Raw genomic sequence first — 72089 nt, 5'->3', positions numbered from 1 at the left:
GAATTCACAGCAGCATAAAAAATGATTTCTATGTCACTTTATATTGAACATCTACATAATAAAACTGTCAATCAACATATCTCTTACATTTCTGGTATGTTTTTTTAAGAACATTTTATGAGGGAAGAATCATCAACAGCCTTTAACGACTGGTCGAAGAAAGCAGCAATAGGGGCGCCTGGGTGGCTTAGTCGGTTAGGCGTCCGACTTTCGCTTAGGTCATGATCTCGCGGTTCGTGGGTTCGAGCCCCGCGTCGGGCTCTGTGCTGACTGCCAGCTCAGAGCCTGGAGCCTCTTTCAGTCTGTGACTCCCTCTCTCTCTGACCCTCCCCTGCTCACGCTGTCTCTCTGTCTCTCTCCTAGAAATAAATAAAACGTTAAAAAAAAAAACCCTATACGAAGAAAGCAGCAATAAGTGGAGGAGAAAAGAAAAGTTTGAAAGAGTTCAACTTCCTTTAAATCTCAAAGCAGACATTTAGGGATGAAAATGCTGACCCAAAGCAATGGCTTCCAGTGTCATGAATTAAGGAAAATCTTACCCATCCTTTACCACAAGAAAGACTGATTGGGAAACATCTTTTATGCTTGTTTTCTAGAAAGACTCTCCCAGTTTATAGTTGTGACCAACTAACATTAAATTTTGCCATTTTTACTAATTTTTGATAGTAATACCTCTTGCTCTTCATTTCTCAATTAAAAAAATTTTTTTTAATGGTTTTTATTTTGAAAGAGAGAGAGAGACAAAGCATGAGTAGGGGAGGGACCGAGAGAGAGGGAGACACAGAATCCATAGCAGGCTCCAATCTCCAAGCTGTCAGCACAGAGCCCAATCCAGGGCTCAAATCCATGAACAGTGAAATCATGACCTGAGCTGAAGTTGGATGCTCAACAGACTGAGCCACCCATGCACCCTTCATTTCTCAATATTTTATTTTATTTTTTTAAGTTTATTTATTTTGAGAGACTGTAAGAGCATGCGAGCAGAGGAACAACAGAGAAAGAGGGAGAGAGAGAATCCCAAGCAGGGTTGGCACTGTCAATACGGAGCCCAACTTGGGGTTTGAAACCATGAGTTACAAGATGATGATCTGAGCCAAAATCAACAGTCAGTCAGTTAACTGACTGAGCCATCCAGGCACCCCCATTTCTCAATATTTTAATTAGAAAGGTACATAGTTTCTATTGACAGATCCAAGGAAATCATTATTATTTTTGTTGACATTGTTAATACTTTAAATTACCATTTATTGGAAATCTGTTATTTGTACTTTAATTTATCTTAAAATTCGATGAGGAAGATGCTGTTATCAAAAGGAGGCTCGGGAAGAAGTAAGTCTCTTGACCAACGCCATATGTAGCCTTTAACTTATGGATTAAAAAAGCGGCAGGATTGGCATTTAAACCCCTCTCTATGGGGCCAAAGCCCACACTCCTTTCACTACCGCCCTTTTATCCTCATGGTAACCTGCTCCTCCAAGGCTTGGTTTACTGGGACTCTGAAGCCACTAGGCATTAAAAGTTTATTAGGCATATAAAGTAAGAGCATCTTCAAAGCATGAGATCTTCAAAAACAAAAATTTGAAAAGGAGAATGCTTTATCTGCAATTCCTTCATCTTTTGATTCCAATGGAGAATTTAGAGCAAACTGATTAATTAAGTTCCATTTACCACCCAGCCCCCACTTCCTGTCTTGCCAGAAACAGACCTGGTCCAGAGAACACAGAATTTAGTCCTCATGCTAACTTTCCTCTTTGTGATCAGCTAACAGTTATTATCATTAAAAAATTTTTTTTATTCTTCGCTTATTTTTGAGAGAGACAGTGAAACAGAATGCAAGCAGGGGAGGAACAGAGAGAGAGGGACACACAGAATCCAAAGCAGGATCCACGCTCTGAGCTGTCAGCACAGAGCCTGATGCTGGGCTTGAACTCCCAAACTGTGAGATCATGACCTGAGCCGAATTCAGAGAGGGCCCCTAGTAATTATCATTTTAAAATGCTCACTAGGTGTACTTGGGTAGCTCAGTCAGTTAAGGGGTTAAGCAACAAATCTCACATGATCTCACAGTTTGTGGGCTCCACCCAACTTTGGACTCTCTGCTGACAGCTTGGAACCTGGAGCCTACTTCAGATTCTGTGTTTCCCTCTCTCTCTGTCTCTCCTCTGCTTATACTCTCTCTCTCTTTCAGAAATAAATGAACCTTTAAAAAAAAGGTTTTTTTTAAATAAATAAAGTGCTTGCTGTATGCCAAGCTTTCTAGGTAGGGTATTTCATTACATTCTTACCAACTTATGAAATAGATGTTTTGATATTACCTACATTAATGAAGTTTGAGAACAGAAACTGAGCAGCTCCAGGACTAGAGCCTGGTTGGTTGGACTCTAAAACCGCTTTCCACCCTTTACATTATAGATTTTCTGCAATCAATGAATGATTTGTCTGGCTCCTTTTTAATAATCCAATTTCAAGATTTCAAGATTCCATTTCAAGATAAAGCCCATCAGATGAAGACCACCAGGAACATACTTGTACTTAAAGTTTGGTTTATTTACCTGCTGCTGCTACCAGTGCTGATGCATTCTGAAGAAGGACCAGGAAAAGTAGGGATCAGCTCTGAATGTGTGATGTCATGAAGCAGGGACAGTTTAGTAACAGAGGTTTTTCTGTAATCTTTGCTCTGGAGACAACAGGAACAAAGCAGAACAATGGATATCATTGTTTTAAAAAAAAAAAAAAAAAAAAGCAGTAACCACTCCAAAGGACAGGAGCTTGATAGCCAGAGGAGAAACACTGTTTACATGGCCTTGGCTTTCTGTTGGAAACATTTTTGAAGTTCTGTAGGAATATTCTTTTTTTATTATTATTATTTTAAATGTTTTATTATTTCTGAGAGAAAGAGAAAGATGGTGTGAGCAGGGGAGGGTCAGAGAGAGAGGGAGACACAGAGTCTGAAGCAGCCTCAAGCCTCTGAGCTAGCTCAGGCTCTGAGCTAGCTGTTAGCACAGAGCCTGACATGGGGCTGGAACCCACAAACCGTGAGATCATGACCTGAGCTGAAGCTGGATGCTTAACGGACTGAGCCACCCAGGCGCCCCTTGTCAGGAGTAGTCTATCTTGATTACCTGTTTCCTTTTAAACTACAATTTAAAAACTCTTATCTGAAGCTCTTGGTTGGAAATTGAGGCTGCTTCCCTGGGTTAAAGTAGCCCACTGGTCTCAGATTTTTTTTTTAATTTTAAGTTTATTTATTTTTGTTGAGAGAGTGAGAGAGGGGCAGAGAGAGAGGCAGAGAGAGAATTCCAAGTGTGTTCCACACTATTAGCATGGAGCCCAAGGAAGGGCTCAAATTCATCACTTGAGCCAAAAGTAAGAGTCAGACACAACTGACTGAGCCACCCAGGCACCCCAGGGCTCAGATCTTCTGAGTAGGAATGAGACATACCATTCTCACTGCTATGTCAAATAGTAACATCTCATATTTATAATATGACAGCATCTTCCAAAAGAAATGTAATGCAAGCTACACATGCAATTTAAAATCTTCTAATAGCCACATTAAAAAATAGGTGAAATTAATGTTAGTAATAGGTTTTAACTCAACATATCCACAATTTATCCAAAATATTTCAGCACAGAATATTAAAAAATATTAAATGAGATATTTTACTTTTTTGTACCTCATCTCCTAAATCCAGTATAGCAGATCTCAATTTGGACTTTAGATTTTCATTGGAAAGTTTGATCTGTATTTAGATGTCTTAAAATTTATAGTTGGAAAGCATATTCACATACCCATGTTGTTACAAACATACCTAACAGCTTCCTATAAGTGAATCAAGTATGAGTTTGCAAATTTAAATTACTTGAGATTAAATAAAATTAAAAATTCAGTTCTTACTCACCCTAGTTACCAATTCAGGTGCTCAAAAGCTGCATCTGACTGGTGGCAACCACTGTGGACAGCTCAGGTCTAGGATTTTAGAGAATAAATTTTCTCATTACCATGCCCTTGACAGTAACTAACAAAAGCAGATTTTACAGGTTCACAATTATCCTTAGCTCTTTTTTCTCCTATTTCTAGAGGCCACTTTTAGGCAACCAACTTGAGCAATGGAAACCTGAGTAAGGCATGGGGCGCCTGGGTGGCTTAGTCGGTTAAGCGTCTGACTTCCGCTTAGGTCATGATCTCGCGGTTCGTGGGTTCGAGCCCCGCATCGGGCTCTGTGCTGTCAGCTCAGAGCCTGGAGCCTATTTCGGAGTCTGTGTTTCCCTCTCTCTCTGACCCTCCCCTGTTCACGCTCTCTCTCTCTCTCCTAGAAATAAATAAAAATATTTTAAAAAAAAAAAAAGGAAACCTGAGTAAGGCAGAAGGGCCCACAGTGACCACCTGGCTGAAAGCAAACAGGCCCATTAGGTGACCCACCTCAAACTATCCATAAACCCTAGGTGACCGATGGTTACTTACATGGGCACAGTTACCAACAAAGGAGAATTCCATGTATTGCCCTACCTCCTTACCTCCTTCTTTTTATTTAAAAAATTTTTAATGTTTTTTATTTTGAGAGAGAGAGCATGTGCATGAGATGCATGAGAGAGTACAAACACAAACCGGGGAGGGGCAGAGCGAGAAACAGGATCCCAAGCAGGATCCACACCATTAATGCAGAGCACTATGTGGGGCTTGAACTCACAAACTCCGAGATCATGACCTGAGCTGAGATCAGCAGTCCACCACTTAACCAACTGTGCCACCCAGGCGTCCCATCTCATCTTCTTAACTACAGCCCCCACCCCACCCCCACCCCTGTCACTGCCTCTTGCCTTTGCTTTGCTGTCCTGTCTGCTGCTCCTGTGCAGTGTATTCAATAAACTCTATCTCCTTTGTTCTGCCTTCTGTAAATTCTTTCGCCGCCCTCGCCACCAGCCTCCATTACATCAAGCCATTCCACATTTGGTGGTCCCCACCCAATCGGGAGACCCCACACTATTCCCTCCAGTTTTTGTAACCACAAATTCTCTGCCACACTAAATTAACTCTATTTTCTTAGATTCCAGCTTTTCTCTTCAGCTCAGACACCTTAAAATGAAGCTCAGGGCTGCTGATCAGCCCTGTTTTCTCTCCTTCACAGGGATTCCTTCATCATTGTGAACCAGGAGCATTCTCTCCTACTTCTTCCAATAACATCACTGATAGCCTAAAGGAATTATGTAGTTTTTCAAAGCTCTTCCTGAATTAGATACCATTACACGTAAGATACATTTCAGGTTTCCTGGGATAGAAATAATTAGAAGTACCCCGAGTCAGCATTAAAGAGTTTCTTTTCCTGTCTACCTCAGCCTGTTAGGATAGGCCTCAAGAGATCAGGCATGCTTGTAACTCATGATGAGTTAATAGGGGGGAAAGTATACCCACATTCATGTTTCAGTTCTATCTTTCACTGAATATGAATCATTGGTAAATCATTTCAATCAGCATGTTTTCTGAGGTGTAGCCTGATATTTATTTCAATATTGCATGAACATCTTTAAGTTTCAGAATACAAGAAGCCAAAGAGAAACATTGGTATGATCATTTTGACAGACAGCCTGGTATTCTAGAAAGAGCATAAACATTGAAGTCAGAGAGGTGTGGATTCAAATTTGTAGGCAAGTAGTCAAGACATTAAGAAGGGCTATCTCTTTAAGATGGGCCAGCAGGGTGGCTCTTAAGTGGGGGCTTGGAGTATAAAACCAGTTACTGTAGCAGTCCTGCTGAGCCTGCAATGCTCTGTTTCCTTAGGTCAGGATTAGATTAAAATGTATTAGATTTATCCTGAAGAAGTTTTGTGTAAAGTTACATTTTATATAGTATGTGTTCCCATGGGTGTGTGTATGTGTGTGAAATAGCCTGCAAATGCCTAAGGATTTTAAGGTCACTGAAAGGAATATTCTGACATCATTTCATGTTTCCATTTAAACTATAAGAAAATATCAAATAGTTAATACAAATGCTCTTTGCATGCTCATTGAAAAACATTGGCTTGCAAGCACTCCATTTACTACTTTACTGACCAATTCTATTGACTATAAAACTTGAATATCTTATTTTTAAACAATTTTACATTACAAACCGATTTAGGTTCATTGTAGAAAAATTAGGAAAATACGTAACCAAAGAAGAAATTGAAAATTACCTATTATTACAGTCTTTGGATCTAGAATTCTGACATTTCCTTCAGATACTTTTTCTTTGTCCACCTTCTCTATGTGACCTGGGGCAGGTTACTTCAAGGCAAATTATGTGACACTCTGTTTCTCAGTTTCCTAACCCTAGCTACCTCATAAGGTTCTTGTGAGGAATAATGGATAAAGCACTTTCAAAACAGTGCCTGCAGCATAGAAAGAGTTTATTAACCATTAGCAATTATTATAATTAAGTATAGATATTTTATTTTCTAAGACAGGGTTAAAATTATATAGTTTTGGATTCTGCTTTTTAAAAACTTTTCATTACTTTGATATTTTCAAATCAATATTTTCCCACCTGATTCTTTTTTTAAATGTAAACTATTTTAAAGATTTTATTTTTTTAACTTTATTTATTTTGAGAGAGAGAAAGAATCCTCCACTGGAAGTGCAGAGTCTTATTGTGGTGCTCGAATCCATGAACCATGGGATCATGACCTGAACTGACACCAAGAGTCGGTCGCTCAACTGACTGAGCCACCCAGGTGGCTGTAAATATTTTTAAGGCCTCATTGATAAAGCTATTAATCCATGGAGCAGCAAAATCCTCTTCTTGGAAGAATGGTTTTGAGATTTTTATAGAGGACAGTTCACCAGTATCCAATTGAGACTGTACTGATTTTAAAAAGGCGGGGGAGGGGGGTTGCCTGGGTGGCTTAGTCAGTTAAGCGTCCTACTTCAGCTCAGGTCATGATCTCACAATTAGTGGGTTTGAGCCCCAACCCCCACGTTGGGCTCTGTGCTGACAGCTAGCTCAGAGCCTGGAGCCTGTTTCAGATTCTGTGTCTCCCTCTCTCTGACTCTCCCCTACTCACGCTGTCTCTCTCTCTCAGAAATAAATTAAAAAACATTAAAAATTTTTAAAAATGTTTATTATAAAATATAAAAGAACTATGATTTTATTTAAAAATTTTTAAGTTTATTTACTTTTGAGAGAGAGACTGAGTGGGGGAGAGGCAGAGAGGGAGACACAGAATCCAAAGCAGGCTCCAGGCTCCAAGCTGTCAGGACAGAGCCAGACATAGGGCTCAAACTTACAAACCACAAGATCATGACCTGAGTCAAAAATCAGACCCTTAACCCACTGAGCCACCCAGACATTCCTCTGTTTCCTACTTTTAAAAAAGTACCATTTGTAAAAGCCCCTTATTAGATGAGAATTTTAGTACAGGCTCTTAGCCCTGGTTTTTCTTTACTCTCACCTTCCATATCTTGATATTATCTAGAGGCTTTTATTCTATGTTATTGTGAATGTATATTCCCCTTCTTTTGTCCTTAGCAGTTTTTAAAAAGCAACACGTATTTCTAATGTTTTTGCTTACTTTCAAATATCTATTTTTCTTTTTCTCTACCAGGAGATCTTATTTGCTGCTATAGAAGAGCAGGCACATTTTGTCCCAAGAGCAGGCAGAGCAGAAGTGAAAGCCAAACTCTAATAATTTCCTATTTTATCCTCCACTGCCTTCTGCCCCAAGCCATATCCATCTTCTCAGAAACACCAGTTCCGAAGAATCACATTGCCCCCCAAATTTCTATTTCCTTGTATATGGGTGTTTACTAGGTACCTTGGCATTTTTTCCTCCTCTGTAGCTCCTTTGAGGTTGATCTTGGAGGAGAGAGCCAGTGATTTTACTTTGTCAGCATCTTGGTAGGAAGCAGAACTGGAACTAATTATTTTATTTAATCTTCCCAACATTCCTAAGAGGTTGATAAGGAAATGGAGAGTCAGAGAACTAGCCCAATGTGAAGTTGCAATTTTAAACCTCATCTATTTGACTCCAAAGCCTATGTGCTTTCCCATTCTCAAATCAACATTGAAACAAGCCATATTTTCTGACTCTGCTACTTAATTAGCTGTGGGATCTAACACAAGTCATTAATCGTCAAAGTCCTTTCATCACTAAAAACTGACTTGTCATTTATACTCTCTGCCTGTGTCTCAGTAATTCCCAGTGAAGCTTCAATTCATCCTAGTATGGTTTCTGCCACCATTGTTCAGCTGAAATTATTCTCAAGAAGGTTGCCAGTTTCAGCCTTGTTGCTAAACAGATTGAACATGCAATGTTGTGTCCTTCCTATATGTTATGTTTTGTTTTATATTTCTTAATGCACCAAAGTACTATAGTTTTAGTTGACTCAGAAAATTACTTGAGGGTTTGCAGAGGAACTCTTCTCACTAACAGCCATACTTACAGGTTTCATTTATATGTGATGCTGGACCAGTGAGAAAACTGAAAAAAGACTGGAGAGATCACACAAAAATTAATTCAAGATAGATCACAGACTTAAACATAAGAGCTAAAACTACCACATTTCTAGGAAAAAAAAACACAGGAGAATAACTTCATGACCTTGTGGTAGGCAGTATTTCTTAAAGAAACAAAGCACTAAAAATACAAGAAAAAAATCATAAATTAGACCTCATCAAATTTAAAACATTCTACTCACCAATGACACTATGAATAAAATGAAAAGGCAACCACAGAGTCAAGTTTTCTGTTCTTGGATTGGGGGGTTACAGATAAGCAACGGGAGGAAGCTAGAACGATCCATGTGGTAATGGATTACAGTTGGAGACATCAGCATGAACCCATGACTAATTTAATATAGATACATATGGTTACATATAGAAATATTTATAGACATGTATATACATACCTAAGTATAGATACAGATATAGTTCTTCACTCTGTCAGCTGAGAGATGCTCCTGTAGCAAGGAGCATACCTAATACCCAGATCTTGGTTTCTGGTACCATTCTCCAATAAGAGGAACCAGGGTTCTTTAGAGAAATGACCGGTCCTAGTAGTGGGTCAGAGAAAATACAATATATGTCCAGAGCATCTTATAGAGCCAGGAAGTAAGGAAGTACTAAAATAAATAGACAAAAATAAACACATAACAACAAAAATCCCTTAATCATGAAGATTGTGAAAATGACAGAGGAACAAGCTAAAAGGGCTACCCATGGCCAAAGTTAGAACAATTTGAGGAACCAAATAAAATAAAGTAGTATTGGTGTATGATCCAAAGTATAAAATAAATACCCATAAATCCTGATATAAATGATTGAATAAATAAATAATGGAGAAGAGACACATCTCCCACGTAAACCATTCCAAATAAGATGAAACATAACTTCCCACTCCTTCTTAATTGTGGGCTGCCCATAGTTACTTCCTTCCAGAGAGAACAATCTGGAAAAGGGGGAAAATAGTAATTTTATAGTGGAGAGTCCTGACAAATATTACCTCAGTCAAGTGATTAAGCTTAACATTAGCATCGATAAATCATGTTGATATTATGTACTCTTGATGTGTTCCAATGAGAATGACACTTCACCCCTATGGTCTTCCTCCCAAGAACCCATAACCCCAGTCCAATTATGGGAAAAATATCAAGACAAATTCCAGTTGAGGGACGTTCTACAAAATATCTGCTCCTCCTCACAATTGTCAAGATTACCAAAAACAAGGAAAAGTCTGAGAAACTGTTACAGTCTAAGGAGTATAATGCAACTTTGATGACTAAATGTAATGTGGTATCCTTGAGCAGACAATAATCAATGGGTAAAAACCAAGTAATAAACTATGGACTTCAGTTAATAATATTATGTATCAGTATCACTGCATTAATTGTAACAAATGTACCATACTAATGTAACAAGGAGAAATGGATGTGGGGGTATATGGAAACTCACTCTACTATTTTTGTAATTTTTCTGTTAATCTAAAATCATTCTAAAAATTTATTATTTTAAAAAAGTCAACTAACACCCTAGAAGAATATGTTCAAAATACATATATATAACAAAGGACTTGAATCCAGACGAGATAGAAGTCTAACAGATGAATACTTAAAAGACAAGCAAATTTTAAAAGATAACCCCCAATTTAAAAAATATAGGCAAAAGGCTTGAATAGACATTTCACAATCTAAAAATAGTCAATAGGGATATGGAAAGATGCTCATCATCATTAGACTTTGGGGAGCTACAAAATTAAGACTAAATATCATTTCACACCCACTAGAGGGGTTAAAATTAAACAGTGATAACTCCAAATGTTAGCCAGTATGTGGAATAACTGGGACTTTTATACATCACTAATGGGAGTGCAAAATGATCCAACCACCTTGGAAAATTGCTTGTTAATTTTTATAGCAATTTGTTATATATATATATAACATTTATTAATGTTTATAGCAACTTTATTCATAATAAATAAAAATTAGAAAACTCCAAATGTCCATCAGCCATTGAATGGATAAAATACAGTTAATCCTTGAAATACAGATGGTTCCTATATATATATCTCCTATACATATATATCTCCAATATATATATATTTTAGAGATAGAGTACGTAATCAGGGGAGGGGGCAGAGGGAGAGAGAATCTTAAGTAAGCTTCAGGCTCAGCAGGCAGAGGCCCACACAAGGATCAATCACATGACCCTGGGATCATGACCTAAGCTGAAATCAGGAGTCCGAGGCTCAACTGACTGAGCCACCCAGGCATTCCTAACATCTTTTGTATAGGTATTATAAACTGTATTCTTACAAGAAAGTAAGCTAGAGAAAATAAAATGTTATTAAAAATCAGATACCTTTACAGTACTGTACCATATTTATAAATTTAAAAATCTATATATAAGTGGACCCACGCAGTTCAAACCCATGTTGTTCAAGACTTGATTGTAGACAATGTATACTTTTTGGCAATAAAAACAACCAAATGCTGATTCACACAACAGTCGAGATGGATCTTGAAAACATGAGAGGAAGAAGGCAGACCTCAAAGTACCTACCACCTTTGTTTTTATGATGTTAGAAATCAGAGGAGAGGTTGTCTAAAAGGTGGGAGATCTCTGAACCAGGCCTGAAGGAACGCTTGGGTGGTATTTACACAGCTGTTTATATTTAGCAGAATTCATCAAATCTGCACTTTAAAAAAACTACGTTTTCCACTGTATTTAAATTTTACTTCAAAAAAAAAAAAATGGGGAAGGGGGTATAAAAAACACTAAAAGGCGAGGGGTATAAGAAAGACTGGCAGCGTTTAAAAGGCACTACACAATGTAAGCAGAAATTTGTTGTGGTTAAATCTTTACTTTGAAACGTTGAGGAAAACATTCCAATAAACTCTGTTAGATTTTTGTAACTAAATAGGGCCATTAAAAAGCCCTGCAAACTCTAAATCCCTCTCCGAGTGCCACTGTCCTTCTTCGGATACCCGGGGACCCTGGGACCAGTGTGGACCCGTCAGGCGCAGGGTAACCACCTCCGCTAGTTACTCGCGTCTCCGGTCCTAATCCCAGTCCGGGATTACGCTCCTCATCAATTGCAGACCCGCCCATTGAGTCCCCTCACACCCATACTTTGAACCGTCGGTTCACCTTTCAATCAATTCAAATATCGCAAGAAGCGAGCCAATCGCAAGCCTCCTCGAGGGGAAGGGGCGGGCACTTCCCCCGGAAGTGTTTGTTAAAACCCTTCCAATCAGAAGCTTCTTGCGGGATTTTTGAATTTTGCGGAGGTCTGGGTGGTAGGCTTTCCTGCTTCGGAGGCGGCAGTGGTCTTTCAGACCCGGAGGGTTCCTCTGCTTTTGGTTCGATTGAGTTTTACGCCAGAAGCTGCCTCAGGTAGGTGGGTGCTGAGGAGCTGGAGGGAGGGCGCTGTCCTGCTTCATTGTAGAAGGTCTGGAAGGGTGGGGGGACCGCGGCTGCGGACTGGACACAGCTCAGGGGAGTCTCCTCTAGCACCGTATTACACATCCTTCCCGTAGCTGATGACGCAGCCCTCCGAGAGAGTATTTGTTGCCTTGACCTGTGTGGTAGTCAGCGTTTCACCACCAGGGCGTAATTAGCCTGTGGGGCGGGACAGTACTTAGTAGCTGTTGCTAAGCATTGTTGGCCCCGACTTTAAATTCCAGTAGCGCTTCTCAGATCCCGTGACAACCGAAAAAACTCCGGTTGAGAACCTGTAGGCAAGCAAGACCAAGGCATTTCTAGACTTTTAAGCTGAAAGAAACTCCAGTAAAGTCAAAGAACAGCGTTTAGGTGTATGTGAAAATCCAGGCTGCCTGACCTGGGATGCCAGCTCCACCACTCTATAGCTGTGCTAACGCGGGCAGTTAATTTACCTCATCTGTGTATCGGCGATGATACGAACTACCTTTTAGGGTTTAGGTGATTATTAAATATGCCTTTAGTGTTCTTTCTCCCACTCTCCCCCACTTTCCCCTTTCTGCTGTGTATTTTAAAATAACTAATACTTGGCAGGGGGGTGGCAAATCAAATAGTAGAGGAGGGTTGGTTTGTTTGTTTTTAATTTTGTTTTTAAGTAATCTCTACACCCGATGTGGGGTTTGAACTCACAACCCCGAGATTAAGAGCTGCAGGCTCCACCGACTGAGCCAGCTAGGCACTCCAAGGAGGATTCATGATGAAAAACATAATCCTGGGTTGCCTGGCTGGCTCAGTTGGTAGAGCGTGCAACTCTTGATCTCGGGATCAGGAGTTCAAGCCTCACGGTGGATGCAGGGTTTACTTAGAAAAGAAGAAAGAAAAGCACGGTTCTTTACACTTCCCCTGGGCTCTTAAAGAGGAATCTTATTGGCACCTAGGTCAGATGCATTCTCATTTTTACACTCTGATGATTGCTTTAAATCCTTTAACATTTTAATTGGTGCATTTCTTGTGCAGATTTTCCCTTTATCTGGAGTTTTCTAGCACACTCTCTTAGTTAATCTTGTCGAAGAGTGTAGTCTGCTTATAACTGTTTCAACTTCTTAATGCCTCTGGTTTATATACGGTACTGTAGCTTCCTGGGCCTCACTTCATCTGTCAAGCAAGTTCCTATTTAGAACTCCAAAATAAGTTGGTGTGTTTTATCTTTCAACAACCTCCTTCCTTCTCTTCAATGTCACATACTTATTTCATTTTGTATCTTATTTTCAAAGGCTCTGAGGCAGGACAGGAGGTGAACTGAAATCTTAATTTTTTAAATACAAAAATGAAAATGAGAATCCATGGAAGTTTTTCTCTCTTTTCTCTGATAGGATGTCTTCATCACTTTTTGCCAGTCGACACAGAAAGGATTTAAGTATTGACATGATTAGAACTAAAATTGCTCACAGGAAATCACTGTCGCAAAAAGAAAACAGACATAAGGAATATGAACGAAATAGACACTTTGGTTTGAAAGATGTCAACATTCCAACCTTGGAAAGTAAAGTTCTTCTTGAATTAGATGAGACATGTCAAAAGCTTGTTCCAGAAAAGGCCAATGTCAAGCCAAGTAAGTAAAGATCTATTGTAAATTTAAGTGCTTTGAAGAGTGAATAAAATTTCGTTTATATCCCTGACGTTAAAAAAAATGCTGAGCAGAGGAATGGAGTTTTGGAACACCATTCTAGGTAATTTTGTATTTTTTACAACTAAATACTGTCTGTTTAAGGTATAGGCTGTGAAGGCCCCTGGCTGGGCTATAACCATTCATTCACCTATGGAGTATTATAACACTGTATTATCTTTATTGCCTTAGAAGAAACCTAAAGTTCTTACATTTTTTTTTAAGTTCTTACTTTTGAAACTTGGCAAGATAACTGTTGACAAGATAAATTGATAAGGGACATTAAAAATAGAACTTAGGTACCTGGGTGGTTCAGTCAGTTATGTCGGACTCTTGATTTTGGCTCAGGTCATGATCTCACGGTTTGTGAGTTTGAACCCCGCAGAGCCTGCTTGGGATTCTCTCTCCGTCTCTCTCTGCCCCTCCCCTACTCACATGCACACACATTCTCTCTCTCTCAAAATAAGTAAACTTAAAAAAAGAAGTGATTAAAGAATCCATGAAAGAAGGATACTTTACCAATGGGAAAATTTCTCATAAGAGCAAAGAATTTGCCCTTGCAGTTTGCTAAAAGGGTTTGGGGTCACTAGGAAGGAAAAAGAAACAAAGAAGAAAAGAAAAATCTCAGTAAAAGACAAAAATAATAAAAATAGAGTGTGTTAGGAGGCAAGGAGTCACTGGACTCCTGTTCAGTTGCATTTATAGAGTAGGCCCCAGAAGCTAGATGGCAGTGAAATAAAGCAGGGATAAATGCTGAAGAAATGCCAGGAAGAGATAAAGTCTTTTGAGAAATTTTATAGAGAAGGAAATGGGATGCTAAGTTGTTTAACTGTTCACTGCTTCAGTTTTAAATTTTCCAGGAGCAGTGTAATATGTGGCACTTATACTCTACATATTTGGGCTTAATTGATTCTGTAAAAGAGAAGGTCGGCCTAAAATTTTTTTTCTGGATTTATCATCTTCATGATTCCAAAGGAAAGTAAGAGAAAAGAGTTGGACAAAAGTGTTATAGGGTTTTGTTTTTGTTTTTGAGAAGAGCTGATCGAGGAAATGGGCTAGTAGTTGAAGGGGAGAAAGTAAAGAACAACTCTTAAGAGTTGGGAGGAAATGAGAACCAGGTCATAGAATGATAAAGGATGGCTTTTTAAGGAGGAACTAGACATTGTTTGGTCTGAGAAGCAGTGCTGTTATTAAGTCATCTCCTTGCCTCTACTCTTGCCTTCTCACATGCTCCATTCCTTGACCCAAATCTCAAATCAAAGTCTGACCCTGTCAGTATGCCATTAAAAGGTCTTTGGTTTCTTTTCCATTTGCAAAGGCCTAGAGGTGGGAGTGAGTGAGTGAGTGTGTTCCAGCGAAAGCGAGTCGGCAAGCATGGCTAGAGAAGGAGTAAGGGGTAGCTCCCATCCCTGTGGAGCCCTCAGGGGACACCATAGGACTTTGGCTTTTACTCTGGGTAAAATGAGAAGCCATTAATGGATTAATGAGTGTTTATGTAAATATGATTTATGTTTCAAAAGCATCACTTTGGCTGCTGTGTCAATAATAGATTGTAGGCTGGAAAGTATGGCCTCAGGAAAACCAAGTAGGAGACCATTGCAATAATTTAGTTGATAGGTGTTGCCTGATCAAAGTAGTAGCATTATACCAATGGTGGTTGCATTCTGAATAGACTTAGAAAGTTGAACCAATAGAATTTCCTAACAGATTGGATGTGGGGTTGATAAAGAAGAGTCAGGATGATTCCTAGGTTTTTGGCTTGAGCACCTGAAATATGGAGTGGCCATTTACTAAACTGTAAAAGATCGAGGGAGGAACAGTTTGGGGGAGGGAGCATGATAAGGTTAAGAGTTCAGTTTGGTACATGTTCAATTTGAGAACCTTATTAGACATGTAAGTGGAGATGACGAAAATGTAGTTGTATATAAGATGAGTTCAGGAGAGAAGTCTGAACTGAGGTATAAATTCAGAAATTGTCAACTGATATTCCACGTTGGGAGGCATTAGACTGGATGTGATTATCCAGAGTTTGGGTATGGAAAAGGAGAGAAGAGGGATCAGCACTCCAACATTTAGAGGGTGAGGACACAGGGGGAAACTAACACAGAACTGGAGAACAATGCAAAGTAAAGCAAGAGAACAATAAGTAGGGCGTAGTATTCTGGAAACCAAGTGAAAGGAGCATACCAGGAGGAGAGACTATGGCAGTGCTGCTTATTAGGTCAAACAGTAGAAGAAATGAGAATTTGAACTTTACTGCCATGGAGGTCACTAATCCTGATGGGGAGTTCTGATGAGTGAAAGCCAGATCGGAGTGGGTTCAGAGAATGGTAGCACCATTCAGAACATATTCTTGCCCCAAAAGTTTAATTTGAATCTGATCAAACCTCAGAGGAGTGCCTGGGTGGCTCAATCTTTTAAGTATCTGACTCTTATGATTTCAGCTCAGGTCATGATTCTATGGTTCATGGGTTCAAGCCCTGCATCAGGCTCAGCACTGATGATGTGGAGCCTGCTTGGGATTCTCTCTCTCCCTCTCTGCCCCTCCTGCACTTTCTCTCAATAAATAAACTTAAAAAAAAAAAAAACCTTATATATAATTTCCAGTTTCGTTTATAAAAAACATGAAGGCTAGAGGAATGCATAAAATACATGAGAAAGCAAACAAATACACAGTGCAGGACATTCTGTAGGACAGCTGACCAGCTTTTTTCAATAAGACAATGGCATAGGAAGTAGGGTACCAATTGTCACATGAATGAATACAGGAGCGACAAAATACTGATGTTTCTGAAAGGCCCTGGGTTGGTCAGAGCTCTTTCTTTGGCTGGTTGTGTTTGGTCATAAGCAGTTTCTTTGTTTGCTACAGTGTGGTGTGTAAATGTTATCTGTTATGTGTGTCATGACATGAGGAAATCCTGGCATGGATGTGACCACTGGGTGATCATTGGAAGAAAGAAAGCCAAAGAACTGAGAAGCCAGGCTATTGGAGAGGTCGTCAAGATTTGTTCAGGGATAGTGATGGAGACAATGACAGTGAGCTAGGAGCTAGAGCCTTTGAGGAACGAGAGGAAGCCTGGAGGGCCTGTAGATGCCCAACTGGGATACTGGATAATATGATCTGATGACATGAAATGTAAAGGTGGAATCTTTTGGTGAGGAGGAGGAGGAGGAAATCACTGGGAAGCAGTGGTGAGGACACTTCCCCTCTTTAGGTCCAGTGATCTCACCAGTGTGAGAGAAAACTGGGGAAGCTGTCTTAGGGAGAGAGCCAGGTTTCAGCTCGATCAAGAGATGAAGGGGAGAAAAAAAAGAGAGATGAAGGGAACATTTAGAAAAGAAGTTGAGGATGTAGAGGTTTTGTTGATTAACCATTTTATCATGTGTGCTTTTGCATATTCTGTCCTCTGCCTTATCATTATTATGATTATTATTACTTTGAACAACATTATTGAGGTGTAATTTATATAGCATAAAAAACCTACTCATTTTAAATACATACTCCTATTTTAGTAAATTTGCTAAGCTGTAGAGTTATCTACCTGAATTATTTTTAACCCTTACCCAGTAGACAAATACATGCTCATTCTTCAGAATTTTTTTCGGGTATCCTCTTTTCTGAGGAGGCTTTCCTGATCTCCCCAGGGGGGAGGTTTAAACTGATTCTCTATTGGGTGCAGTCTCCTATTTATTTCATGCTAAACCAGACTGAAACTGTTTGTTTCCCCAGGATACTGTGAGTTCTCAAGGGCAGAAATTCTCTGCCTAAGAATGTTTTGCACATAACCCCTTCTATTTCCCAAAACAGTTAGAGTATGTAGGTGGAAACCTAAGTTGAACTAAAGAAACTGGCAGGTAGCCCTAATATTGGGGTCTGAGTTAACCCAAAACATTTAGTATTTCACACAATTTTTGTGGGTCAGGAATTTAGGTGCAGCTTAAGTGGGTGACTCTGGAGGTTGCAGTCAAGATGTCATCTGAGGATGCATCTACATGCTTGACTGAGACTGGAGGATCCACTCCCCAGAAGACTCACCCATATGACTGGCAAGTCGATGCTGGCTCTTGACAGGCGGCCTTGGAACTTTGTCATGTGGACACCTCCATAGGGCTTCTTGAATCTCCTTAAGATTCCACAAGGCCACTGGCTTCCTCCAGAGCAAGTGATCCAAGATGGGCAGGGCAAACTGAAGTGGCTTTAACAACCTCATCTTGGGAGCCACACTCCATCATTTCAGTATGCTTTGTTGGTTATCCCAGTCAGCCCTCTGCAGTGTGGGAAGCGATGACACACAGACATTGTTATCAGGAGGGGAGAATCCTTGGGGTTAGCTTGGAGGTTGGCTATCCTACGAGTTCTTTAATTCAGAAGTGAAGTAATAAACACCCAATATGTAGCAAGCAGTTAAAAGCAAAGGCAGAAGAAACAGAAATTTTAAAAGAATAGAGGTTGAAATAACTTGTGGTTAGAGTTCTAAGGAATGAACAGAAGTTACTAAAAGCATTTCTTAACAGAAGTTGCAGTTAGAAGTTAGACATTTGCATAACTTTTTATTTGAAATGTTTTATATACTGTGGGTTTCTTTTGCCTAGGGTCAACAAAAACTACTCTAGGTGAGCAACGAAAGCAAATGCTCCAGAAATACAAAGAAGAAAAGCAACTTCAGAAATTGAAAGAGCAGAGAGAGAAAGCTAAACGAGGAATATTTAAAGTGGGTCTTTATAGACCTAGTATGACTTATTTTCTCTTCTCAAACCAGAGTACAGAGCCAAAAAAGGTAAATTTACTATCCTAATTTGATATAGAGGAATAGTTCCTTTTAACTGGAATTTTCTTTAAGAGCTTAAATAACTAAAATAACCATTTCCCTTTATTCTCTTTATTTATTCATTTAGTTGATAGGAGGTGGGAATGACATAACAGTAACTCAGAAGATGAAAGTCCGGTCTCTTGATGTTGCTGTAGGTTTTTGAGATAGAAAAAACAAGTGGGCAGAAGTCAGGTTCCAATGCTAGGCTGAGAAGGACTGGTCTGAGTAGCTGGAGCACTGAAAAGGGGATAAAAGCTCAAGGAGGGTGATCTAAAGAAAACGGTCAATGAGTCATGAAGAATAAAGTTTGAGAAGGAGCAGTGGGGTTTATAAATTAGGTGTCACTGATGATGTGCTATTTTAAAGATATGTATAAAAGATCTCAAACCGTATACTCATTCCTGATTTAGATAAGAATTAAATAATATGAAGGCCTAAGACATTGCCTATTTTTCTGCGCTTCATGCATCACATTGATTTATTTAACTGATCTTTGATTATTTGATTATTATCTTGTATGACCTTCAGATAAAGTGGAAGAGACCAAAGTAAATACAATAGAATTCAAGTTGAAAAGATACTGATAAATATATTATGAATTTTAGAGGAGAGAGAGATTATTTCTGTTTGGAGGAATGTCAAAGACCTTGGAAGGGGTTAGATTTAAGCTGGCTTTTTGAGATATGTAGGATACCAATCGTTGGTCTAAGCTATAGACAACCATTAAAAATGTTAAAAATATATGTAGGGGAAACAAATATAGGGAAACAAAGACTAAGCCAAGAAACAGACTCTTAACTATAGAGAACAAACTGAAGGTTATCAGAGGGGAGGGGGATGGGTGAAATAGGTGATGGGGATTAAGGAGTCACTTGTGATAAACACTGGGTGTTTTATCAGATTATTGAATCACTATGTTATATCTCTGAAATTAATATAACACTGTATGTTAACTATACTAGAATTAAAATAAAAATATAAAATATATATATATGTAGGCAGAGCAAGAGGAGACCCATCATGGTGCTAAACAATAAGACTCACCAATAATTGTTTGGGTTTTTTTTTAGTTAGATAGCCATTATTAAATTCTGTTCTCCATGCAATCTAGAGAAAAGCCTAATTTCTTTAGGACTAGATTTTCACTGAGATTTGGAGAAGAAAATGACTTCTCATCTAGGAGAGAAGTCTGATTATGTTTCTTAAGAAATTTTACAGAGTTGACAAATATCTAATCACTTTTTAATCAGTCTTTCTCGTGGTAGTTTTTTTCCACGTTTTGTGATTAGGTCTCCATTTTCTTAATGACAGTGGAGAAATGCATAATCATGAGACTTGAAGTCAAACTGTTAAAGCTGTTAGAGTAAGCCTTATAGTATCTTTTCATGAAACAGCAAACAAAAAATCCTAATACACCAGCCTGTTCATTTACCCTTTCTAAATATGTCCAGCTAATAGTATTAATGAGGATTCAAATACCTGGAAAATATGGCTTGAAATTTCTTCTTTCAGCTATTAACTTAAATGTAATTTAAGTCAAGCCAGAAACAATAGGAATTCAAGTTGGCAAGTATCTTCTTGCCATAAATGATTAAAGTTAAAACTTAACCTTAAAATGGGAACTTTATTTCATAAAGAGACATGAAATTAAACTTTTGCCAGTTCACTTTTTAACTTTATTTTCTTTAACTGTTTTAAGGCTGTTTCATCTTCTGTACGGATTACAAGGTCAAAGGCCAAAGACCAAATGGAGCAGACTAAGGTATAGTTGATTGTTAGTAGATAATTGTTACTAAGATGACAAATTGTACTTTTTTTCTCAGAGTAAGTAAACCCATTTTTTATCTATATCATCTTTTTTTAAAGTTTTTTTTTTTAATGTTTTCTTATTTATTTTAGAGAGAGAGAGGCAGAGTGAGAACAGGGGAGGGGCAGAGAGAGGGAGACACAGAATCCAAAGCAGGCTTCAGGCTCTGAGCCATACAGCACAGAGCCATAAACAGGGCTCAAACCCACGAACTATGAGATCATGACCTGAGCCAAAGTTGGATGCTCAGCCAACCAAGCCACCCGGGCACCCCTATCTACTATCACCTGTAAGTGTAGTGATTAATTTGCTAGAGTTAATAGTACAAAAATCAATATCATTGCTTTGGTGATATAAAGCCTTCTTGGCTAGATACTAAGGAAATACTTAAAATATCTTTGCCCAACATACCTTATGAAACGTATGCCAAACTTTGTGTCACATTCTTTTTTTATTTGGCTTCAATTTTATGCATTCCACATCATCATAAAATGTAGATAAGGATATAAAGCACATAGGGTGGGTATTATAAATTTATGGGTCTTCAAAACACCATTATGGATAAAGTTATTAGGAAGATTGCTAAAATGAAGTGAGCAAGGAGGGAAATAATACACCTCTTCATCAGGTGAGGAAGCTGAATTTCATGTATTTAGTAATGATTGAGCCACTACCATGTTTTTCTAGGCTCTAGAGCATAGTAGTGAACAAACTAAAATTTCTTGTTTTCATTGAGCTTACATGTGAGCTAGGCAATTAAAAAATAGGTATATAGTATGTCAGATGGTCATCAGTATTATGGAGAGGAAAAAAAGTGAAGGGAGAGGGGCGCCTGGGTGGCTCAGTCGGTTAAGCATCCGACTTCAGCTCAGGTCATGATCTCATGGTTCTTGGGTTCAAGCTCCGCGTAGGGCTCCGTGCTGACAGCTAGCTCAGAACCTGGAGCCTGTTTCGGATTCTGTGTCTCCCTCTCTCTCTGACCCTCCCCTGCTCATGCTGTCTGTCTGTCTGTCTGTCTCTCTCTCAGAAATAAAGCATTAAAAAAAATTTTTTTTTTTAAGTGAAGGGAGAAAGGGAGTATTGGAGTGGGTGTCAGGTGGAATTTTGATTGGGGCAGTCAAGCAGGGCCTTGCTGACATGGTGGCATTTTGACTGAAGTCTTGAATGGAAGAGTGAACTCTGGGAAAGAGCTTTTTATCCAGGAGAAGAATTTTCTAGACATAATTCAAAGGTCTTGAAGTGAAAACATGCCTGGCCTATTTAAAGATTCTCAGAAGATTATATTCAGCTATTTTTCATAGCTTAGGTTATTAGCATTTTCTAAAGTCTAGGATTTTTAAAAAGCCTGTAAAGGAGTCTATATAATGGAAAACTTTTTCTTCATCTTATTTTATTTGGGGAAGTGATTTTTTTTTGCCAGATCATTTATAATCGTCAGATTTCAGCTGACGGGGTCATTGAGAGATAAAAAATGTGGCAATTGAGTGCTCGCTTCAGCAGCACATATACTAAAATTGGAACAATACAGAGAAGAAGAGCATGTCCCCTGTGCAAGGATGACATGCACATTCCTGAAGTGTTCCGTATTCCTACCCCCATCCGCGACTGCCTTGTTTTTCTGTTGTGTTGTGGTTCTGTTTCCCCTCTTTTATCTGTTGCTATTTTTGTGATGTCTCCCCCCACCCCCATCTCTGCCTTTTGTTAAGTGGCTCCTGAGGGAGTGGGTCTGCTCAATCCTTCTCACAACATTTTGGAAGAAAGTGAGGGTGGCAGAGATGGGGGGGGGGAGGGTTTCTATGATTGGATTAATAAAATGACTTGAAAACCCCTCGGGAGGGGGAAAAAAGTGGTGATTTGATTCACTATGCAATTAAATCACGTAGCGACTAATCTTTTAAACAGATGGATAACGGGAGTGATGTTCGAGCAAGTCGACCTGGTCAAAGACAAACTTCCGAAAGAAAAGTGTTGGACAAAGAGAAAAAAGGTAGGAATTTAGCAGTTACTATAAGCTCTGATGTTGCCGCAACAGGAATTTAATGATTACAAAAAGCATTTGATTTGATTATTTTTTCCCACAGGTGTACAGCTTGCAACGACCACATCGGTGAGAATGACTCGATCAGCCACTCAAGCAGCAAGGCAGAATGCCAGAGCAGTTTCATCTACAACAAGAAAGCCAGTCACAAGAGCTAATGGTAAGAACTATTCCTTGATGACTAACTGATCTAGAACATTTTGGTCTTCGAGGTTTTTTTGTGTTAAGTTTTAAAAATCATCATGTACTTCTCTGAGTAGGAGACGAGGAAATAGGAGATTCCAGTTCCTCAAGGTATCCAGGTAGCATTTGAGTGGGTGCTCAAAGGTAGAAGTACCTGAACTGGTACAAGCAGAGCTTCAAAGTGAAAATTTAATGGCCCAAATAAATTACAGCCCATCCATTGGTGGAATACAGTGTAAACGTCAAAGAACAATGTTGTGAAAGAACATGATCCATCAAGTGGGCAAAGAAAAACAGTCAAATCCTGAACAGTATGATTACAGCCCTAAAATATGTATGTGAATACATGAATATAGGATAAAACTGGAAAAACATACACTGAAGTGTCACTAATGATTGTTACTGACTAATGTAATCTTGGGTTATTTTTAATTTTGTTGTTTTTGTGCTTTTCTTTATTTTCCTAATTTTCTATAATAAATATGTACTTGATATTCAGAGGCAAAAGGTATATTACCTTAACACTTGGTTTTGTTTTGAAAACACATGGCCTTTACTTGGCAGGAAATGTCATCTGTTTTTAATCTCATTTTATGATATGACTCTTAATCAAAAAAATCCTTTAAGATATACCTTCCTATTGCTGCCTTTTCTCCTTTTAAAATTACCTAATGCTTTTACAGTAGCATTTTCTGTCTGTTCAAAATGGTTGTCTTATTTCACATTATTATTTTAGATAATGAAACAGAGAGAAAGGCACCAAATCAAGGACGACCTGTCAAAAATATAGAAACAAAACCTGACAAGGTAGAGTATAAACATCTATTTATTTGTAGATACTTTGAAAACCTCATTGCTACTTTCATAAAGTTGAAATTAAGCATACACAGCTGCTTCAAGAGAGTTAACCTATATGTGTGTTAGAACATCTTAAACCATAAAGAAGCATGAAGAGGATTTATTGTTGTCTTTCAGATATTACATCCTCAGAGCTTTATAGCTAGAGAAAGGATAATTTGGTTAACGGGAGATAGAGAAATACGATAACATTAGCTGACAGAAATCTTCCCATGGGAATTGGCTAAGAGATAAGATGGGGTAGGGTGAAATGTATTGACTTTGGATTCATTTCATGAGTTCGAATATTGTCTCTGCTTCCAATTAGCTAGATAACCTTGGGCAAGTTATGGATTTGTTTTCCCATCTCTAACATGCAGTACTTACTTGGAATAGTTTTAAGAATTAAATAGTCTAACATTTCTGATAGTGTCTAGCATAGGGGCTAGTAGAGTCTTCAAAAAAGATTCACCAATTTGAGGGTCCGATTACTTGGTTTACAAGCCACATTCCAATTCCTTAACCTTAAAAATAAAAGTTTTGCCAAAGTGTAAGAAACCTGGCTAGATTCTTACTAAAAATCAAACCTAAGGGCGCCTGGATGGCTCAGTTGGTTAAGCGTCCGGCTTCAGCTCAGGTCATGATCTCACGGTTGGTGGGTTCAAGCCCCGTGTCAGGCTCTGTGCTGACAGCTAACTCAGAGCTTGGAGCCTGTTTCAGATTCTGTGTCTCCCTCTCTCTCTGACCCTCCCCTGCTCACGCTGTCTCTCTCTCTCAGAAATAAATTTTAAAAAATAAATAAATAAAAAATAAACAAAAATAAATAAATAAATAAAAATCAAACCTAGATCCTCCAAGGTAGACAGTATAGGGTGAATCTTCACGAGTAAGCAGCTGGACCTCATGTTCTTCCCTTAAGATTGTTTTCCTCTTAACGGAGAACCATGGGGAAGAAGGGGAAAAATGGTGAGAGGGAGGGAGGCAAACCATGAGAGTCTCTTGAATGCTGAGAACAACCTGAGGGCTGATAGGGGCCGGGGGGAGTGGAAGGGGGGTGATAGGCATGGAGGAGGGCACTTGTGGGGATGAGCACTGTGTGTTATATGGAAACCAACTTGACAATAGCTATTTAAAAAAAAAAGATTGATTTCCTCTTTAAGGATTATTACTAGGCTTTTACTTTCTGCCATGTTGGCGTCAGGGATAGTATCGCCCTTAAATTCTTGTCCAGGTTGAAATAAGTCCTTGGGATCCATCACATGATGACTATAGTTAATAATACTGTATTGCATATTTGAAAGTTGCTTAGAGTAGATCTTAAAAGTTCTCATCACAAGAAAAAAATTCTGTAAATATGTATGGTGATACATGTTAACTAGACTTACTGTGGTGATCATTTTACAATATATAGAAATATTGAATCATGTTATACACTTGAAGCTAATATAATGTTACGTGTCAATTATATCTCCATTAAAAAATAAAGTAATTACATTGACTTGAAAATATACTTCACATTTTATATGGTTTATCTTATTGTGTAATGTTAAAAAGTAATTTTGCTCTGATGACAAGGTTATTTATAATCAAGATTATTTACAAAAACCATTTGGTACTTGGCAATAGTCATCTAATATTCTGGATTGGATTCTAATACATTGGATTTCTGATTCTCAAGCTATTGTAATTATCATCATAATCTAACTAAAAAGAGATTTGTATTTGTTAGATGAGTAAATTTTTCCATTTTAGTTTTCATATATTTTAATTTATTGTAATACTTAAAAACTATTATTTCTTCCTATAATGAAGATTGGTTCTCCCTCTTTCTGGATCTTAGCCTTTGTTTTTTTTCTCTTAAATTATGTATGTGAGACATAGATCTCAGCTATCATGTTTTCAGCCTGTAAAAATTGGTCGAATATATCCCCCAGAAGAGGAATTCTCACTCTATTCTGTTTACTTACAACTAGGTCATTTCTTTTAAACTTGATAGTGAAGAAAATATTTTGGATTCACAAACCAGTGCAACAAATGGAATGGATCCAGATGGCGTCTTCTCAAAAATGGAAAACTTACCTAAGACAAATACTGCAAAAATGAAAGGAAAGAATTCCTTTGCACCTCAGGACTTTATGTTTCAGCCGTTGGATGGTCTGAAGACCTATCAAGTAACACCTATGACTCCCAGAAGTGCCAATGCTTTCTTGACACCCAGTTATACCTGGACCTCTTTAACAACAGAAGTGTAAGAATGTAACGTTAATAACGAATTCCTTGCTAAGATGGTAACAAATGCCTTTCTTAGATTTGGCCTGTGCTTTTTAAAAGTTATTATTTAATTAATTTAATCATAACTCTTGAAAATTTGGTTAAAAAATTCTTCAGTAGGCTACAATAATCTATTTGACAGTTTTGATATTTCCTATGCATTGTTGTTAACCTTATTTTCACAGTACAATTTCTATTTTATTTCTTTTACTAAGTGACTTTATTATAACACCTAGAATTAAATTTTTAGAAGTTACTGGGGCACCTGGGTGGCTCCATCAGTTAATTGTCCAACTTTGGCTCAGGTCATGATCTTGTGGTTTGTGAATTTGAGCCCTGCATCAGGCTCTGTGCTGACAGCTCAGAGCCTGGAGCCTGCTTTTGATTCTGTGTCTCCCTCTCTCTCTGTTCCTCCCATGCTCTCTCACTCTCTGTAGCTCAGACATGGGCTTTTGTTTGTGTTGTTTTGCTGACTATTACTTTAGAAAAACTGATTAACTTGCAAAGTCGAGCGGGGAGAGGGATCAGTTGGGCTCTTTAATTAAATAGAAAAGGCAAGCCTGTTTTGCAGACTGGCTGTTGGCAGATTTACTAGAAACTGCCCGGCATCAGTAAGACAGCTAAGTGTTTGTTCCATTAAGAGATCTTCAAAATCTTTAGATCTCATTACAATTAGTGAAGAGTGACATTCCCACTACATACATGTGTAAATTTTTCTGCTCCAGAATTGACCTATTGTTTTAAAAATAAACATATGTTGGGGCACCTGGGTGGCTTAGTCGGTTGAGCGTCTGACTTTGACTCAGTCATGAGTTTGCGGTCTGTGAGTTCGAGCCCTAATGGGGCTTGCTGCTCAGTGCGTGCAGGAACTGTTTTGTATTCTCTGTCCCTCTCTCTCTGCCCCTCCCCTGCTTGTGTTCTCTCAAAAATAAATACTTTAAAATAAACATATTTTTATTATCCCAGGTTTTTAAAAAGCAATGTAATTTTGAAATACTTCAGTTAGATATATGGAGTTTGTGCTTCATGAAGTACTCTTTTGCTATTGCTTTTAGTGCTAAAACGCAAAAAGCAACAAAAGAAATTCTGGCCCCAAAGTGTAAACATTCTCCTGGGAAGACAGTACATCAAGATTCAAATAAACTACCATGTCCTTTGGGTTCTCTCACAGTTTGCAATAAAGGTATGGTATTCTAATTAAATTTTTACTTACCTTCTGGACTGTGATTTATCAGATTTGTTTAGAGCCCCACAGGGTCAGAAGAGATGGGAAACCTGAGGAAAGACATCCAGACAGAGAACTGGAATGAGGAATGCAGACTGAGTGAAGGGGGGAAGTGTAAATTTGAAGAGATGAGAGTGTCAAGACCCTTTAGAGGAGATGTGGTAAATGAAATCATTGAAGCAGAAATAAAATGTTATGTTAAAGTTCATCAATGAAAAAATTGAAGAATTCTAAAATTTTGTCATTTTGTAGGGGGTGTCATGATAGAAAACTGCTGCTTTGAAATTTACATGTGGTGTTTTCTTTGTAGAACATGCCTTAAATAAAGATGAAACTACTAAAAATTCAAATGGCCTTCCAATAAAAGAAGTCCTGTCACCTGAAATAAATGAAGATCAAATGTCTCAGCCACAACATGATGTGCCGTATTTCAGGTTTGTCCATTTTGTTCCTGGTGTAAAATGTTTGCATTAATGTCTAGATATTTAAAACCCAAATAAAACTAATTCAATCTTTGTATAATAGATGAATTAGACTCTGATTTTCATTTATCTTTAAAACTTAATTATGCTTTCAGTAGCTAGTACTTTAATTCATGTGGTTCCCAATTCAAAAGGTAGGAAAAGGTACAAGTGAGAAGCTATTTCTCCACTGTCTTCTAACCTCATGGTTAATCTTCCATGGAGACAAGTGTTACTCATGTTTTATGAAAGCTTTCAGAGAGATAGATAACACATAGTAGACAAACATATAAATATTCACCCTTTTAATATGCACAATAGGTTATTCTGCTTTCATTTAATGTTCATTGTGGGAGACATTCCATTTTAATACTTTAGCTTTCTCGTGTTGGTGGTGTTTTGTGTGTGTGTGTGTATAATAACCATATAGTATCCAATTATGTGATGTACCATGATTTACTGAGTAGCAAATTGCTATTGCTCATTTCTTACACTGAGTTCAGTCTATTACTAATACAATAAAGGCTGCAAAGACCAACCTTGTATGCTTTCCCTTTCTCTCACGTGAAAATACGTAACAACCTCAATTTACATTCCCTTCAGCAAGTTATGGGAGTTCCTATTTTTCTCATACATTTTTCCCCCCACAAAGAAACTGAGTGAACCTTTATTTGACAAAGGAAGGTTAGAGGGAGATGGTAGGAAGTTCTTTGGCCTACTAAGTCACAAAGTGGGATTGTGTTTTTCCAACTGTGAAGAGTGAAAATTAACATCCTGTTTGGGGAACCTCAAACATGTCACTTACAAACCTTGGAAACAAATCAGTGGACTGCAATCAGTGGACTGCATTTGGAGAAAGGCCCCCCACATTCCACATCACACAGGAAATAATCACATGCTTTTCTATTTTTTTTTTCTTAACTTTTTATTGTGGAAAATTTATAACATCTATGAAAGTGCAGGGAATAGTACACTGAAGCTCCCTTATATCCATCACTCAGGGTCAATCTTGTTTCATATTTATTCCCATATACTTCTGACTCAAGATGTTTTAAGAAAATCCCAAATAATCATATCACTTCATCCATTAATATTTCTGTAGGTATTTTTCAAAGTTGAAAACTCATGTTAATATTACCATAATATTTATTGTGCTTAACATAATCATAATAATTACTTAATCTTATAAAATATCCAGTCAGTATTCAAAGTTTCCAAATTATAATCCACATGAAGGCATGCACACATACATGCTTTTTTATATATGCTGTTTCTCTTGAGAAAATGTAGCAAGAACATTCTCATACCATTTTCAAACAAGATTAACAATTTTTTGAGCTTTCCCAATCAAGTAGATAAGTAGGTAAGATACTATTTTGTTGGAGCTTTAATATTTATTTATTCTATTATATAAAGTACCTTTTTATATGTTTGAAAGCCACTTCAATTATTTTTAGAGCATGAGATTTTAGAATTGTGATGAATTTTAGAGATTTAGCTATCCATTGTATTTTCAGCTGTGAGACCTTGAGACAATGTACAATTTACGCAACTTGATAATTTCAGATCTAAGCCAGGTCTCATTTCTCATAAATTAATTCATCCTCTGCCATGCTATTAGATATAAACAGCTAAATTTTTCTTCTAGGAAATAGAAACTATCCTCAGTTTCTCCTGCTAAGATGCTTTTTATAAAGAAACAGATTGTGTTCACCTTAGGTCAGTTTCTTAACCTTGGCACTATTGACATGTTAGACTAGATAATTCTTGTAGGGACCATCTTCTGCATTCTAGATTGTTTGGTAACATCCTTCGCCAGTAGTGCCCCTCCACTTCAAGACACAGAAATGCCTCTAGACATTGTCACATATGTCCAGGGGGACAAAATTGACTACTGTTGAGAACCACTGCCTTTAGAGTGGCAAGCAAAGCCTACTAACTATAGAGAACCTGTACGGCCTTATCACTGTAATTCCATACTTACAGTGGTTACTTCTACTTACTCTTGAAAGTTGAGTTGGTCTTTATTCCATGGGCAATAACAGAGAACTAATAACAGAAGTAAAGAACATCTGATTCTTTCTGTAAAGCCTCTGAAAATTAAGAATAGAAGAAGTTGGAAATAATAGTGTAGTGGGAAAAGTGGCTCTTAGCACTAATCCATTTGCATAAGTTTTAGGTGTAGAAAGATGGACATAGGGTATCAGCTTGTATTTATGGATTTTAATAAAACACAATTCATAAAATCAGCATCAACTCTGAGAAATTAACATTGTGCCTGTCTTTTATACCTTCCTAATGTTATGTGTGTCCTAATGAAAATACTTAGATTTAGTATGAGAATCATTTGTAAAACAAATCTATGTCATAATTTTAGAAATATTCTTCAGTCAGAAACTGAGAAATTAACTTCGCACTGTCTAGAGTGGGACAGGAAGCTTGAATTGGACATTCCAGATGATGGTGAGGGAACGTTTATATTTTTTTAATGTTTTACTTTTGTTTTTTTAAATATAGTTACATTTATCTGAAAATTAAGATCTAGTGTTGTCTGACCTCATAGTTACATTGTTATTCAAAGCAACAAGAATTTTTTATATCTCAACATATGTTTGCTAATATCTCTGTGCTAAAATGGTACATGGCTTAAAAGATAGAAGTAATTAGAATATTGATTATTCCTGAAAATTAGACATTTGCTTGTTATTAGATATTTTTGATATAACTATGAGTGACATCTGTAATTTGTATTGTTTAATTAAACAAAAATATTTTCTGAATGAAAATGACCTAAATCAATATAGAACAGATTTTCAGAAAAATTCCTTAATTTGACTTATTTGGGGAAGCTGTTTAGAAAAAAATCATTTGTGTTCTGTCAATGTGAAGTCCTTTGTGGATACTGATGTGTTTGAGATTGAATTCTTATTAAATACAAGGAGAGGTAGAATGCTATTTATTGTGCAACAGTATGTATGAGAATGAAAATTGCTGATTTTTAACAGAAATTGAAGCATCCAGTTAATGCTCAGTATTTGTAAGACCGTTTTGTAGTCCTGTTTTGTAAGGTAAAAATTTTGATATTTATGGTGAGGTCTTCTTATCAATTGGTAGGCTGACAATATAGGTCCAATTTTTTGTCTTTTAACTTTTAAAAACCTCATCTTTCTGCTAGCTAAAGATCTTATTCGCACAGCAGTTGGGCAAACAAGACTCCTTATGAAGGAAAGGTTCAAGCAGTTTGAAGGGCTGGTGGACAATTGTGAATACAAGCGAGGTGAGAAGGAGACAACCTGTACAGATCTGGATGGATTTTGGGATATGGTTAGTTTTCAGGTACGTGGTCAAGCCTTTTCAGTGTATTAACTCTGAGCCTGGTCTTTTGGAAAATGAGGTTTGGGGCACCTGGGTGGCTCAGTCGGCTGAGTGTCCGACTTTGGCTCAGGTCATGATCTGGCAGTTCATGAGTTCGAGCCCTGCGTCGGGCTCCTCTGCTGTTAGCACTGAGCCTGCTTTGGATCCTCTGTCCCTTCTTTTTCTGGCCCTCCTCTGCTTGTGCTATCTCTCTCTCTCTCAAAAATGAAATAAACATTTAAAAAAAAATGGAATAAACGGGGCNTCGGGCTCCTCTGCTGTTAGCACTGAGCCTGCTTTGGATCCTCTGTCCCTTCTTTTTCTGGCCCTCCTCTGCTTGTGCTCTCTCTCTCTCAAAAATGAAATAAACATTAAAAAAAAAAATGGAATAAACGGGGTATCTGGATAGCTCAGCTGGTTGAATGTCTGATCTCAGCTCAGGTCATGATCTCACGGTCCGTGAGTTTGAGCTGCACGCAGGTTCTGTGCTGACAGCTCAGAGCCTGGAGCCCACTTCTGATTCTGTGTTTCCCACTGTCTCTGCCCCTCCCTAACTCATGCTCTGTCTCTCTCACTCTCAAAAATGAATAAATGTTTAAAAACAATTTTTTTTAATGAGATTTAAAAAATGAGGTTGGGGTGCCTGGGTTAGCTCAGTTGGTTAAGCATCTGATTTCAGCTCAGGTCAGGATGTCACGGTTTGTGAGTTCAAACCCCATGTTGCATTCTATGCTGACAACTTGGAGCCTGGAGCCTGCTCTGGATTCTTTTGTCTCCCTCTCTCTCTGGACCTTCCCCACTTGGACTATGTCTTTCTGGATCTCAAAAATGAATAAACCCTAAAAAAAAAAAAAGTTAACAATAATAAAACGGGGGTAATGGAGATGCTTTTTAGGTACCGGTAATGTTAAATGAGATATTAGATAGCATCTTTATAAACTGTAAAGTACTGTCTAGGGGTGCCTGGGTGGCTCAGTCTGTTGGGCATCTGACTTCGGCCCAGGTCATGATCTCGCAGTTCATGAGTTTGAGCCATATGTCGAGCTCTGTGCTGACAGCTCAGAACCTGGAGCCTGGTTTGGATCCTGTGTCTCCCTCTCTCTCTGCCCCTCCCCGTTCATGCTCACTCTTGCGCGCTCTCTCTCTCTCAATAATAAACATTAAGAAAAATTTTAAGTACTGTCTAAATTTTATAACTGATGTCTACTTCTTCCTTGTGTTGTCAGGATGGTTTCTGGATGGTTTGGAAATTGAGACATTTTATTCAACTGTTGTACAGACCATAATGATTCTGCACTTGAGAAAAATGAGCAAATCTTGTCTTTACTAATTCAGATCATCTAGCAGTTGTTGAGTTCTCACTGTGTGCCAGATATTATACCAGAAGTTGAAAAATAAGGCACATTCTCTCTCCTAGAGAAGCTTGTAGTTTATCAGTGAGTCAGACACAACATATAATTCCAATCTAATGTACAAAGTGCTCTAATAGAGGGAATCATTAGGAAGATCAGGAAAAGCTTGGGAGGACATGACACTTTCTAGCTTCTTGACTTATTTTATAGATGAACATAACAAAATACTATTTCAGGAACCAGTAACCAAAAATCATTAGACATTTGAGGAAAACCTCAAGTTTGAAAAAAAAAAAGGAAGTCAAAGCAGACTCCGGAAGAAAACTTTTTGGATGGAGGAAATGATGATAACACAAGGAGAAGAGAACTTTTATCTGCAAGTGTTAATATTCTCAAAGGGATCAGACATTTTATCTGTCAATTAAGAACAGCTATTGAAAAAAGAACATTCAGAGAACAAAAATTACTCTTTGAAGTTAAAAACTGTGAGAGCAGAAATGTAAATTCAGTAGAAAGATGGAATAGAGCAAAAGATAGAGCAAAGAGAGATGTAAAGTAGGAGAGATTGAATAAGATAGATAAGAAGATTAAGTAGACCAGTCTAGGAAATATATATCTAAGAAATAGGAATTCCAGATAAAGAGAACAGAAAAAATAGTGGAGAGGAATCAATCAATGAAATAGTTGAAATGTTTTCCCAACCTGGAGCACCTGAATTCCAGATCAAAGGAGGCCATTGAGTGCCTAGCATTGTGAATCAGAGTAAACCCACACCAATGCACATTATTAAATGTGATTGTACAACTTTGGGGATGGAGAGAAAAATCCAGAAGCATCCAGAGAGAGAAAGCAAGTCTTTTTTTTTTTTTTAATGTTTTATTTATATCTAGGAGAGAGAGAGAGACAGCGTGAGCAGGGGAGGGTCAGAGAGAGAGGGAGTCACAGACTGAAACAGGCTCCAGGCTCTGAGCTGGCAGTCAGCACAGAGCCCGACGCGGGGCTCGAACCCACGAACCGCGAGATATGACCTAAGCAAAAGTAAGACGCTTAACCGACTAAGCCACCCAGGCGCCCCTCCCGTTTGCTTTTTAAATTGTAGTCAGAGGAGGTTTTTACAGAATTTAGAGGTGAATTGATAGATACGTAAAAACCAAGCAAATGAAAAGCAAAACAGTATTCAGAGTAGAGAAAAAGTGAAGGGAAGATAATGTGCATTGCTATGGCCCTGATGTGAATAGTGTTTAGGTAGCCATGGTGATGTTAAGTATTGCTTTATGACCAGTTTTCATATATTTGCCAGTTTTCATAAGGAGTTGTTTTACTAGCATCCTTCAGTGGTGACCAATTAATTTTGTTTTTGGTATTAATAAATGATAGATTTGAAGGTATTTAATGTGTTTATATTGTTTACATTTAGTGTCTGTTGATGCTCATTTCCTAGCTTTGGCCATTGGGAGCCTCTTTAAAGTTGGCTCCTGGGACCTTTTTTTTTTTTTTCCTTTAAGACTGTTCTGAAGTTTAATATCCTAAACCTTACCAGCTCTGAATTCAGTCATTTTCAGTAAATTTGCAGAGTTGTGCAATCGTGGCCATAATCCAAGTGTAGAATATTTTCATAAAAAGACCTTTCTTGCCTGTATGCAAGTGAATCCCCATTCCTACTCCCAGCCCCAAGCAACTTACTCTGTGGATTTGTCTTTTCTGGACACTTCATATTAAGTAAAATAATACAATATGTAGTCTTTCATACATGGTTTCTTTCACTTAGCCTGATGTTTTTGAGGTTCTTTCATGTGGTAGGACATATCTGTACTTCGTTCCTTTACATTGCTGAGTAGTAGTTCATTGAGTAAATACGCCACTCTCTATTCACCAGTTGAAGGACACTTGGATTGTTTCTGCTTTGGTGATTATGAATAATCTTCTGTGAATATGTACATACAAACCTTAGTGTGGACATTAGTTTTCATTTTTCTTGGGATAAATATCTAGATATTGCTGGGACATAGAGTAAATTCATGTTTAACTTTTAAGAAACTGCCATACTGTTTCCCAAAGTGATTGTAATATTTTACTTTCCCATCAACAATTGTATGAGTTTTCCTATATCTCCACATCCTCACTAGTACTTGTTATTGTCTGTCTAGTAGAGCCATCCTAGTGGGGACAAAGTATTTGTTGTAGTTTTGATTTGCATTTCCCTAACAAATTATGATAATTATCTTTTCATGTGTTTAGTCATTTAAATGTCTTCTTTGGTGAAATTTGTATTCAAATCTTTTGGCCATTTTTAAATTGGGTTTGTCTTTTTATAATTGAGTTGTAAGTGTTCTTTATGTATTCTGGAAATGACTCTTTAATCAGAAATGTTTTCTGCAAATCTTTTCCCCCAATTTGTAGCTTGTCTTAATTTTCTTAATGGTGTCTTTTGAAGTGTGTTTTTAATTTTGATGATATTCATTTTATCTACTTTTTTCTTCTTTGCTGTGATTTTTGATACCATGTCTAAGAACTCTTTTTGCCAAATGTCAGCTCACAAAGATTTTCTTATGTTTTCTTCTAAGAGTGTTGTAGTTCTAACTCTACAGTTAGGTATATGATTCATTTGGGGTTCGTTTTTGTGTATGGTATAAGTAAGAGTTTAAATTCATCTTTCTTCTTGTGGATATCCAATTTTCCCAGCACTGTTGTTGAAAAGACTATCCTTTCCTCATTGGATTGCATGGACACATTGTTGAACATCAGTTGGTCCTAGTGTAATCCTGAGTCCTTTTGACATTTAGATTTTTTCAGGAGAGAGAAATTGAGAGCACGCATGTGTACAAATGCATAGTAGGGGGTATGAAGCATGTTTACTAAATTATTGACAGTGGTTACTTCTTTGGAGGAGACTGGAAGTGCCAGAAAGATGAGGATCATACACTGACAACACTGACTCCATCTTTGGCCCTCCATCTTGTCCATGCCCGTACAGTAACCTCTCTTGGGGCTATGTCTTCTAGGCCCCGTGGAGGTTAATGTAAGAACGTAAGCCTTGACTGGAATGTGGAAAGGCTTGTTCTGATCTTCCCTAAAGTGGTGGACAGAAGGCGCCACTTTAGATAACTAGTTGAGATGAGAACCATACCAGAAGGATAAGGATCCTACATTCTCATTCTGCTAGTAGGTGTATTACATGAATCTTAAAATGGGATTGTGTCAAGACAATGAGAAGGCAAGCCACGGACTGAGAAATATTTGCAAAAGACATTGTGTTAAAAAAAAAAAGACATATTATGTTCACATTGTATAATTTAGGAAACAAAAACACCTAAGATCTCTCTCCTACATTTTAATGGCCAAAAATAAATTAAGAGGGTTCTTTATATTTGACAACTTTTCTGTAGATTATGGAAGTTTGTAAAAACAAAAAATAACAATTTTACCATGAGAATTCTTAATTTGAATATTTAATTGAGAATGACTTAGTCTAATTTTATATGCCGTCAGTCCAACTCACCATTCTCAATTTTTTTGAAGCTTCAGCTCATTAGTTTTTCATTTTAATATGGTTAGCATTAATCTGATAAACATGTGCTTTATTTATTAACAGATAGAAGATGTAAACCAAAAATTCAACAATTTGACTAAACTTGAGGAGTGTGGATGGCAGAACAATAATAATACAAACAAAAAAATCTTTCGGGTAAGTTTGTGGGTTTTATTTCCAAATTTCTAATATAGATTCTTCTACTTTAATGAATTTTTATTTTTAGGCTTTAAAAACATTTAGCTTCAGATTTTTCATCTTTTTACCAATAAAGTTCCATAGATTAAATCCAATGTCCAGATTGCCTTTGAAGAAAGAATGAAATTCAGCCAAATTCTAAACTAGGTAAATTCTTAAATTCAGCTAACCACTAAATTCTTTCTGGAGGGAGGGAGGTAGGGGCTATAGTTGAATGGGGAAGCGCTTCTAAGTTACCAGGTAGCAGGTCTGTGTGTGTTTGTTGCTTGTTTAATATACTTTTAAAGCTTATTTTTTGAGAGAGAGAGCAAGAGAGCATGAGTGGGGAAGGGGCAGAGAGAGAAGGAGAGAGAATCCCAGGTAGGGTCCTCACTGTCAGCACAGAGCCAGATGCAGGGCTTGAACTCACATACTGTGAGATCATGACCTGAGCTGAAATTGAAAGTAGGCTGCTCAACCAAATGAGCCACCCAGGAAATGCTGTTTGTTTTACACTTCAAACTGTACACATCCGTTTTGTTGTATTAATAACAGGAGTACTACATAATTGATATAATGCTTAGTGTGTGCCAAATATTGTTCTATGTATTTTACGTGTATAAACTCATTTAATCATCACAACAGTCTTGTGACGTGGGTTCTGTTCTCCCCAAGCAACCTTACGTTAGGAACCTTAACGTCCATAAAGATTAAACCACTTGCCAAATGTGGAGCTGTTATTTCAAGGCCAGACTTTCTCTTTCCAGAATCCATGTTCTTAATCAGTAGTCTATGTCACCTCTTTGTTTTTATATACTCTTTTCTGTGATCTATTTCAAAATGAAATAGTTTTTAAACAGCAAAGAGGGGACAATGGCTCTTTAGAATATCTGTCTTCTTCCCTGTGGTTTATCTTGTAAATTTCCCTATTTTTTCTAAAATTTGCTTTGTTAACTTGAAAGATTCCATTCTTCTCTATTTGTAGTACTTTTTTTTTCTAGTAATCTTTTGAACTTAGAGTTTCTGGTTAAATGGATACTTCTCAAATCACCTTAGGGCATTATCAGTGTTTCTTTATATTTTATTTTTATTTATTTATTTTTGAGAGAGAGCATGCACATGCACACATACACAGGCAGGGAAGGGATAGGGAAAGAGGGAGAGAGAGAATCCCAAGCAGTCTCTATGCCCAGTGCAGAGCCCAATGAAGGGCTCTATCTCACCACCATGAGATCATGACCTGAGCCAAAATCAAGAGTCAGATGCTTAAACAACTGGGCCACCCAGGTGCCCCTCTTTATATTTTAGAAGAATACCTTTGGTTATCAAATCAGGTTTCTGAATTAGTACTTTATTCTTATGTAATCCAAATAAAATGTCTGTTTTAAATCCTCTCTTAGGAACTTAAGATGGTACAGTATTAAAAACCTATTACAGGGGTGCCTGGATGGCTCAATCAGTTAAGTATCCAACTCTTAATTTCAGCTCAGGTCTCATGGCCATGAGATCAAGTCCTGTCAGACTCCGAGCTGAGTATGGAAACTACTTGGGATTCTCCTCTCTCCCTTTCTCTCTGCCCCTCCCCTGCTCGTGCTCACACACGTGCCTGTGAACTGTCTCTCTCAAAAATAAATAAATAAAAATTTTAAAGAATCCATTACAAAATTATTTTACTAATGAAGTCTTATGACAAGGACCCTGAGGATGGTTACTAAATTAATGGAATGAATTTCAGATCTACTAAAAAGTGAAGAATGCTGGGACATTTTGGAGCTACCTTGGGTATTTCTTATTGAGTACTCAGTCCTGGAAACATTAACATCATCAGTGCTGCAGGTTGGCTGTGTCAGATTAGCATTATATCAGAGCCTTGTAATTCTGTCCCTTATCACCAGGTGTCTCTCTCCTCTTACTTTATTTTGCAGGCTACTGTTAAGATTATCAAACAAATAAAATAAAATTATTGCCTATACTTTGATCCTCTTCCTTCTGACTTCTTATTCATCGATCTGTCATTACACCAGTTAGCCTTTTTTTTCCTCTCTTCCCCTCTCTTTCCATCAGTTTTTAGACATGTTTAAGGGTCTTAGCTTTGCTTACATTTAAAAAAAAAAAAAAACAAAAGGACTCTAAACTTGTCATGTTCCCATCTCCCAATCACAGATAAGCTTCCTGGAAAAGTTGTCCATTCTCCCTTCTCCAGGCTGTAGACAGAATGACCTTTAGAAACACAAAGCCGATAATGTTAATCTCCTGATTAGAAGTCATCAATAAGCTGTATTCCTTTGTCCTCTCTATAAATGTGGCTCCTTAATATGGTTACATACAAGGGATTTTAAATCTAGCTGTTGTTGGGGCACCTGGGTGGCTTAGTCGGTTAAGCGTCCGACTTTCGCTTAGGTCATGATCTCGCGGTTCGTGGGTTCGAGCCCCGCATCGGGCTCTGTGCTGACTGCCAGCTCAGAACCTGGAGCCTGTTTCAGAGTCTGTGACTCCCTCTCTCTCTGACCCTCCCCTGCTCACGCTGTCTCTCTCTCTCTCTCTCTCTCTCTCTCTCAGAAATAAATAAAACATTAAAAAAAAATTAAAAAAAAAAAATCTAGCTGTTGTTACCTCCTCCCAGCTCTGCTCTTCTTTCTTTCACTTCTGGCTTTGCAAACATGCTGTTATTTGTATGTTCCAGCCCTTTCCTCACCCCGTCTTATAGCCTGGCCAACTGTAATTCCAGCTCAGTGCTACTTCTTATAAGCCTTTCTGGATGACTCTGAGGATTAATTTAGGCGATAGCCTGGTATTCTCTTATAGTTGTCTGATTTTGTCTGTATCGTGACACTTACTCTTCTTAATGTCCATCTCTAGCCCTTCCCCTAAGCTGTAGAGCTCCTCGAAGGCAGGGACTTTGTCCTTTTACCTTTTGACCCCTGGTATTTTTAGCACATACGAGGAACCTTATAAGTATATGATGACTATGCTAAATATTTCTAAAGACATTTTTGTTTGTTTGTTTATTTTGAGAGAGAAAGTGTATGCTCATGAACTGGGGAGGGACGAAGAGAGGGAGAAAGAGGGAATCCCAAGCAGGCTCCTCAGTGTCAGTACAGAGCCCCATTGAGGCTCGAACCACAAACTGAGATTGTGACCTCATCCAAAATCAAGAGTTGGACACCCAACTGACTGAGCCACTCTGGCGCCCCAAATGTGTTAAATATCAATGGATGCTTTGATTTTCTTATAAGATGATAATGAGTAGCTTTAATAAATGTCATAATGTCTCTTTCCAGAAAAAAGTTGTCTCAGGTGTAGCAAGTAAACCCAAACAGGATGATGGAAGAATTGCAGCCAGAAATCGCCTCGCTGCCATAAAAAATGCAATGAGAGAGAGAATGAAGCAGGAAGAACATGCAGAGGCAGCAGCCTCTGTGACACCAAAAGAAGTTGATAAAATAGTGTTTGATGCTGGATTTTTCAGAATTGAAAGTCCCATTAAATCCTTCTCAGGTTAGTTTTTCTGCTAAGACTCCTTGAGGGAAATATTTGGGTTGAATAGGAGCTTGTATAAGAGGTGAAAAATAGTTTTCACATGAAGGCCTATAAACCCTCTGCGAGTCTGGAAGATAGACTATACCCTCACAAACACATGCAAGGCATGTTGTGGTGTGTGATTAGATTACATTAAGTGTGATCGATCTTCTAATATGGCTTTTGTGTCTCCTAAGTGATTTCACATCAGTTATTACCACTTAATCCCACAATCCTGTGGGGTATGTCACAGGATCCCAAGCGGTAAGGGACATGATGGAAACATGAGGAGTTAGATGATTTTCTTCAGGTTAGTTAGTTAGAACTTAAGATGCAAAGTATTTTAGGCATCAAATCATCACACTTCTTTAGTTGTACTTTAAAAGGAAGCTAATGGAAAGTGGGTTTGGCTTAATTTTCATTTGTATTAACTTTTGCTAAGGTTTTATGAAATACCATAAATGTACTAATTTCCTAATTTAAAACCATTCCAGTGAAGCCAGCTTTTAATACTTTAGGAAATCATTCTTCTTATGATTTTCTGATTTCTAATTCTGATCATATGATTTTCTTTCTTATGATTTTTTAATAGCTATTTTTCTTTTAGGTTTTGTGTATATTTGAGAGAGTGAGAGAGCATGCTCATGTGGGTCGGGGAGGGGCAGAGAGAGAGGGAGAGAGAGAGAATTCCAAGCAGGCTCCACATTGACAGTGCAGCTTAAACTCATGAACTGTGAGATCATAACCTGAGCCAAAATCAAGAGTCAAGTCACTCAACTGACTGAGCCACCGAGGTGCCCCCAATACCTATTTTTCATATGCTATCTTTAAACTTTTTTTTTTTTAAGTTTACTTATTTATTTTGAGAAAGAGAGAGAAAGAGAGAGGGCATGAGCAGGGGAGGGACAGAGAGAGGGGTTCAGAGAGAAGAATCCCAATGCAGGGCTCAAACTTACTAGCTGTGAGATCATGACCTGAGCTTAAATCAAGAGTCAGTTGCTCAACTGATTGAGGCATCCACGCACCCCAGATAGGCTATCTTTATTAGATTGATTTATATATCTAGATTGAAATTATTTTTAAGTCATGTAATGGGAGGTCGTAGCTGAAGTAATCTGTAAATCTCAGTAGAAACTTGTATCAGTGCTTAAAGTGCTAGATGTTTGTTTTCTTTTTCTTTTTTGTTTTTAATGTTTATGTATTTATTTTGAAAGAGAGAAAGAAAGAGAGAGAGCAAGGGAAGAGCAGAGAGAGAGAGAGAGAGAGAGGGAATCCCAAGCTGGCTCCTCACTGTCAGTGCAGAGCCCTACATGAGGCTTGATTCCACAACCCTGAGGTCATAACCAGAGCTGAAACCAAGAGTCGGCTGCTTAACTGACTGAGCCACCCAGGTGCCCATAGATGTTTGTTTTCAAGGAGAAAGGGGCCAAGTCCTCTTCAGGTACTAAACAGCTGAAGGGATGTTTTTTCCCTATTTAACTGTGTCCACGGGGAAGTTTTCTGAAAATAAACTTGAGCTGCTATCTGGTATTTACATTAAATGTAAATTTATCACCTCAAGTATATTATAATCTCATGTCAATTTAGGTATCACACCTGGTGTGGCCTGGCTTGTTTCCTTTAATCTACGCAGCTTTACTTCTACCCAGGAATCGCCTCCTGGTAGTAACATGGCTCCTTGCCGCTAATTTCCCAAGGATCCTACTGTTTCCATTACTATGAACTCTTCACTATCTGTTCCTTCATGGACCCAGTGTGGCACTTCTGACTGAAGAGACTAAAGTTTATGGCCCAACACTATCTTGTTAAAGTTGAGTTTTAGTTACAGAGCACAGAGTTCAGATGAGGCCTGTTACAGAACAGAAGCCCCCCAAGAAGCCCCTCGCATCCATTTTTTTCTCCCTAGACACAACCACTTTCAGTTCTTTTATAGGAGTCTCAGAGTCTTGAGTTGTTTGAGGCCCTCTCTCTGAACAACATATAGATTTTTTTTTCTTGAATTATTCCTATGATTTACTCTCCTTGGTTATCTTGGATCTTTCTTTCAGAAATACCTATTTTATTTTCTTCCTGGTAAATAGGCTATTTTTATAATTTTTCCTGTACTTGCCATTTTCTACTTCCTGGATTTCCTCAACTTTCACGTTGGCTTTTATGGTGTGCTTTGTTTTGTTTTCCTCTCATGATTTTAAATTCCCAAAAGCTCTTTCTCATTCTTAGAGTATTCCATTTTATAACATTCTATACTGGTTTGGTAAGTGCACTGTCTTACCTTTCTGAGGATGTTAATGATAACTTTTATGTTTTCGTTCTCCTGTAGAGTCAGCATTTGTTCTAAGATACTTTTGCCTGTTTGTTTTTTTTAATGTTTATTTTTGAGAGGGGGGGAGGGGCAGAGAGAGAGGAATCTGAAACAGGCCCCGGGCTCTGAGCTGTCAGCACAGAGCCTGACGCAGGGCTTTAACCCAGAACCACGAGATCATGACCTGAGCCAAAATCGGATGCCCAACCAACTGAGCCACCCAGGCGCCCATTGCCTATTTGGTTTTGGTTTCCATCTCTGTATTAGAGGCTTTCTGTGAGTGTCTGGAAATCCTTGACTGCCTGCTTGTGGTTAAGAGCAGGTCTCTGCACAGAGCACGTCTGTGCTGGGTTCTTAACTGTGGGGCAATTTAGCTGTGCCATAGCGCTGGGACCCTACACGTCACTATGTTGAAGTCTGTTCTCATGTGCTAGTCAGATTCCCCAGAGAAGATTCTTTCAGTCTGCTGCCTAGAGGCTATAATTTTGGCTCCCAGCCTTTCAGGGGCCACGTGGGAGAAAAAACTGAATGCCTCAACAGTTTGTAAATCCTCACTGAATCTCCTTTTTCCAGATAGTCCCCATCTCAACCTTACCTGGTATCCCCTAAGTCAGAAGCCTTCTGTTCCACCTTTTTTAGGAAATAAGCCTCTGTTTTCTGATTCGGGTAGTGGCCAGGAGCGTGTTGACTACCTGTGCAGAATAAGGAAAGGGCTCCATTTGTTCTTTAAACTGTTTGCTCTTCTTGTTTTTATCTCCACTTTCATCTCTGCTTCCAGAGATACTTGAGGCCACCAGTTTTTTAGAGGGGTGCTATGGTATAAATTGGGTTGATTCTCCTCTTTCCTGACTGACTTAGGATTTATTTTCATGGGTCTAGTAAGTAATAGCCTACTCACTCATCTACATTACAGCTTCCAAATGTTTCTGGCTATTATTGTCTCTCTTTTAATTCTCTTTGTCCTGGAAAATTGTATTTCAAGTTTAAAAAGCTACTGAGTTTAAAAAAAAAAAAAAGACTCTTTGTCCTTATGACATTCTGCCTTTTAAGACGATCTCTGTTACTGTGTCGACTATTGAGATAGGAGGAAACAGAATCTAACGTGTGTGCTGAATACTATCTTTAACTGAAAGCCGCAGGCATTTGTCTTTAACAAACATTTTACGGGAGAAGGCGTTTAGATGGTAGGGTTAATAGGAAGAACTTGCTCTGTCTTCCTTGTTATAATGAAAAGTGAATGAAGGAATTTGACATTGAGATGATTTCCTTCATCTTCTAGGACTTTCTATCTCTTCTGAACGTCTTTCTCAAAGATTCAGGACCCCTAAGTCTATCAGCAAAGCTGTGTCTGAGAGCAGGGCTGAGGCGGGTGTTCTGAGACAGACTGTGTCACCACAGAATCCTGATCCTCCAGGTACCAAATGTGGACACGTTGATAAGGAGATTTTGCTGTCAACTATTCCTACAAACAGGTATTTCTTTCGTGTGTTATTATCAAGAGTATAACAGAGGCTGACATTAAATATCATTTCAGATTGTTAACCTGGTAAAATATGCCAGACCTATATTTTTTATTAGATTTCACAATGACCCTGTAACATATAGAAAATACTTCTGTTTCCTACATGAGGGAACTAAGGCTTACAATTTCTTTTTTTTTTAATAGTTCATTTATTTTTGAGACAGAGAGACAGAGGATGAGTGGGGAAGGGGCAGAGAGAGACACACTCAAAATCTGAAACTGGCTCCAGGCTCTGAGCTGTCAGCACAGAACTCGACGCAGGGATCGAACCCACGAACTGCAAGATCATGACCTGAGCCGAAGTCGGACGCTTAACCGACTGAGCCACCTAGATGCCCCTAAGGCTTACAATTTCTGATAGATAATTGGTTCTATTTAGATGGACAGAATAAATTCTGTAGACCTAAGAAGAAAAGAAGCAGTACACTGTCCTTTGACATTAAACACATTGTGACTTTGGTGCTTTATTAGTACTGAGCTCAAAACCAGCTTTATGGCATACATACTAGCTGTGAAACTCTGAGACAAGTTTAACTCACTTAGTTTCATCTTCATCATTTACAAAACAGCAGCATTTGATGCCTCCCTACAGGGTCCTTGAGAGGTAGGCACTTTTGTTCCAGCCTCTATAGAAAGTACCTTGAGATTGCTATCTTGACAGATAACAGAGCATAAATAAGGGAGAGCTAGTGTGTACTGAAGAATTATGGGCTAGACATGGTTCTAGGTTATTTAACATGTATTATCTCATTTAATCCTCAGGACAACCCTGTGAGGTATTAGGTCCCCATTTTTCAAGTGTGAGAACTTGAGAAGTTAGTAACTTGCCCAAATTCAGCTTATAATTGGTAAAATTGGATGCTGCCTATATTCTTTCTGCTACAAATGCATCAACATTATCTGTATAGTCCTTGTTCGTGGAACATAAAGATACTAGAATCCTGATAGGAAAAAAGATACTTTAAGATAAGTAGGAAATAAAACTATAGTCTGGAGCCAAGAGAGGACTACTGGATTTATTACTAATCTGGAGTGGGATAGCATTGAATACTTAGTCATCACAGCAGAGAAGTCTTTCAAAAAAATAAAGAACACCCTATGACTCAAAATAGAGGAAACAAATGAAAGTGTTTGCTTTTAAATATTTTATGAAACAAATTTTAAGATTTCTAATTTTTAGTATAAACCAAGGTATATTTAACCTTTTGGGGGGACTAAATATTCTAGAAATCTGGGTTATAATTTATTGTCATTTCCTAAGTGCAAGTTACTTTACTTTATATGTCTCTCTAGTTTATTATCTTATGCTGAGAAGATTCATGATTGTATTTAAGTGATATTACAAGTACTCTTTAAAAAGTTTTTTTACTTAACTCCCAAAAATAGTCCTAAAAGAACAGCTTACACATAAACAACTTTGTGCAGTGAAGGCAACGTGAAGTTGAAAACTAGAAAAATAGAATTTTTAAAACAAAAATGACCTGCAAGAGGTTGAGACCGATATTTCTATGAAGTACAAGTTACGAACTTTGAGATTGTAATATATTATGCTGTAGCAAACAAGTAAATGTAGCCAACTCCAACTGTACACAACTCAGTTGTTGGTTCCACGTTCCCGGGAGCTGGCTTTATTCTAACTTTCCCTAGTCTATGTGTGGCTCTGGATTTGGCTGAGGTTCAAAAGATTGCTGGTGGACTGAGCAGCATGGTAACCTGCTGTGAGCTTTCTGGGTTTTGTGGCCATCCTGCCTGTAGCTGTGGTCCAAACTAACCTGTTTGGATGAAATCTGATCTTGGACCAGGCTCCATCTTTGATTCATGAGGGACAATATCAAAACACAAGTAAAAAGATAGCAATATGTTTAATTATCTGATTACAGTGCTGCTTTTTTCTTTTTCTTTTTTTTTTTTGAACAGCATAGAAGATGCTCAGTGTCCTGGATTACAAGATTTAATCAAAGTAAATTATGTAAGTCCGATTCCAGTGTAGAGATAGCAATTTATGTCATTATGTATAGTAACTCCACAAACAACTCCCGGAATTTCCATTCTGAAAATCAAAATCTAAATCTAAATCAGTCATATAAAATGATAATGCATGTTTTAAACGCCTTTGGCTTGTTAAACTACAGTGCCATTTTTTGCTCTTTAAATGACATCAAGATTATTATTGTAAATAAAGTTTTATTATAACACAGCCACACCTACATATTGTATCTGGCTACTTTGACAATACAGTAGTAGAACTGAGTAGTTGTGGCAGAGATTCTGTGGTTCACAAAGCCTAAAATGCTTATCATCTGGCCTTTCAAATAAAATGTTTGCCAGTTACTGAAGTAGAGTGTTGTAGACACTTGCTGAGAAAGTTTCCTTCAATCATACCATTGCTATAATAGTTTTAAACTAATTGTTCGAGAAGCAACCTAGTAGGATTTACAGTGTTCTTTAGCCTATGTTCTGAATGTCATTCTTCTGTTTTTATTTTTAATAAAATAATAATAAATGATAAAAATAAAAAATAAATAATTAAAAACAATAACAAAAAATAAATAACACGACTTTTTTTATTTTTTCAACTTTGGTAATTAAATGTAAAAGCATTTTTTTACTTCCAGGATACAAACAAGATAAACTTTGACATGGATCATTTGCCCAGTGAAAGAATGAATTTGCCTCTACCTGCTGGTGAAATGAGAGATGATATTAATACTAACAAAAAGCAAGAAATTTCAGATGATGTAGAAGGAATGAAACTAAATTCTTCTATGACAACACAGGATGTTTTGATGAGCAGCCCTGAAAAAAATATAGCATCACAAAATAACATCTTACAGGAAGAGGAAACTAAACTTTCTCAGTCAGGTGAGGTCTTCTAAATATATTTAGATAACACATTGTTAAATAAATGAACTTGGACTAATACTTAGATTATTGTAAATACTTCAAGGTACAAGTTTCTAAGAATAAATGTCGAAAAGTTGGACATTCACAATAAATACCTTGTGTTGTAGAATGTGTTGTAGAATCCCACTCTACACGTCAAACCTTTTAAAGTAGACCTATTAAAAACTAATGTTGAAAATAAGTAGCATTTTACATTAGACCTGTTTGGAATCTTCATTGTTTGTGCAGACTCAGAATTATAGAAATTCCCTGAAGTTTTTTTTTTTTTTTACTTCACCTCCTTTTCAACACACATCCTCAAACCTTTCTTCAGAATCCTCTCTTTTTATTCCATATTGCCTTTTTCCTATCTACTTTGTTATGATTGTTCTGTAATAGGAAGTGTCTCTTGCAGTTTTGTATCACACTACTGTTTTCATCTGCTACTCACTGGTACTTTAATGTACTCCAACTGTGTTCTTCATCTAGCATCTTTGGGGTACCTTTTCCCCCCCCCCCTCAACCTTAGTTTATACCTGTTTATATTATAAAACGATGTAACTCAGGAATAGCCATGTGGTAGAGATGCATAGGGCAAGGTATGGGGAAAGGGTACAAAGCTTCTACGCCCTCCAAATGTACCACTTTCCCCAAATCTCCACATATTCACCAACCTGGACACTTAGTGGTATCTTTAATATCACAAGCATGAGATTTGTTTGTAGAAGACTCTCTACTGAATTTAAGAATAAGAATTTTACTAAAAAATTTAAGTACATTTTAAAAATACCATAGCACTGGGGCTCCTGGGTGGCTCAATTGGTTAAGCATCCAACTGCAGTTCAGGTTATGATCTCACGGTTCCTGAGTTCGNACTCCCTCTCTCTGACCCTCCCCTGCTCGCGCTGTCTCTCTCTCTCTCCTAGAAATAAATTTAAAAATATAATAAGAAGAAAAAATAAATAAAACTAAAAATGCTGTAGCGTAAGATGACCTATGTTTTTGTCATAGCATTTCATATATGGAACTTTTTGCCTTGACTGTGAGGATATTCTTTAAAAAGTTAAGTTATTTTTTGTTTTTCAGTACTATTTGATACTAAAAGTCTCACTACTGAATGCCATCTTCTTGATTCGGTAAGTTTTCCAACTTAATTTGAAAAATTCCTTTATATTCTAGATTTGTTTTATAAAATGATACTACTCACTTTTCAATACGTGTACAAAGTTGGTTTAAAATTTACATGTTTTTGTTTCATATATTGTGAAATCCATTTGTTATTCATGTTTATATACTTTAAAATATAGCATACTTTAATACTAAATTCTGAAGATTTATTTCCCAAAAAAATTAAATTTTTAATTTGTTTCAAATTTGGGGCGCCTGGGTGGCTCAGTCATTTGGGCGTCCGACTTTCACTTAGGTCCTGATCTCGCGGTTCGTGGGTTCGAGCCCCACGTCGGGCTCTGTGCTGACTGCCAGCTCAGAGCCTGGAGCCTGTTTCAGAGTCTGTGACTCCCTCTCTCTCTGACCCTCCCCTGCTCACGCTGTCTCTCTCTCTCTCCTAGAAATAAATAAAACATTAAAAAAAAAATTTGTTTCAAATTTGTTACAACAAATTGGTTTAATACTTATATATCCAATATGTAGCTTGGCTTATGCTGGGTGTTTCTAAGTGATGCAAGAGAAAATAAGGCAAGGTTTCTGCCTTTAGAAATGTACAGTTGGGAAGATAATGTCTATCCTACTTTCATTCATCATTGGCTGTTTTCATTTTAATTCTTTCAGATTACTGTATTTATGTCCTACTATTCTATTTTTGCTGACCTCTTACCTCTACATCTAGTTCAAACATTTAGCCCTTCTGTAAGGCCTTCCTGGAAAATCTCTCATCTCTCTCCTATTGATTTACATATAGATATAGGTGTACAATGCACACATTTAATCTCTTATTAGTAGTATGATATGAATATATTACATTCATGAAATGGATTATAATTTTGGGAATCTATTTCCCTTAGGAACTGTAAATTCCTCTTTAGGCAGAGCTGTCCGATTCATGTTCATGATGCTGGCAGTGAGGCATGAATGAAAGAGTGTGCTCTTGCTTACTAAGTGTTTATAGCACTGGTTTTCCCAGATATTTTTATTCCAACAGTCTGGAGTAGGACCTTTTTCAGGTGCTTCTAATGTGTAGCCAGGTTGACAACCCTGGTTTATAGACTTACCTTGAAATTTTCCAGGGCCAGCTGCTAAAATAGGTCAGGAAATGATCTTGGTTTGCTAATCTTTGATCTCAGAATATAAAAAATTCATTAAGGCAAAATGTAGGATAAAAGAACAATAATTTTTGTTACCCTCATGAAGCCTGGCAGATAACTTGCCTTCCTTAAGCCACTAATTCCTTAAGGACCTCTGTATGTGTTGGCCTTCATTATTTTCAAAGATGCCTTCTTTATGTTCAGGCTTCTGGGCTGCCTTGCGTCTCAGGAGCAGAATAAAGTGTATCACTGTGGCCCATACTCTGTGCTTTCTTGATATTAGAGTCAGGGATTTCAGCATAAGGCCAATTTATACAAACCTGATATAATCTTGTTCCCAAATCTGAACTCTGAATGCTTGGTTCTGATGTAAATGATATTATAATTAAACCTGGAAATTAATGTATCATATTTCATTTTATACTAATTGTACAATTAAAAGTGCTTCACAGTTATCTATCTTATATATTATCTTGTTGGTAGATCTTAGTACTTTATAATTTAGTCTCCCTGTGAATTCTTTTCCTCTTTCATAACTATTAGAACTTAGACTTTTTTAATTTTATATTTTATAGGTCACCTATCTATTTTAGACCCAGGTTATTACTTGGTCTGTAGCATCACTTGAACCTGAAATAGGGCTCAAGGGGGAACAAAAGAAAAGGATTATCACATTAGTAAAAAGCCTATTAAGTACAGTTATATGGATTAGGACTTGTGGCATCTGTGTAAGTGGCTTAAAATATGGCCTTAATTATATTCATGCTCCATATATTGCTGAAGTCCATTTGCATATTAGTCACCTTTCAGGCATATATACCTAATATACCTTTTCAATTAAAGTACATATTGAAATTAGATTTACTAGAAAGCAAATTCATTGTGCTAGTAATAATTTTATTATTCTATACATGTTGTTTATGTTATTAATTAACCTACTATTAAATTGCATTGTTGAAGACTTAATTGGTGAAAGATGTGATTTAGTGACTTCTCTGAATTTATTCTCTAGCCAAGCCTAAACTGCAGTAATACATTCACCCAAGTGGAAAGGAGACATCCAGATCACACCAGACACATTTCCTTTGGTGGTAACTTGATTACTTTTTCACCTCTAAGGCCCCTCAGTGAAGAACAACAAGAAGAATTTTGAATTTAAAAGTGAATCCAAATATTTTTCTTCATATTATCAGTGCTGTGATATATTCTTAGCGTCTTGAAAAATTGAAGAATATGTATTTGTGTTTCCTTCTGTTCAATTTATATAGTGTTATAAAATGTTTCAATACTCAGTGTTCATCAGAGTTTGTTTTAGATATGATAGGAAGTGGGGATATTTTCAAGGGAAGTGGGGATATTTTGTACATTAACTATGCAGAATAAAAAATGTACTTCACCTCGCCTCTCTTGTTTAAAATGTATAAGCTTAAAGCTAAATGTACTAACACAGAGCTCATGAACATTCTTCAGTTTAATCAAAATATAATATTAAACTTTGACAGAAATATTTACATCTTTTTATACCTTATTGTTAGTTTGGACTCTTAAATTTGTTGATGTTAAACAGCTTTGCATATTGCATTTTCCAGGGTATACTGTGTTTTCTTTAAATGAGCTTTCTGGAATCCAAAGTCAGTTTACATGCTGCAGTCAAAAAATGGTTAAACTCTTAGAGGGGCCCATTAAATCTTTGCCTTTTTCTTATCATTTTCCCCTTGACCTGACTGACAGCCTAAAGATGCCTTCTTCCCTCGAAGAGAATTATGTCAATCACTTAATGTGTTTGAAATATTTTCTCTTTTAAAAAAACTCTTCATTTGCAGGGTTGTAGGCAACAGGGCCATGAGAATAACAGAAGCATCAAGAGAAGTCATAGTAGCTAAGGCTTGTCACCAGACCTGGAGGGTTATTTCCTAGGCCTCTAAATGAGTCAGGATTGGAGTGGTCTCCAAACGAGCAGCAACTTTATAGATAAACTTGTAAAATTAGGGGTTTTCAAAAAGAAAAAAAACACATCCACTTCTGTTGTCAGAGAAAGGTATGTTAGGCTTATGGGAAAGATAGTATTTATTATCAAGTTCATATGAGCAGTTAGGCTATGTGAGGTGTTGGCTTAGAAGAATGTCCTTAGAATGCCTAGTCTCAGCAAAAGATAAAAGCGGCTCCAATAGCCAGTTAATAAATAATTCAAGCAAGACATGCAGAACACAGAAACATATATAAAAGTTAGTGTTGTCTAAGGGCCCAGGTGCAAAGTAACTGAAAGACTTAGAATCCATATAAATCAATATGCAACATAACAATAAAATAATATCTGCCCTCAAGGATAAGGCAGATGAAAATAAAAACAATGCCAGTAAACATGATTTTTTATTTTTTGTAGGTTTAGTAAGATATGCTATTGTTCAGAGAACTTTTGGCTGTTTAGTAATAGTAAAATGAACTCAAACTAGCTTAATAACAGGGAGGTTTATTTATTTTTAAATGTTTATTTTTGAGAGAGAGAGACAGAGAGAGAGAGAGAATCTTAAGCAGGCTCCACACCCAGTGTGGAGCTCATAGCTGTAAGATCATGACCTGAGCTGAAATCAAGTCAGACGCATAACTAACTGCACCACCCAGGAGCCCCAACAAGGAAGTTTTATTATTTTCACAGGTTGTCAGGGTGATTCCAGACACTTTGCAATCAACAGTTCAATAATGGTCACACATTCTATTCATAGTTCTATTATCCTCAGTGTTAGCTTCTCTATGGCTGGGGCCTTTTGGGGTCACAAAATGGCTGTCAGTTGTAATCAGAGTATGTATATGCTTTCCTTTAGTCTGGTTAGGCCATCCGATGCCACATCTCCATTTGCAGTTCAGCCAGGGATTGTCTTTACCTAAACAGAATTCCCTGTTTTATCTAGGATTATACCTGAATAAAACCATGACTATTAGGAAGCAGGGAATGGATGGGTAGTTAGCCATCAATTTGCTGTACAACTAGATAGTGTTCTTGGGCTATTGGACTCTAGAATTATAAGGTATTAGGAAGATCTTTAAAGATACAATGAAAGAATACTGCTGGGTAGAACAAATGGCTTTACGAATATGAAAAAAAAATTCCATTTATTGAGGATCTACCATGATATGACAACACTTTTGCAAACAATATTTATTCAATGATGACAGTAACCCTACAAAAGATATATCACCATTTTATAGACAAAGAAAACAAGGCTCAGAAGATTTAAGTAATTTTGTGCAAACCAGTTCCTTCTTTTTTCCATAGCTTTTACACTTAATAAGTTTTTCCACTCAGGTGTGGAACAGTCAAGATCAGAATGTTAGAGTAAGGAATTAACATAGGTTGTTTTTTTTTTAATGTTCATTTATTTTTGAGAGAGACAGATGACAGACTGTGAGTGGGGGAGGGGCAGAGAGAGAGGGAGACACAGAATCTGAAGCAGTCTTCAGGCTCTGAGCTGTCAGCACAGAGCCTGATGCGGGGCACGAACCCACAAACCGTGAGATCGTGACCTGAGCCCAAGTCAGTTGCTTAACTGACTGAGCCANATGACCTAAGCCAAAATCAAAAGTTGGATGCTTAACTGACTGAGCCACCCAGGCACCCCAATATAGTTTTCCAAATAAAATGTGATGTGCTGCTCACATCCCTTTTTAGGACTGAAAGATTTTTTTCCTTTAATTGCTAGAACTGTTTCTAAACAGCCTTCAGGTATCGTCCCCGTGTGAAAACTACCTCAGGTAAAGACAGCCACTTCACCCAAGATCGTACTGCTTCTCAGGTGGCTTGTATTTATTCACTGATCAAAGTGAAGATATGAAGGACTGTCCCTCCTCTTGACAGCTCCAAAGGATCATCCCATCTTCAGAAGCCCTCAGGGTGGGCTGAGGCCTCGATGCCCAGCTTCTCCCTCTGCCCAATTGTGTGCAGTTGTTAATTGCAAGATTCTCCCCCATAAACCTATTGTGTTCTAATCTCTGCTTCCTGAGGAACCCACCTCGTGATAATAAAATATCTAGGAGGTGGTGGTGTAGAAACCAAACAATATTTTGATCTTTTATAAAATGAAGTGCTATGACCACATTCTAGTTTTGAAGTTGTACTAATCCTTGGGCATGCTGGTAATAAGGACAGAAAGGCATGGTTGAGAATGTTGCCAATGGGAACTATTCAATTTTTCAAGCTGATTATAGATCCAATTAAGAGTTTTATTTTTCCTCTGTAAATGTAATATTTCATAAAAATCAAGAGAACTTACAGTAAGATTGTCTCATATTGGTATCAAATATGGATTTGAAAACAGCTTCATTTAGAAAGAGAAAATAGTTAAGAGAAACAAAAATATATACCATAATGCTAACAGTAAAAAAAAAAAGGTAAACTTTTTCTTTGTGTTTTTCTTATTTTCTGAATATATATTTCCTTAATTAAGAGAGTGGAAGAATGATTTCCTTGTAGTCTTGTAGTATCTTCTGGGTTTTATGGAAACTCAGAGGTTTAAATAATATTTTCTTATTTTAGCAAGCATAGGAAACTTTGGGAGACTCTAGTGCAGTATTAATATTGCTACATATTCCTTCTCCACGGAGTCCATTGTGCATTATCAAGAATAAATTGCCCCATGCCTAGCTGGCTCAGCCAGTGGAGTGTGCAACACTTGATCTCGGGGTTGGGAGTTCAAGCCCCATGTTGGGTGTAGAGATTACTTAAAAATAAAATCTTTAAAAACAAAAAGAATAAACTGCCCCAATTAAATGACATATAAAGACAAGTAACTCTTAGAATGTTTATTAAATGCATGACTTACAAGGAAGACATTCATGAATAAAGAAAGGTAAAATTTTTCAGTCAGTAAACATGAGATTTAAATGTAAAGGTTTATATTCAATTTCATTTTTTTAAAAATCTTCCCCTTTAAGATTATATCATTATGTGTGAAGCACTGGTGAGATCTATGTCACCAGAAATTCCCAGTTTGCTGATTTCCTGGAGATTTTTAATCCTATGATTGTACTGCAACAAGTGAGCATCATTGACGGCAACCTTGAAGTGGTCAGATTCAACCAGCACTTGTATCTGAAATGGCACATACACAAAACTGTTAGAAATGCCATTAATTTCTCTTTTTTTTTTTTAATGTTTATTTCTGAGAAAGAAAGAGACAGACAGCATGAGCAGGGGAGGGTCAGAGAGAGAGGGAGACACAGAATCTGAAACAGGCTCCATGCTCAGAGCTAGCTGTCAGCACAGAGCCTGACACAGGGCCTGAACCCATGAACCGTGAGATCATGACCTGAGCTGAAGTCGGACGCTCAACCGACTGAGCCACCCAGGTGCCCCGGAAATGCTCATTAATTTCAAAACCAGTCTAGCTTGAGCTCAGAATGTCCCATAATTCATCTTTATGATCATCTGTGGAACTGATTGAAGTCCAGAGAAGTAACTTTGCAGTAAAAATAAGACTCCAGATTATTTAAAGATTTAAGCAAAATAAAATGATAAGGGTAAGGTGAAGCTATAAAGGAAAAGATTAATAATGTGTCTACATAAAAACAAAATTTTTGTATGGCTAACCCCTAGAAGTAAAAATATAAACACACCAAGTGCTGGTGAGGATGTGGAGTAAAAGGAACACTGTGCACTGTTAGTGGGAATGTAAATTGGTGCAGCCACTGTGGAAAACAGTATGGAGGTTCCTCAAAACACTAAAGCTCGAAATACTATATGATCCAGTAATTTCACTAATGGGTATTTACCCAAAGAAACTGAAAAACACGAGTTTGAGAAGATCTATGCACCCCCATTTTACTGCAGCATTATTTATAATAGCCAAGATATGGAAGCAACCCAAGTGTGTATCTGTAGATGAATGGATAAGGAAGATGTGGTATGTAAATACAATAGAATATTACTCAGCCATTAAAAAGAATGAAGTTTTGCTATTTGTGGCAATGTGAACAGACCTAGAATGTATTATGCTAAATCAAAGAAGTCAGACAGGGGCGCCTGGGTAGCTCAGTCAGTTAAGCGTCGTCCGACTTCGGCTCAGGTCATAATCTAATGGTTCGTGAGTTCAAGTCCTGCATTGGGCTCTGCTGGCAGGTCGGAGCCTGGAGCCTGCTTTAGATTCTGTCTCTGTCTCTGCCCTCTTCACACTGCCTCTCTCTCTCTCAAAAATAAATAAACATTAAAAAAAATTTTTAAAGAGTCAAAGAAAGACAAATACCATGATTTCACTTATACTGTGGAATCTAAAAAACAATTCAAAAAAAGGAACAAATGAACAAAAAGCAGAAAAAGACCCATAAATACAGAGAACAAACATGGTTGCCAGAGGAGAGAGGGATACAGGGATGGGCAACATTGTTGAAGGGGAGTGGGGGGGTCCAGGCTTCCAGTTATGGGATGAGTAAGTCACCGGGATAAAAGATACAACAAAGGAATACAGTCAATGGTACTGTAATAGTGTTGTATGGTGACAGGGGAGCTGCACTTGTGAGCACAGCATAACTCATAAAGATCACTATGTTGTACGCCTCCAACTGAGGTAACACTGTGTGTCAACTGTACTTCACCAAATAAATAAAAATAAAAATACTAAAGTAGGAATCCTGTAGTAGAGTGGCAAATGTGAAGACTGATAATAACCAGTTCTGGCAAGAGCAGTGGGAACACTCTTCCAATAGTAGTGAGCACGTTTATCCTTACAAACTTTTGGAAGGGGCACTTTGGCAATATCTTACCTAAATTTTAAATATGTATATTCTTAGAATACAATTATTCTTCTAGGAGGCAAATATTTATAAGGACACTTATTACAATACTTTAGTAAAATAACCCCTCCAGGTTTTATTTGTTTAGAATATTTACATACTCCAAATTATCAATAGGGCACTTGTTGAATTATCACATAATAGTTGAAATACTATTAAGTAACGTTTTGTTTGTTTGCTTGCTTGTTTTTGAAAGAGAGCAGGGGAGGGGCAGAGGGGGAAGAAGAGAGAGAGTCTTAAGCAGGCTCCACGCCTAGTGTGAGTCAGATCATGACCTGAGCCAAAATCAAGACGCTTAACCAGCTGAGCTACCCAGGAGCCCCTGTTCTGGTTTGGTTTGGTTTGGTTTGGTTTGGTTTAAGTAGGCACAGAGCCCAACATAGGGCTTGAACTCACAACCCCGAGACCAAGACCTGAGCTAAGATCAAGAGTCAGATGCTTCACTGACTAAGCCAAACAAGTGTCCCTAAGTAACAATGTTCTAGTATAAAATGATGTTCACCAAATATAGAATATGATCGTTGTAAATCCCTGCCCTTGAGGAGCTTACAGTCTAGCTGTTTTATTGGCCACTCTATTGTTAACCTAACCCAACGTGTGGGCCTAATATTTGTTAAAGCAGTGCTTAAAAATAAAAAGTGTGGGGATGCTTGACTGGTTCAGTCAGTAGAGCATGTGACTCTTCGGGGTCGTGAGTTCAGGGGTAGAGATTACTTAATAAATAAAAGGTTTTTTTAAATAAATAAGTAGATAAATAGTGTGCTGTACATCACAGAAAATACTAGAAAGATATTCACCAAGTTGCAACCTTTGTCAGTCTGGGGAAAAGGAGAAACGATGGAGGACTTTTTAATTTGAAAACCTATACATTTTTTTCATAAAACAAATATGCATTAATTTTAGAACTTAGTTTTGATTACTATGCCAACTATGTTGTATTAAGGAAGAAAGTCTCAGCCCAACTGTCCCATCAAGACTTTCTGCCTTTTTTATTAAGATGTCATTTTTCTCATTTCCAGAAAAGCTTAAACTCAAAGGTGTAATAACAGGAACAGTAGTGAAATGCACAAATGGAGTTGGGGAGTGTGTGAGTCCTATTGTGCTTCGTCCCAAGATGGGGAGCAGATGTCCTAGTTAGGTCTCCCTGGACAGTTGATAAAAAACTCCGTTCAAATACATTGTGGTTTGAGGCTGATTCCCCATGAGAATTATACATTATCAATAGATAATAGTAGCAATAACTTACTTTGAATGGTTTACCACTTTCAAATGGGAAAGTCGATTGTCTTTCTTCCTTTCCCCATAAATTATCCAGCTTTGTATTGCAAACAATGACTCTCTTGTTGTCCTCATTGAAGCGTGGGTTAAAGTGGAAAGCAACGTCATTCCCTCTCTTGAAATCTAAAGCAAGTCTGTTTTAAACCAAAGACCAGAATTAGTAAAACGACTGAAGTTGTACATTTGTATCAAGTGAAGAACATAGGGTTTATTTATTTATTTAAAAAAATTTTGTTTAACGTTTATTCATTTTTTGAGAGAGAGAGAAGAGCGTGAGTGGAGGAGGGGCAGAGAGTGAGGGAGAAACAGAATCTGAAGCAGGCTCTAGGGCCTGAGCTGTCAGCACAGAGCCCGATGTGGGGCTCAAACTCATGAACCATGTGATCATGACCTGGCCAGAGTTGGGATGCTTAACCAACTGAGCCACCCAGGCGCCCTGAATGTAGAATTTTTTTTAATGTTTATTTATTTTTGAGTGAGAGAGAGAACATGAGAAGGGGAGAGGACAAAGAATTCCAGGCTCTGTGCCGTCAACACAGAGCCTGACACAGGGCTCAAACCCATGAACCTTGAGATCATGACCTGAGCAGAAACCAAGAGTCAGGCACGCAACAACTGAGCCACCCAAGCACCCCAAAGAACATATAATTTTCTAAAGAGCAAATCCTTAAGTTCAGGAACATGTTCTAAACAGGAAGTAAATGAAGCCGAGTATGGCTTCAAACTGGAAAGTATACTAGGCCAAGTATTCGATGTATTCTTGTAGTATCTGAAAGTAAGTAAGGCAGTATGTGTTCCATTTGTTGCCTCATTGTCTTTGGTCACATCATTCCATTCAGCTGTCATTACTTCTTTACTTCCTCTACCATGAAAACTCTTCAAGGTTTCCTTATGGAAGTTTAGGGCCACTTTATGCTTTACATGGCAAATAATAATGGTTACCTCTTCCCTGTCCTGCCCTGCTACTTATAATACCTATGAAAGGCAGGCCAGTCACATAAATAAAAGCTATCAAATACCTGACTTCCTTATAGTTAACCAAAAACCTAAGTCCTAAAATAACAAGAATGAGACAACATAATGTTTGGTATCCTGTTGCTAAGTTGTGAGGTCATGGCGATCAATGTGTTAAACATTCCATGATGTCAAGTGGAATTAATTGAAGTGCTGGCTTAACTTTTTGACCTTGTTCCTTCTCCTTGGCTGTTAATGCAAACACAAGTCCTCTGACTGTTAAAGTATTAACTCTATCCCTCAGCTTCTCAAAGTGTGCTCCTGAGGGCACTAACATCAGAATCAGCTGGTGCTCTTGTTTTAAAGCAAGGTCCACACTCTAGACCTATTAAGAATGATTCCTTGGGGGGCACCTAGGTGGTTCAGTCAGTTGGGTGTCTGACTTCAGCTCAGGTCATGATCTCACAGTTCATGGGTTCAAGTCCCACATTGGGCTCTGTGCTGAGAGCTCTGAGCCTAGAGCCTGCTTTGGATTCTGTGTCTCTCTCTCCCTGCCCCTCCCCCACTTATGCTCTGTCTGTCTTTCTCTCTCTCAAAAATAAATAACCATTAAATAAAATGATTTCTGGGGTGCCTGGGTGGCCTGGGTGGTTAAGCGTCCAACTTCGGCTCAGGTCATGATCTCACGGTTCATGGGTTCAAGCCCCATGTCGGGCTCTGTGCTGACAGCCAGCTCAGAGCCTGGAGCCTGTTTCAGATTCTGTGTCTCCCTCTCTCTGCTCCTCCCCTGCTCACGCTGTCTCTCTCTCAGAAATAAATAAAACTTTTTAAAAATTAAAAAAATAAAAGGATTCCTTGGGTATTTTCATTTTCTCAGTAACAGACACATACAGCTACAAATGTATCTTCCAATGATTAAATTCACAGGGAGAGGGTCAAAATAGATGACAGCAGAATTTGTATTTGACTAAAAAATCCAAATGGCTGTATTTTTTCTACAGTTGAAAGGAAGATCTTGCCATCTCTACCACCTTAAGCATTCTTTGTTTCATGTAATTCCTCACACAGAATTCTGCTCCTTGCAGAAGCAAGCAACCATTTTTTCTGTTTACTACCATTTCAACCAAAATTAGTTTTAATCTGCCATAGTCTCTGTCTACATCTCTAGTGTTACTGGAGCTAAAGTTTCTAATGCAATAACCCTAAATAAGGCAAACATACCAGTGTGGTTCTGTGTGATAGCGGCTGAGGAAGGAGGGCAGATATTCACAAATCCTGAGTGCAGTATGCCCAGGGTCATGTGTGCTGGATTCTGTGTGGTATTTGGGGAGGAAAGATGGATAAGGACACAGGTAGAGGATATATACGTTTTGTAGCTGGCTGTGAGACAAGCTTTATTGATCAGGAAAGCTCTATGTTTAGAGAAGCAGTATAGGCTGGGTGGAAAGGGTAATGGCTACCATACAGAACCAGGGAAAGCTGGCTGAAGGTAGAGTAAATGAGCTATCTGAATGTAAATGATCAGATTGGAGGTGGAGCCCATTTCCTGGTAACAGACAAGGTGGCTCCCACTAATCCACCAGGAGCAAGGTGACAGAGAGGCTACTTATGGATTCTTGGATACCTGTATACATAGCTTGAATTTTTACCTTTTGTGCACTGTCCATAAAACCCGGAAACGGATTAATTTATGGCTGTGGGCTGTTAATGGTACCACTAACCTCAGGGACAGGTATACTGGATGTCTTCAGGATATCCTTAACCCACTCATATTACATGTAGATATAACTAGTGGTGATAACCAGGCATCCCAGGGCAGCCATAAATCAGCATAGATTTTCCTAAATTAGCTCAAAGTCTTACTCCATCCTAGCTCACCTCCATCAAACCAGTTCCAGTGGCAAAGGCTGGCTTATTTTGATGAAGTCTTTAACTTGTAGAATCTTTTCAAATCTGTAAGTAAATAATGTCTACCCAGAAGAGTGGTACTTAACATCTGAAGAGCAGGCTGACACCATGGGCATCTGGGACTCTGCTGATGTGCCCAGTAGGAAGGTGGAAATGGCAGTCAGGCTTACCAGATCTTAGATTGCACTGTGCCATGCATAACTGCAGGGTGATCTGTACAAGTATGAGGAGAGAGTGGTATGGTACATAAGCTCTCAGATAACTCAAAATTCCATTCACGGTGATCTTTTGTGTTTTTGACCCTAAGTTTTTCTTTTTTTAATGTTTATTGTTGAGAAAGAGAGAGAGAGACAGAGCGTGCACATGGGAGAGGCAGAGACAGAAACCAAAGCAGGCTCCAGGTTCTGAGCTGTCAGCACAGAGCCTGACGCAGGGCTTGAACTCAAACCACAAGATCATGACCTGAGCCAAAGTCCGATGCCCAACCAACTGAGCCACTCAGGTGCCCCTGACTCTAATTTTTGATGGACATCTAGGCATAAAATGCATGGTTGGTTTTTTAGACAATGTATAGCTCAGAGTGGGGGGTGGCCAAGTATTACATTACAGAGGCTCTACTTCCCTTAAATTCTAAGGCTCTCATTGTGAGGAAAAAGCTAGGTTTTTCTGAATGGGTTTTCTGCTCTTTCTCTTTGTGCTCACAAAGGAGAACTGTCTCATTGTGGTTGTGGGAGAAAAACAAGATTGAGTGAAGGACACTATGTCCCCTTGGTGGGAACATACACTGATTTATGGGATAATCCCAATTCTAAATGTGTAGCATTAAAATTTTTATTAAAATTCAAAATAGATCATTCTTTATTCAAGAGGCAATTGACAAATATGTTTAAGTTGCTAATTTTGCTCCTTACCTGTTTGCATTGGGCTTTACTGTGCCCAGAATTGTTATCAGCATGCGAGGCATGACTCCTGCAGGCAAAGGCAGGTCATAAGGCACAGTCTGGGAAGAAAAAGCATGTATGTATTAATAAAGAGTCATATTTTGTTGGGGAAAGAAAGAATGTTGCTGAATGTGAATAACATATAACCCCATTTTAAGCCATTTTTCCAGACTCTCAGGTCCCCCTGCCCAAGACCTGAAGGGATAAGGCTTCCTACGTGCACAAGCAATAATCAAGAATAAAGCCATCACTGGGGCGCCTGGGTGGCTTAGTCGGTTAAGTGTCCGACTTTCGCTTAGGTCATGATCTCGCAGTTCGTGGGTTCGAGCCCCGCGTCGGGCTCTGTGCTGACTGCCAGCTCAGAGCCTGGAGCCCGTTTCAGTCTGTGACTCCCTCTCTCTCTGACCCTCCCCTGCTCACGCTCTCTCTCTCTCTCCTAGAAACAAATAAAACATTAAAAAAAAAAAAAAAAGAATAAAGCCATCAGTTAATCGGAACCGAAGACAGAACATATTCCTTTTTGGAGCACTGTATCTCTCAGTCATTACTAAGACATCCCAATCTATAATTCATTCACTTGGACTATTTTTTGGAAAGGCTTAAGCTAGACCTTGCCATCAACACTAACATTTTTTGCTAGCTGCTCTTTTTATTATTATTATTATTGAGGTATAATTGTATCAGTTTTAGGTACACAACTTTGTGCCACTCTTAAGACCTTTGTCACATAATGTGTGAAATTCACCATGGTTATTTTGCTCCCTAAGGGCAGATGTGTCACATTTAGGGACTTGTGAGTTCTCCTATGTTCTACTTACATTGCATCAACAGGATGTTTTGAATGTAGCAGATACTTAGCAGACACTTACTGATGTAAGACATTAACAATAGAGGAAAGTGGGTGTAGAGTATACGGGAACTCTCTGTACTATCTTCGTAATTTTTCTGTAAATCTACAACTATTTTAAAATTTAAAAGTTTAGGGGTTTTTTTTAAAGGCAGATAATTTATGTACTAAATGAACACTTGTTTGTTTCATGCACTCCCTGTTCTTCCACAAAAATTTATTGACCATCTATGTTCAAGGTACTGTAAATATTCCCCAAACTCTCTTCGCCTCTTCTCTTTTCCCTTCATAATTTCTTCCCCCTGGGTTCAACCATCACCCAAGTCTTTTTACTCCAGGCCCTATACCTCCTCCTCTCTGAATTTGCTGCAATGCCTCAAATCCAACAGGTGTGAACTGGAATTGTCTCTTCTCCCCCATCCCTCATCAGGTCTCCTTCCTGAGTTCTTGTTTTGGGCTGACCCTTGGCCGGTTCTGTAGTTGTCCATCCCTGAAAACCCAGTCATCTCTGACTCCTAAGACCTAACCACTAGCTCCTGGGATTCTTCCTCTGTAACCTATCTCACATCTGCCTCTTCCTTTCCACAGCCTCCGTGTCCCCCTCCATCTACAAATGACTAACTGTGCTCAAGGCCCTGCTCAATGCCGCCCACACTCCCAACACCTTCTCTGCACTCTCCTCTAAGCTGACCTAAAAGCAGGTCAGACACTACCTGTGCCAGCAACCACATAGTCCTGGAAGGGTCTGATCCCATGCTGCTGCTGAACGCATTCCTCACATCTATATGTTACCTCCCAACCAATCTATATATCTGGAAGGGAAAGATCTGTGTCTGAGATGTGTCTGGAGCCCCACATAATTATATTTTACATTTAGAATTCATTTACTAAAGTGGGTTTTAACATAAATGAAAATTCCATCTTTAGATCACAAAATTACCAGGGCACCTGGGTGACTCAGTTGGTTAAGCATCCGACTTTGGCTCAGGCCATGATCTCATGGTTCATGGGTTCGAACCCGTGTTGGGCTCTGTGCTGACACCGCAGAGCCTGGAGCCTGCTCCCGATTCTGTGTCTCCCTCTCTCTCTGACCCTCCCCTGCTCACGCTCTCTCTCTCTCTCTCTCTGAAATAAAACATTAAAAAAATTAAAAAACAAAAACAAAATTACCTCCAGAAGGTTTTTCAAAACCACATTACCTTGGTTTCCCTACACATTCCCTCTATGACTCTTAGCAAGTTGTATGACTATTGTCCCATTTCCTTGAGTGTAAAGTAGGAATAATAACAGTGTCTCATAGGGTGGTTATAGGTTAAGTGAAATTATTCACATAGAAGCACACTGCTGGTACGTGTTATGTACTCAGTGTATATTAATAATAGTAATCCAAATGTTCCCCCATTACTATGATCTTGACTTCATTTATATTAAAGCTGCTTTACAGATGTCTTCAAAAGATACATCGATTTCTCTTTATACGAACAGTACACATACTAAACGAAATATAAATAACGATTTTTTCTATTGGACTGATATACACCATGGCTGGTCCCTGAAAAGTGGCTCTAACCAGTGAATTTAAAGCTGCAGGTCTCTCTGGAGCCCTCTGCATGTCAGTGTGCAGAGCCAGCTCCCAGCCAGAGCACAGCAAAGTAGTGGCCCCAACGCTCCAGACCATTGCTGTGTTTGTTCTTCATTAGCTTGGTCCTGATCACAATCAAGTGTATGAAACAACTAACTCCATCTTACCAGTGGTCCAGCAGGGGCGCCAAAGGGGCCGGCCCCAGGGTAGGCTCCAGGAGCACTTGGCTGTCCAGGGGGCGGGTAGGCCCCAGGCCCACTCGGTTGCCCAGGGTAGGTTCCTGGTGCAGTTGGTCCAGGATAAGCAGGTGCCGTGGGGCCAGGGTAGGCTCCAGGAGGCACCTGTCCAGGGTAGGCGCCTGGAGGAGCCTGTCCAGGGTAGGCGCCTGGGGGCGCCTGTCCAGGGTAGGTGCCTGGGGGCGCCTGTCCAGGGTAGGTGCCAGGATAGGCGGCCCCCGGGTAGCCCCCTGCCCCAGCAGGCTGGTTTCCCCATGGAGCAGGCCATCCTTGAGGGTTTGGGTTTCCAGACCCAGACAAAGCATCATTAAGCTGGAAAGAAAGACATAAACAATTACAGGATGAAAAACATTCACAAAAACAGAATTTTGGGGAAACAGGAATATGTGATCTAGGAAGTAGAGGAATATGGTAAAGATATGAAATTCGTATCAACAAAACTTTTTCCACCTATGAAATAGTCTGCGGTTCCTACGACTAAAATTAGACTTTGGGATTATATATGCTTCATCGCTTTATTTATTATGTTTTTAGTAATAATGTATCAGCACCAGTTCATTATGTCTAACAAATGTACCATACTAATGTAAACCATTAACAGTAGAGAAAAGTGAGCATAGGGTACACTGGAACTCTTTGTACTATCTTTGTATTTTTTCTGTAAATCCAGGACTATTTAAAAATTTTAAAGTTTATGGTTGTTTTTAAGGCCCCATCATGCCATTAAGTAAGTGGGATTCCAGGTTGAATGGTCTGCATGGGGAGGAAGGGAGCCATACAGAAAATGGAAAGCAAAGCACTTTACAGTTTTCAACATGAATCGTCTTTCCATAAAGAAGGCATTTTATTGATGGATTGCTATTCTAAAAATGACTGCTATATTTTCTTGGCCATAGTGGGTCAATATATTAACTACATGGTAAAGTTAGCACATCCATCCAATGGCATTGACTGTTCCTTGGAAAGAAAGAACCAGGATGGTTTAATAAGAATCTCCATCCCATCGCACAAGACCATTCCTGAAGAGGGCTTTAGAAACGGGTGGTTCCATTCTTAGCAGCATGTCTAACCTCTAGCAGAACCACAAGACTGGCCCAGGCAGCCACAACAGGTGCATGGCCATGCACAGTGGTTTCTGGTACAGGCCTGTACTTGATTATCTGCATTTTGATGATCATAGCTTATCAAAATCAAACAACTACATGGTTCAGGTGAAAAGATGCCCTATAGCAGGTGGTCAGGGTGATGGGTCTGAGTTCCCAGAGTTCCATGAGTTCCATGTTTGACAGCAAAGAGTCAGCCCTGCCATATTCCCAAGGTGCTGGTCAAATCCATCCTTCTTCCTTCCCTTGCACCAAACCCAGGGAACTGACCCCTGCAGATAGTGTTCGCCAGGCTCCCAGAGTCTAGCTAACGGGCAGCACTGGCAAGAGATTAAAGAGTGGGAAGAAGGGGTGCCTGGGTGGCTCAGTTGGTTGAGCATCTGACTTTGGCTCAGGTCATGATCACACGGTTCATGGGTTCGAGCCCCACTTCGGGCTCTGTGCTGACGGCTAGCTCAGAGCCTGAAGCCTGTTTCAGATTCTGTCTCCCTGTCTCTCTGCCCCTCCCCTGCTCATGCTGTCTCTCTCTCAGAAATAATTAAAACTTTAAAAAAAAATAAAGAGTGGGAAGAAGTGAGAAAGTGAGAAGCCAGGGTATCTCTCCCTTCCTCCCTGCCTCATGGGGCATCTGCACAACTGCTGGTGCATCTCCTGTATCGCTTTGTTCTTGCTCCCATCATCTCAGATCATGGAGGGCTGCCTTTCACAATTTGCCAAAGTCAGGAGCTAGCTTTCCTCCATGTAAAAGCACATACTCTCTAACTGATGCGAGAAAAGCAATCACAGCAATTAGGATGCTCAGACTGCACCATACTTGCCACTGCTCATCTTATTTCTCAGGTCCTGAGCATGGACCCCACCTGCTTCTGCCCCAGGCTTTTCAGTAAAGGAGTTACTGTTAGTGAGTCTCAGGCCTCTATCTGCCTCGCTTTCTTCCTGAATCTGCTTCTGGAAAGACAAGACTTCAGCTAATAAGTCCTCATTGGGCAGTTAAGGCCAGAAGAAGCCAAGTGGTGGGAAAATTAGAAGGGAATGTCTGGTGGTAAAGAAAAAAATGTCCTGAACCTACATGGAATGTATATTAAGGTAAGAAAATAGACATAAAACACTTACTGAAAAACTGTCTGCCATTTTCCTGAAAGGGGGGGAAAAAGAGATAGGTTATCATTTGATCCTAGATTTCACCAGTTTTCCCTATCAACACAACATCACAAATAGTTCATCAGGCAGTTATAGACAATCTACAGGTGGGCATTTTATTCCCCAGCCAGTTTATTCCCCAGATACACATAAATCAGTAGTGTTGGAACCACCAAAGTAGCTCGTCAAAGGGCAGGGATGCACTCCAGCCCTATTTAATTCATCACTTTAAACTCTAATCATACTAGCCTGTGTTCTCAATCCTGGGGCATATGAGACAGGAGAGAAAAGACCAGGAAGGAAATGTTCTGCCCCTTTCCTTGGTAAAGACACAAACAGTCCTGGTTGTCTATGATCTTCCTCACCTTCCTTCCTGGGCGCTGTTCCCACCACCTCTTACAAAGTGTCCAGCCTCTTAAGATCACTCCCCTCCCCTCCGGTTCCCAAGATCCCCATGCCATCTTCTGGGTTTTAGGAGGAAAGCAGAGTTGACCGAGATCTGAAAACCAGTGCCCCTGTATGTAGCTGCTGCCAACTATTTATTCCTTCACTTGCACATATTTATGCCTGCTTTGGGCCAGGCACTGGATGGGCTCTTCTCTGGGTTTGAAGACGGAATGGCCACGATCTAAATGGTCAAAGGGTTCACAGGCCAACAGGGATCACAAGGGATCAACACTGTGAGCCAGACTGTGTGATGGAGTGTCTCAACTAGAACTCTTATTTCTAAGAGGGGAAGAGGTGGTGGTGTTTGAGCTAAGCCTTAAAGGAGAGGTGAGATCGGATGTGGAGCAATGAAAATTAAAGGCAGGCACAAGATGCCTCTTTTTTTCTCCTTTCTTTCTTTTTTTAAGATTTTTTTTACGCCAAATGAAACTCCGGAAGTATTAACAAATGAGGATGTGACAAAAAGATGAGGAGAGAAAAGGGGAGGGGATGGGAGAGGAGGAGAGGAGCAGGGAGAGGGAGGGAGGGAGGGGAGGAGGGGGAGAAGAGGGGAGGAGGAGGAGGGGAGAAGGGAGGAAAGGAGGGATGGCCAGGCAATGTGGAGGAAAATATTTTTGGGTAGGATGATACCAAAGAGACTTGGCTTTGCCAAGAACACATCATTCCTGCTTTCTCCTGCTCCTCTCCCTGGGCCACGGCTCTAACCATAGATATTTTGCACCTGTCCCCTCTGCAGGTGCTCCGGCAGTGAGCGGAGGAGGACAACCTGGGACTCCTGAGGCCTGAGTAAGTTTTTTCGGATCAGGATCACCTGCTCAAATGACCTGGCCCTTAAACACTCAGCCTCTCTTTTTCCTTGAATTGCACACTTGTGAGATTTACTAAATTATTTTAAGAAATGACATTACCCCAAGGGAGCCTAACTGATACATCCTAAAAATGTAAAATATTACACTTTTTGGTAAAAAAAAAAAATAGCCAGAGCCCCTCCTAAGACTTAATGTCCTTCATTTATACATACCAGATATCTTATCAAATTCTGCTGTTATTTATACCTAGTTAAATATTACCTCCTACTAAGTTTTTCTGCACATCTCCTTTTTAATCTGGGCATTCTCAAACATATTTGGAAGCAGTTAAAGGGTATCACCGTGTCCATCTTCTAAAGTGGAAAACTATTGGAAATTTGGCTGGGAAGTCACAGTGACTCTCCCAGGGCTTATATTCATGTGTTTCTTATAAAATTTGATCTTTTTTTAATGTTTTATTTATTTCTGAGAGAGAGAGACAGCGTGAGCAGGGGAGGGTCAGAGAGAGAGGAAGATAAGAACCTGAAACAGGCTCTAGGCTCTGAGCTAGCTGTCAGCACAGAGCCTGATGCGGGGCTCAAACCCACGAACCGTGAGACCATGACCTGAGCCGAAGTTAGACACTTAACCGACTGAGCCACCCAGGTGCCCCTAGAATTTAATCTTTTAAAGCAGAAGTCAGGTGCTCCTCCGCTCATGCTTCCTTCCCTAAAAGGCTACCACTGCCTAGAAGAGTGTACTGCCCTCACAAGAGGAACTTGAGAGAAGAGTTATTACAGAAAAGGAGAAGAAAGGATGTTTCTTTTCTTATTTTTTAACAATTTTATTTTTTATTTAAAAAAATTTTTTAATGTTTATTTTTGAGAGAGAAAGAGAGTGTGAGTAGGGGAGGAGCAGAGAGAGAGAGAGACAGACAGACAGAATCCAAAGCAGGCTCCAGGCTCTGAGCTGCCAGCACAGAGCCCACTGCAGGGCTCGAACTCACAGACCAGGAGATCATGACCTGAGCTGAAGTCGGACGATTAACTGGTGAGCCATCAAGGTGCCCCTAAAGATTTTATTTTTAAGTAATCTCTACACCCAATGTGGGGCTCCAACTCACAACCCTGAGATCAAGGGCTGCATGCTCTACTGACTGAGTAAGCTAGGCATCCGAGAAGGGACATTTCTTAAGGAAACAAAGCCTCTCTTATTTTGGACACCAGTAGGAAATAATCTTGAACTTCAAGGTGGGCAGAAAGTTTGGTTCCTTTGATTACACAAACTTTTCTTCCATTCCTAGGCAACATACCAAAGACCCAGACTTATACCTCTATACATTATTGTGTCTTCTCTTAAATATCCCCATTCTATAAAGGCTTTTTCCCAGCCTCAGCACCACTGATGTTTCAGGTCGGATACACTGTCAGTCAGAGCTGTCCTGAGCATTACAGGATGGAGAACAGCATTCGTAGCTTCAATATACAAGATGCCAATTGCACAATACCCGCCGCCCCCCCCCCCCATTGTGACAACCAGAAATGTCTTCAGACATTGCCAAACATCCTGGGGGCAGGGGAGAGAGGGCAAAATTGTGCCTGGTTGAAAAAACACTTGTCTGGGCTGATTAGTATGTGTATTCCTCCAGAAATGTAGATATATAGATCAATAAAAACCAAAAAGCTATTTTCAGTAGTTAAAACTAGCTAAATCTGGGGGTGACTGGGTGGTTCAGTTAGTTAAGCATCCAACTCTTGATCTCGGCTCAGGTTATGATCTTGCGATTCATGGGATCGAGGCCTGCGTCTGGCTCTGTGCTAACAGTCAACCTGAGACCTGCTTAGAATTCTCTCTCTCCCTCTCTCTCTGACCCTCCCCTGCTCATGCTTGCTCTTTCTCTAAAAATAAACAATTTAAAAAAAAAACTAGCTAAATCTGTACCATTGGCCTTATAAAGTGTCTTATTAATATAACTCCAATCAAACTAAGACATGTTTAAAGGCTGATTGTAACCAGAAACTAAAGACGGCATTTCCAAAATTTAACATTTCTTCCTAAAGTCTCTGCTGAAACATATTCAGCTTATTTCTGGCTCCAACCAAAACAATTGAGAAACAAAGCAGACTTCACGTTCTTTCCACTGCATTTCACATAAAGCCTTGGGTGACAGTTTGGATTGTGTTGTGACACATAAGACAAGCCTGTTAGAATAATGACACCCTGCATTAGTGTGATGCTTTTCCATTTATGAAGCACTTTCCCATACCTTTCCTATTTTCATTCTGATGATAATCTTATATTTTCAGGGGAAGGTTACTATTCCTACTCTAGAGGCAAGGAAACTGAGGCTTAGAGAGCTAATATGGTGGCCCAAAGTCATTCTGTCCTTGGCAGGCCAACAACAAGGGTCCAAGGACCCTCACTCTTATTTCAAGCTCATTTTATACTAATGTAAAAACCCCACTCTTTGAAATTTTAAAATATAGTCCTGAAAAAGTGTTTATTACTTCACTTAGAAATTCTCTGGCTTATTCATTCAGAACTACATAACATGTTGAAATTGTAAACAAATTAAAAAAGATCATGTTTTTATCAGAAAACTAGCTGGGTGACTCATTCAGTGAGCTCCAACACTCATAATATTGAATACAAAGATGCCATTTTGCACAGTCATGTTACTAATTATAACCATATTTAAACCAATAAAGTGTACTTTTCCAAAAATTGGGTATGCACTGTTTTGATATTTTAATTCTCAAACATCAGATCAGATCTCTTTTTCGAAAAAGTTTATAACCAATGCTCTTTTGAAATCTAGCAACCTTAGAACTTCAAAAAAAAAAAACCCCACAATTATATGGATAAATGTCTTTCTTACTTGCCTGGAAAATTCCTTTTTTTTTTTTTTTTTTTGTGGGGAGGGGTTAGGGAGGTATAACTANTTAGGTGGGTAGAATATATAAAGAGATAATCAAATGTAAAAAAAAAAAATCTTCTCACCCTACAATGCTATAGATATGGGAACTCCATCCTGCCATTCCCAGAATCAGAGAATTTAGAAACTCCAGAAAAGAAACACGACATCAGAGACAAAGCAAAACACTGAGGAAATACTACCTGGGTCTTCACATTTGGAAAAACCTACAGGAAGTCATTCAGTGTTGTTTTGAAATCAGGACTTTAAACATGAGTCAGAATGCAGACCATTTTAATTGGCTGTTAATTGTAGCCTTCCCCTCTAATAAAAAGTGACTATATACTGTACTATGCTATTCTAGGCCCACCTAGCAATTAGTCCAGTAGTCAAGGTTCCTGGGAGCACTTCTGCAATTTCTGCTCACAAAGGACAGAGAGAGAAGTGGATCATGAATGTATTTCCTCAGAACCCCAAAGCACTGCCCACACTCCTTTCCAAAGAATACCGGAGGCAGTTACTGAAACATGAAGCAGGGCTTGGGGAAAATCCACTTTCCAAAGCCAAATTCCGTGATGCTGAGTTGGAATAAAGGAAACTGGTCCTTTACTAGGATTTCCTTCTTATCATAGTTCCTCAGCATCAAAGAAGGTAAAGTTACCTTGTGCTCTCAGTTACTGACTTTTCCCCCTATGGAAAAGCTGAGCATCAATCAACAGAGAACACATGATACTTAGTCAGCAGCAAATTGGAAGTTTACAGCAAGCACTGTCCTGGCAGGCTTACCACTCAGAATTTAATGAGAAGAACCAGTTCAGGAACTAGATACCAAGTGTTAACTCAGCTGTCCTTAGCAGGAGCCTGTTTCCCAAACTATCACAGGAAAGAGAGGCTGTTTCAGATCAGACACCAGGAGTCTCAGATACATTAACTTTATAAGCCAATCCTATTTAAGGTCAACATGAGATGCTCAAGTTATAACATATGAATGAATATAAGTCTCTGCTGCAGATAAGATTTAGGGCCTAGGGGCACCTGGGTGGCTCAGTTGGTTAAGCATCTGACTTTAGCTCAGGTCATGATCTCATGGTTCCTGAGTTCGAAGCCCCACACTGGGCTCTGAGCTGACAGCACAGAGGCTGCTTGGGATTCCCTATCTCTCTCTCTGCCCCTCCCTGGCTCATGCTTTCTCTCTCTCTCTCTCTCTCTCTCAAAATAAATAAATAAACTTAAAAAAAAAGATTTAGAGTCTTGCTGATGAGATGCTAGCCAAATAGGTACCTAAATTATAGCTGAGACCAACACTGGCCTTTTGACTTCACTTAGCAGTAAGTAAAAAGTCTTTATATTAAAGCACTTCTTGGGGCTCAGGTCATGATCATGGTTCATGAGTTTGAGTGAGCCCCATGTCAGGCTTTGTGCCAACAGCTCAGAGCCTGGAGCCTCCTTCAGATTCTGTGTCTCCCTCTCTCTGCCCCTTCCCTACTTGAGCTGTCTCTCTGTCTCTCTCTCTCAAAAATAAAACATTAAAAAAAAATAAAGTACTTACATATATTTGTAGCATAGTGAAATTTTGATTAAAGACCTCTCAACAGAGGGAAACTTGCCTTTTCCATTGCAAAAAGGGCTAGCTTTGGGGGTCAATCTTTCAGGCAGTGTGCCCCCTCTCCTGCTACTTAAGTAACCTGGTGAGGCATCTTTCTAACACTTTTAAGCTCAAAATATTCAGAGACCATCATCAAACTTCTCCCCGGAACATGTTGATTCTAAGTGTAACCCCCAAACCTTATGAATTAAAGAAGCAGTTCCAATCTCCCAAAGATCACTGATGAACTTTTTCCATTCCTTTCCCAGAATCCAAGAAACAGACGGGGTCACTGTGGTTCAGCCGTCCTCACTGTCCAGAGACCCAACTCCCAGGAGTCACTTTACAAATATTCCACAGTATCTGGAATAGCAGATTCCACTAACTTGAAGGGATGGGCCTGAAGCCCACGTCACAGCCTCACTCTACCTGTCCCCTATGTGACTCTCTGGAGGTAAGCTCCTACTCCTCAGAATGGACACATTTTAGTGTTTTTATATAAGCGACTGATAATTCAGAATACATCTTTATACGTGTTTTAAAAGCTGCCCCCAGCCAGGGCTCTGCACTTTTGGGCTAGCATTCTGCCACACCCTACACGTTCTCAGCACAGATCCGGGATGTTAATGCCCAAGTTAGTCAATCTGGGCAGGGATGAGTCACTGATTTGCAAAAGTTCAGGACGTGCGGTCTTCGCCAAGCCGGGCACATGCCCACTCACGCCCGGGGGCATCACCATTTTCTGGGGCATTAGCACCCCGAGAGCTGCCGCAGCGCCTGCAGCCGCCCGGCCTGCCGGAAGAGCCTCTGCGCGCCCCACAGCCAGATGCAGCGGCCGCGCAGCCCAGTCCCGGGGTGCAGGAGCCGCTCCCACAGTCCCTGGGCAGGCTCCCCGCCTCCCGGGAAGGGGGACCCGCTTCCTAACCCCGAACTGGACCCCGGGCGCGCGACGGGAGGGCGGGCGCCATGGCGAGCCTCCCAGTCTCCGCTGAGGGTGACCTGCGCCGGGGCGGGTGGTCCGCGGACACACCCAGGCCCGGCCGGGGAACAGTGCCTGAGTGCCAAGTGCCGCTAACTTTCCCGGAGTCGCACACCGCGCTCTAGAGGTGTCACAGNCCCGCGGCCCCCCCCGCCCCCTGAGACCTGGAATTGTGGCCACGTTCACCACCCTCCCTCCACATTCACCTGGTTACTCCTCAGACCAAGACAGAGTCTGCGAAGCTTTCAGAGTAGGCTTCTTTACAGTTTTGCTTGCTGGCTTGTTTTCACCGTGTTGCTTTTCTGCCTGAATTGCGGACCCTCTCGACCTTTCTGCATTTATTTTACCTAAACCCTCTCTCAGAATCAAAGCCTTTCCTAGAAGTGCACGGTGACTCGTGTCACTGGGAGGGCGCTGGCAAGTTTTCTGAGGTGCTGGGTGAGATAGATGCCCCTCCCCCCTTCTTGTCCCTGCATTCATTCACTTTCTGAACTG

General features: G+C 39.1%; 2 protein-coding genes and 2 non-coding genes across 4 annotated transcripts; 3 read left to right on the top strand and 1 right to left on the bottom strand.

Moving 5' to 3' along the window:
* Window positions 1-11750: 11750 nt before the first annotated feature.
* Window positions 11751-49510, top strand: DLGAP5 (DLG associated protein 5). The gene is made up of 19 exons (XM_077768321.1): window positions 11751-11866; window positions 13285-13523; window positions 18171-18355; window positions 20088-20150; window positions 22098-22182; window positions 22277-22393; window positions 23153-23223; window positions 25227-25501; window positions 26580-26707; window positions 27060-27183; window positions 29588-29673; window positions 30386-30546; window positions 35509-35601; window positions 38904-39120; window positions 42723-42915; window positions 44883-44934; window positions 45581-45827; window positions 46935-46984; window positions 49122-49510. Exons 2-19 carry the CDS (start codon window positions 13286-13288, stop codon window positions 49260-49262), a joined length of 2526 nt encoding a protein of 841 aa, XP_077624447.1. The 5' UTR covers window positions 11751-11866; window position 13285; the 3' UTR covers window positions 49263-49510.
* LOC144235897 (U6 spliceosomal RNA) lies at window positions 21680-21786 on the top strand. The gene has a single exon (XR_013336347.1). It is a non-coding gene; the product is annotated as a U6 spliceosomal RNA (small nuclear RNA).
* A 3381-nt stretch (window positions 49511-52891) lies between the features above and the next one.
* Window positions 52892-64943, bottom strand: LGALS3 (galectin 3). Its single transcript, XM_077768308.1, has 5 exons — window positions 64855-64943; window positions 62570-62950; window positions 59944-60032; window positions 56139-56304; window positions 52892-53195 (listed from the first exon to the last, which is right to left on the bottom strand). Exons 1-5 carry the CDS (start codon window positions 64870-64872, stop codon window positions 53040-53042), a joined length of 810 nt encoding a protein of 269 aa, XP_077624434.1. The 5' UTR covers window positions 64873-64943; the 3' UTR covers window positions 52892-53039.
* TRNAQ-UUG (transfer RNA glutamine (anticodon UUG)) lies at window positions 64095-64179 on the top strand. The gene has a single exon. It is a non-coding gene; the product is annotated as a tRNA-Gln (tRNA).
* Window positions 64944-72089: the final 7146 nt, after the last annotated feature.

This window comes from Crocuta crocuta, unplaced genomic scaffold, assembly GCF_008692635.1.
Source record: "Crocuta crocuta isolate KB4526 unplaced genomic scaffold, BGI_CrCroc_1.0 scaffold10, whole genome shotgun sequence".
Classification (NCBI taxonomy): domain Eukaryota; kingdom Metazoa; phylum Chordata; class Mammalia; order Carnivora; family Hyaenidae; genus Crocuta; species Crocuta crocuta.
This window is presented reverse-complemented; position numbering and strand designations above follow the sequence as displayed.

Coding starts and splice junctions, on each gene's coding strand:
- DLGAP5 (XM_077768321.1), top strand. CDS start 13,286: ATGTCTTCATCACTTTTTGCCAGTCGACACAGAAAGGATTTAAGTATT. Junction 13,524..18,170: donor AAAGGCCAATGTCAAGCCAA/GTAAGTAAAGAT, acceptor TCTTTTGCCTAG/GGTCAACAAAAACTACTCTA. Junction 20,151..22,097: donor ACCAAATGGAGCAGACTAAG/GTATAGTTGATT, acceptor TCTTTTAAACAG/ATGGATAACGGGAGTGATGT.
- LGALS3 (XM_077768308.1), bottom strand. Junction 56,305..59,943: donor GTAAAGCCCAATGCAAACAG/GTAAGGAGCAAA, acceptor GGTTTAAAACAG/ACTTGCTTTAGATTTCAAGA. Junction 53,196..56,138: donor AAAGTGGTAAACCATTCAAA/GTAAGTTATTGC, acceptor GTGCCATTTCAG/ATACAAGTGCTGGTTGAATC.